The 72,089-nt window shown below is 45.7% G+C and overlaps 1 long non-coding RNA gene across 3 annotated transcripts; it reads left to right on the top strand.

The window, feature by feature from the left end:
- The first annotated feature begins 22,861 nt into the window (after positions 1-22,861).
- Positions 22,862-43,555, top strand: LOC143651691 (uncharacterized). 3 transcript variants are annotated; one of them, XR_013160140.1, is made up of 5 exons: positions 22,862-23,361; positions 24,018-24,201; positions 24,368-24,540; positions 41,376-41,452; positions 43,189-43,555. It is a non-coding gene; the product is annotated as an uncharacterized LOC143651691 (long non-coding RNA). The 3 variants fall into 3 exon arrangements; XR_013160141.1 differs by lacking the exon at positions 41,376-41,452; XR_013160139.1 differs by lacking the exons at positions 41,376-41,452; positions 43,189-43,555 and adding an exon at positions 25,295-25,557.
- The last annotated feature ends 28,534 nt before the right edge of the window (positions 43,556-72,089 follow it).

Genomic DNA, 72,089 nt, shown 5'->3' with positions numbered 1-72,089 from the left:
GTTCCTGTCCAGGCACTGGCAGTGACTCACGTCCCCAGGTTTCTGACTCAAGTGGACAAAGGGATAATGGTTTCTCCACCCTGGAACAGAATGTTGTGGGTCGTCAGGGCCCGAGAAGCTAGCCGCTGATGCCAAAAATGCTGGAAACCAAAAGGAGAAGAGAATGAACATCTATTGAGGATCTTATTTATGCCACAAGTTTTAAGTTTTTATGAGAATGGGATCATTACCCCATGTAAAAGAGGGAGAAACTGAAGCTGGGTGTGTTTAAATGAATTCTTCATGGCTAGAACCCTAATCCCTCTGATTCTAAACCCACAATGTATTCTTTCCATTAAAATTTATTGCATCTTCTCAGATAATGCATCCACTGTAGAGAAAATTAAAGCTAAGGAAAAAGAATCACTCTGCCAGGGTTACAGCATGTTTTCTTCCAGTCATTTCTCTACATAAATATTTCCAATGTTGTAACTATACCATATGCACAACTTTCTATTTTGCTTTTTCCTACTTAATGTAAGAGAATGAGTATTTAACATTTATTGTAAGCGTCTTTTTAGTGATTGTGTTATATTCCAACATTTATATCTAGAATCATTTACTAACCCACTTGATCGCTATTGAAGATGGAAGTTGCTTGCAAACTTGTATAATTTTCTATAAAGCTTCAGTGAACATCCTGAAGTATAAGGCTTGTTTCTTATGCAGGATTTTTTCTTATGCTGAAGTTCCAGAAATAGCCATGGGACAGGAGTAAGCATGCAGATCGCAACATTTTAAATACTGCACACGCACACACACAAAGGAAGTGTAGGGTTATGTGATGCAGAGAATTATACAAACGTCTAGACAAGTAAAATATTATGCATAGGATTATATATGTAACTATGCATCTATAGATACAGTGCACAAATACAAAGAAGTATAGACTACAGAGGAATAATATGTTCAATTTTGTGTTTATGATATGACATTGAATTCTGCTTGGATTATGAGTAATTAGAGTTATATGTTTATGTGTACGTAGATGTGTGATTTTGTAAGTATGTATACATATAGGAGTGCATATATATGTGTCTATACAAAGTGCCACGTGCTTTTGTGTACGGAACTAAAGGACGTTGTATGAGTGACGTATGGATACAATTCTGTGCATACCTATACACAGGCCTTTATGTGTGCAGGTGTGTATGCCGTATATTTTCAACCACAAAGATTTTCTTTGATTGTCTTGAAGCAATGTACTTGGAGAGTTTTCAATATTAAAGATAAGTAAAAATGTACCAAATTAGTTGGGCTCTTCCTTGACGGTGACCCTCCACCCCTCCTAGCAGGTCCGTAAAACCACCAGGTACTTTAAACACGTGTGTGAGCACACCCTTAATCTAGGCCTTCAAGGTGAAGGTGAACTTTTAGCCGTGACTGAGAAAGTAACTGCTTTTTGGAGGAAACTCTTAAAAGGGAAAGAGACTTTTGAAATCTGAAGTTTAGAAACATTTTCATTCTTATATAGCTTTGTTCACAAATATAATATGTGTCACCCATAAGAGTGCTCAGATTTGCAAATTGTTAATGCGTGGGAACAGAATTCTCTCAATTCAAAGGCCTAAGCAAAAACTCCATTGGGTTTTGAACACTTTTTTTTGAAGGAAAGACAGAGAGAAGGAAGGAAGGATAGAAGGAAGGAAGGAAGGAAGAAAGGGAAACATTTTTAAACATTTTCTTGTATTCTGTTTCTCCGTTTTTGTTACATGGGCTGGGGCCGGGAATCGAACCGAGGTCCTCCGGCATAGCAGGCAAGCACTTTGCCCGCTGAGCCACCGCGGCCCACCCGGGTTTTGAACACTTTTTAAAAGAATATGTAACTACATCCTCACTTTGTGACTGGTTTATAAGAGCGACTGATTTCCTCAGGAAAGATGGAAGCCAAATTCAGTGCCACCCTTGCACCGTTGGTGAATGGTGGTGAAAAAGCAGTGTCCTGATTTAATAAGTTCAGCCAAGGATCGACAGCTTTCCTTGGAATCTATTCATCTTTGTGAAGTGTCCTTTTAGCTCTGACAGGTATGAAAGCAAAGTATCAAAATACTTAGAACCATATCTTTGAGTGGCTATAGAAAAAAACATTAACCTATACTTTCAACAGTAATGATAAATAACATCACAAAACATTATTATTAGTTAGTAATTAAATCAATAATATTTTGTAAGAAAGTTGTACAATTTAAAAATAAAATAATTTTCTCTTGAGTCATGTTTTCTCATTAAAATATCTATCTTTACATATAATTGGCATATTAGTTCAATAATACAGATAATATGTATGATTTTATACATGCATATGCAGTACATACATGATTATTTATTAGGAATAAAGCATATTTAGATATAAAATTATATACAATAAAATCTAAATATGCATATATATGTAATTATATGTATATACACGTATATATGTTGCAGATTCAAGTGTTTCCACTGTTGAGGGACAAGACAAAGAAGGTTTGGAAACCACTGCTTTAAGCTGAATAAGTCGGGAAGGGGAGTGCATTCCTGAATGTTTCTGAGTCTGTGTTGGTAACGTGCTCCAGCACTGCCCATGAGCATTTCCACCTCATTTTATGGCTGGAGAACTAACACCACTCATCGCTAGGACATCGCAGTGAAGTGAGGGGCAGACAACCTCTCTCTTCCCATCACTTTTACGTGGGCTGTGATAAGCCTTGGATTTCTGCTCCAGCACAGACCCAACTTCCCGCCTCAATTTTCAGAGAGGCTGGCATTAGAGTCCACTGGCCACTATATGAAAATGAAATATAAATTTAAAATAGTGCTGTGCTGGTAAGTGTTTAACAATGGAATCTCTGAAGAGAAAAGCCCTGATGTGTAGCATCTGCAAATTTCCATGGTGCACATACTTGTGCTGCAGCTGATTTCAAGCTCCCAACGTGACACTGGTAAATGCTGACGCCCGCCTGCAGCAAACAGGACGCTCAGTCCTGCCAGCAGTAGAAGCTGGCTCCAGAAGGCCGCCAGAAAGTCATTTACTTTGGTGCAGTTTTAAGACGGAAGACACCATGTGGGTGCCAGAAGCTCCCTCTCCTTCCTGCTGCGTTACTGCACCCAAAAAGAGAGGATCTGGAGCCAGAAAACATTGGGTCACTCGCTCACATACCACTTCTGAGAGGGTGTGCAAGCCACTGCCCCCTCTCTGCCTCAGTTTCCCTGCCTGATACTGCACGACAGTGGCTGTCACGTCCACTTCCCAAACACCATCCACAGCTGGGCTCTAGCATTTTAAGAGACATAATAAATAATAACAAATACAATAAAAGTAAATAATCAAGTGTATGAACCATGAGCAAAGCCCTGGGGGAAATATAAATGATGACTCATCCAGCAAAAATTCGTCATGCCCAGAGCCTCTGCAGTCAGGGATTCGAGCACATTTCGCTTTCCCTGGTTTCTCTCATCAAATGCAATTCTTCAATAGTTTAACTGCCTACAGTCTTTGAATGAGTAGAAAAACTATTTGCTGAAGGCAGAGACTTGATAACATTCACACAGAAATGTGTGCTTCCCTGACATGTGCTGCTCTTAAAATCAGCTGCTGTTCTCGTCTACACCCCACACATCAGCCCTGGGCCCCCAAGGGGTTCCTCCTCCCCGTGGCCGATGGCCTTGTGGAATGTAAGTTATTAACGGCGGCGATTGCTTTCTGACCTCCCCACCACAGCCCATTTCCATCCATTAAGGCATTACATTATCCACTTTAGCAAAACATGAATCATAAATGAAGTATTGATTTTAAAAATCGTGAGCTGCTTCACATTTACAAAACCAACTCCTCTAAAGCTAAACTCCTTTTAAACTGAAATGAGAACTCGTACAATTTAAGAGGCAGAATGAAGTTCAAAGATTTGCACAGTGATCAAGTACACATGTTCATGTTTAGTTTCTTTTTATAACTTTATTTTTAAGGTCTTAAAGCTATGCGTTCTTTGAATTGTCATCATTTTATTGCATACAGTTGGACAGATTTAGGTCTTTTATTGAGACAACTAAACTGCATATATAAGCATGTGTGCGCATTTACATATATACATATATAAATCGGAGGCCTTTTGTAGTGCTCAGTGGAGAAATTAGGTCTCAGTTTCTGAAACTAAAGCTAAGGCCATTCAATGGAGGTGATCCTAGGGTAAGGGACTATTATCAAATACGATGTAGTGTCTTTCAATAATGTTAATTTTCTTTACAGTATAAGATAAATGTGATCTGTAGTAAGTGAGGTGCTCGGTATTTACAGACACAGAAACCTCTCTCTGGGAATGGGACCATGTGAGACAAGCTGCTAAATCTGCCAGGATCGCCATCAGCTTTTTGGGGTAAGACTTCACTCCCATCTGGGACGGATTATGGTTTGTGCAAGGAGGCTTTAGCTCTGACTTTATAAGAATGAAGTCCAGTTTGAGACTCTGCATCCCTTAGAAATGTCAGACTAGAGGACGCTGGTGAGAGCGCGGGCCCGTCTGCTCTGTTGCTCTGACCCACGGAAGCCCGGAGAGCTCCTAGAGCACCGATGCACATCTCCCTCGAGGCAAGACGCCTTCACGGGGAAGCAGATCTGTGGTGTTTCTACACCTGTATCCACGTACTGGCACCCACCGACGCCCGCCCGAGGCCGCAGGAGCTCTGGGCCCACCACGTGGGTGGATCAGGAGCAGGTGTTCCCGGCCAGGACAGCAAGCCCAGCAAACGTGACGCAAAAGGATGGGGTCATTCCTAGGCCGCAGCGGATGGTCTCTGTGCTCTGGGCCATCACTGACACTCGTTTTCTAAGCACCTACTTCCCAGATGAGAAGGAAACTTGGGGCTTGAATATCCCACAGTACATGGGTAATGCTCTGACTCACGTGTGCAAGACACACCCAACAGAGAAAACAGGGGTCATGTTAGCTGCCTCTTAAGGTTTCCTCTGGCTCAAAGATTCCGACAGTCCTCACCTCTCCTTGGCCAAGCAAATCCCACTAGAAAATATCTCCGTGGCTGAATGACAACTAGGCAGATGACACCAAGAGAAAGACAGAGTACGGGACCAAATACACGGAAAGAAAGAAGAGAAAGACAGCGAAAAAAAAAACAGAGCAAGAGGAAGACACTGAGAGGAAGGGAGAGAGGAGATATAAAACAAGGAAACACAGAAGAAAGCAAGAGGCAGAGAAAAAGATAGTCCCCCAAAGAGGAGGAAAGCAGGGATTTGAAAGGAAGCGTGAGCAGCAGCCTCGCACTCAGAAGTGACAGAAGCTTGGCGTCCTGCAGACTGAGGGCAGGCCTCAGCTGAATTGTGGTCATGCAGAAGCGGTCAGAAGAGAGAACCTCCAGGCAAGAACCTTTGCCCTAGAAGCTTTACTCTGCAAGAGGCTCAAGAGCTGAATTGAATATCGACACCTTCCTGAAGGCAGAGGATGATCCCAGCTCTACAGGATCACTGAATCTGAGCTGCAACCTCGCAGCCCAGGCTGACCCGTTCCAGGCATGCCCCAGTGTGGCTTCTCCCAGGGAGCCGCTGCAGGCATTACCAGCCCTGCTGGGCTCACGGCCCAGGCCCCGCCAAGCCGGTTATGGCTACTGTTCTCTGCAACGCCCAAATACATACCTGCAGTAAAATTCCCACTGAAACGTGTGCTGCTGGTGAACCCAAACCAAGACAGAACCTCCTCAAACTATCTTAACTGGAGCCTCATTTGTCCATTGAGGATATGGGATGGTATTGCATATCGTTGTGTAACTCAGCTCAAGGTAAATGAGATTCTGCACCATAACATCACTTGCTCTGTGAATTTAAAACTCATGGCAGGAGTACTGAAAAGGCACAGGGCTCCACGAATCCTTGTATAATAAGAGGTGAGGATGTCTGACTACAGTAAATATTACTGTGTTCACTTATATTTCTGATTATTCCATTGACACAAGAGAGTGATGCTTCCCAACTGCCTTGACTGGCCAATGAAATGTAGGTGCATGTGGGGCAGATAATGCATGCGTGCCTTGAGAAAGAGTGTAAAACAATATAAAACCCGTACCCTGGGGCTCCTCATGACTTTCCTGGGCACCTAGAGTGCTGAGTCGAGGAGCTGAAGCTCACTGGGAGGCGTGATGGCTACACTCTTCCTGCACAGGCTGGTGATTTAGGGTTGGAGCTGAGCTCCTGCCACACAGCTCTGAAGGGATTTGGCACCATGAGTAGATGCATAAGTGGGCAGATCAGCCACCGGAGCTCAAGCATCCCCAAGAGCGCCCCACGAGCCAAAGCTGCAGCTCCAAGAGCCAGCATTGCAGCGTGTGGTTTCTCTAGGTGCCATCCGTCGAGGCTTCAAATGCTGTCCATGAACCTCCACAAAAACCCACCTAATTCAAGGCCTTTCCGTCCAAGTCTTTATTAGGGCTTAGAGCAACTCCCCAACTTTCTGTCCCACAGGTCGGTCGCCCGTCCCCCCTCTGGACTGCTCTGGGCAATGAGTCTGTTTCCATATTTGCCAGCCCCTGCTCTCTGGGGGCGTATGCATGGAGTGCAGGCCACTTCCCCTGGGGGGGTCCTCGGCACCTGAGGACACTGCTTACAACAGTCCCTGCCCCACACTGCTCCAGCTCATCCCGGCTCCTCATTGCCTTTGAATGCAACCACCACGCCCTTTGGTTGCAAATTAGAGTATCCATCCAATCAATCAATTTGCATAAGGAATCCAATAACATATTTTTAAACAAAATCTTAAACAACAGAGCCATACCTAGAATAAAATGTCAAGTCCCCTTTTATCACTCCCTGCCCCCCACTCCTCATGTTTCTTTTCAGTGGTAAACATTTTTTTAAACAGTTTCCAGGCTCTATTCTATATACACATGCACAGAATATGGTGGTTTGCTCTTATTTTCATATAAATTGGATTATAGGTTTAAATGTTTCCATTCGTTTGTATATTTCCACTGAACAGCAGGCCTTAGAACCATCGCTGTAGCAGGAGGCGGAGGCGGAGCTCCCGCTCCTGAACCCAGCAGAGATGGCGATGGCAGCCCTGGCGAGCGTTGTCCACAGGCGTTAGAGAAGCAGCCTAGCCTGAGCCTCCTGCCACAGGAATGTGTCCTGGGCTTCGGGGCGGGCCCAGGACCACACCCGCCAGCTGCTGAGTGGCGAGCCCCATGCAGAGAGGCCGTGGCCGGGGGGCTGCAGCGGGGGCGCACCACGTGAGACCACCGAGGTTCAGCGGGTCCGCACACCTCCATGCCTGGAAAGCGGCCCCTTCGGACCCCAGGGGCAGGACACAGAGGCTTGAGCAGTGCTGGCGCCTCGCCCTCTGTCTCTTCTTCCTGGCCTGCTACTGCAATAAAGCTGCAAGTGTAAGTAGAGTGCATTCAGTCCATCCTGTGAGTTATTCTCCCAAATTGCTGAACCCAAAATGTGCACCCAGTTTGTCGGAGTGCAGGAAGCCTGGACCTCAGGACTGTGGCTGTGCTGGAGACAGTCCTGGAGAGGGGGCTTCGCTGTGTGGAGTCGGCGCAGCTCCACGCAGGGTGGGGCAGTGCTGGGTGGGAGCCACCACTGGCATTAGAAGTTGTGGCTGGAAGTGCAGACACCTCTGCAGCCCTCGCGACCGAGCGCACTCCTCACCTGGTGCTGTCACTTTCACTTCAAACTCCCCCATTTAGGTGTTTTCAGGTTTTCACTCTGGCCAATGATGCTGAAATAAACATCCTTGTATGTATATCTTCGTGCACATGTGCAAGTCTTTCTCTAGGCTAGTTTCTCGGAGACTTGTGGAATGAAGGACACGACGTGAACTTGGCGACAGCCTGCACAGCGCTCCCATGCTATTTTATGTGCCCTTTGGGCAGCGCTGGTTTCAGAGTCACGAAGAGCAGGCACAGGTACCCATTTCCACACGGTGGCGGGTCCGGCCAAAGGTGCTGGCACATACCTGGGGTGCTGCTGCTCCACGGAACCCCACAGAGGCAGCCCTGGGCTCAGAGTCGGCCAACGCAGGTGACGTGTTAAAGGGACAGAGCCTGGAAATTCCAGAAAGGCAGATTCAAGGGGCCGCCTGCTCCAACTCTCCGATGGGCCACACTTACCACCCTGCCGTGCACTCAGGAGGACACGGCGTCCTTTCCATGGTACCCCATAACACAGCCACAGACCACCGTCTTCATTGTCACCACAGACAAAGGAGGGCTGGGATTAAAGGGGACATGACCGTTAAATGCAATCGGTAATACTGGATTAGAAAAATAAAGAGTTCATAAGCATATGAACAATATATTATAGAGGAGTGTCATATCCATGCTCAGTCATCTGAATTTGATTACTAGACCATGGTTATCTAAAACATTGTCCTGTTTCTTAGTAATTAAACCCTGAAATATTAAGGAGGAAAAATCATGATGATTGCAATTTACTCTCAGATGATTCAGTGATACCACTAGGATGTGTGTCCACCAAGTGAGAGAGGGAGAGAGCCTGAGAGAGAGAAAGAGGGGAAGAGCATGTGTGGCTAAACATTAACAGTCAGAGAAGAGAAGCAAAGGATATATGGTAATTCCTTGTACTACTCTTACTACCTCATTTTTCTTGAAATGTTTCAAAAGAAAAGTTAAAATACAAATTAGACATTGAGACGAGATCACACTACTTCAGACACGGTACCTTGTGTTAGAATCTCTGAATAAGGAGCCCCTGATAAATTATTTAGACTGGACAGAGTGAGTCATGAAAAGAGAACAAGGTGACATTTCTCCCACAAAAGTCAATAGGCTTGAGATATAAATGTCTCAGAGGTGATTTGGTGTGTGACTATTGGCATGTGGGGCCAACTAGTGTCACAAAGATAAAAGCCAACCCAGCTTTCAGAGTTTCATCCTGGGCCTGTGATTTAGGTTCACGCGTCAGCTGGCCCAGGTGGTGGTGGTGGTCATTTGCACCGGCCAGTGCTGGCCTGATTACTACTGTGAGGGCATTTTGCAGGTGGATTTACATCGTTAGTCAGTTGATTGCATCTATGGCTGATTGTATCTATAATCAACAAAGGGATTGCCCTCAGCTATGCAGCTGTCCTCATCCAATCACTCCCAGATCTGAAAGCCAGAATTGAGAACTTCAGATGTCACAAAGAAGACTCTCTGCCTCTCCTTCAGCCAGCCAGCTTCTCCTTCACTGAGGGGAACCCACCTTCACCTGCCTAATGGAATCCCCATGGTCACAGGGGCTGGTGTGATGATAAATCTCTTACGATAAATATCCTGTGGAGCTCGCCGACTGATACAGGAGCCAACAGCCTGGACTAAGAGAGACTGACTGACCACAGCTTGAGATGACCCTCCATGGGCAGGAGGCTGACACAGGAAGACGTCAGTCTCCAGGATGTTTATTTCCAGGGGCTCTCGAGGTATGGTCAAGAAGAACCATGGGAAAGCAAGAGGCTCCCAAAGGACAGAGCCAAGAGCCTCAGGGGACACCGGACGTGGAGCGCAACCTCGACCCAAACAAGGGATGGTCCCCCTCCACAGAGAAGGGGCCCCTGATTTCAGCACGTAGGACGTCAGAATTGCGAGGGAAGACCCGCTGCTGTGAGCCTCACTCTTCTCCTTCCTGGACCAAAGTCCCCTTGCTGAATGTCGGATGGACGTGTGTCCTTTTACTTCACAGAACGCTGGGTCACGAGCTGGAGACCCAATCCCATGAGATCCTGAACTTTGAGCCTCACGCAATGACTGTGGAATTTTGGGTTGTTTCTCGTGGGGAACGTGTGAGTGGATTTTGTGTGAGACAGAGAAGGCAGATGACTAATTGGCTTGTGCTGTTCTCAGAGTTTGCAAAGTCATCCATAAGAGAATTTTATACTCAGCCTTATTGATGTCAGTCTTAGCCACTTGATTTGCTTCCACAAGTCAAGTGTGAGCATAAGAAATATATGTTATTTATGGATAGAAATTTTAATGGCCACCACATTTTGACAATCTCCTTTCCCTCTTCTTGAGACCAGTGTCCAGGTGGAAGCTGCCCCATCAGTCTGAGGTCTAGAGTGAAGAAATCTTGACATGTGCAATGTGAGAGAGAAAGGAAATTTACACCTATGAAGGGTTTAAAGTGTTTCTACAACAGAAGAACCTTATTAAATATTACTGATCAGTTTAAAATAAAAGCAAGATAAGGGTACCATTATCACCACCTCTATTCAAAGATTTTTTATATGCCCCACTTAAGACAAGAAGACGTACTGACATACGTGCACATTCACTTACACAGTCAAGCAAACAGACTGGTAAATAAATATGTAGATTTTAAAATAAAGGCATAAGTGAAAATTTAGTAAAACAGAAACTAAGCCATTATTATTTAGAAACTATGACTGTCTACGTAGAAAACCACAAATAATCAATGTCCAAATAAGATCAATATACAAAAATTCATTGCAAATTCTATAGACTACATGATTTAAAGCTGTGATTTTAAAATACCATTTACAATAGCAGTACACACACATATATATAACATTTGCATGTATGTAGGTATATATACATATGGTAAAGAAATTGAATTCACTCATACGCCCCCATAAACTAGGAATAAATTAGAGGGTTGTGCAAGACCTGTGTAGAAACATATTAAGTTCTACTGAATAATGTAGTTAGCCTTCTTTCTACCCCATGTTCGTGAATAAAAAGTCCCAATATCATAACAATGTCAGCTCTCAACACATTAATCTATAGATTTAAAGCCATTCCCATCTAGATATCAATAGCATTTTTCAAGGAACTTGCAAAGCTGATTTAAAAATTGTTAAGATCCAGAAACCGGTCTGAGTAAGGGGAATAAAGTGGGGGTGTGGTCATTGGAATTAAAGCTACAAAGAGTGATTCCAGCACAAACAGACAAACTGACACTCATGCAATAGTGAAACCAGAAACAAAGCCACGCGTCCATGGGAAGCTGGTAAGAATCTGAGGTGCATTGTATACCATGGAGGACATGACAGAAAATTCACTCGACTCTGAAATAATCAATCATCTATGTGGAAAAAATTACAGTGGATTCCAATCCAATCCCATGCACAAAAATCCTTTCCATTGAATTTAAGTATCTAAAATATAAAGGGAAAAAATTTAACACAGAAGAGAAAATAGAAGCAAATTGTATATGATCTATAAGCAATTTTATAGGATGGAAAGAGCTTTGCCAACAAGAGATTAAAGCATTAACCTTAAAAATAGTTCACTCTACCACGTGCTCTTAACTTCTGTCTGTCAGTAGAGGCTGTAATTAGGGCCACAAGCGACAGGCTGAATTTTCCATTCACGAGAGGTGCGTACCTCCCCAGGACACGTGAGGAGCCCAGTGCGAGCACACAAAGGGTGAGCCACAGGCAGTGCCCCTCCAGCCCCAGCGTCCATGCACATCCCCACCCATGAGCATCTAATGGTCCCCGCTGCCTGTGGTCACTCCTCAGGTGAGAGGAGAAGGGAAGTGGACAGACCTGGGCAGGAGAGTCCCAGAGAGGCAAGCATAGGAGGCCAAGGAACAGAAGACTGGAATGGTCACTCAGCGCTCAGAGGACTGGTGCTGCCAAGGATGACACTTCTGTCGGTTGTGCGTGTCAGAAGGACGCCTATCAGCAGGAACACACACACTGGGGTGGGGGTGGGGACATTTTGTGTAGTTTTTGATTAGGAAGTGTCATGGTCAGGTTCATGTGTTAACTTGGCAAAGTGGTGGTGCCCATTTGTCTGGTTGGGCAAGTGCTGGCCTGTCTGTTGAGATGAGGACATTTCATAGAATTAAATCATGATCACATCAGCTGCATCCATCTGTAATCAGCCAAGGAGTGTCTTCTGCCATGAGTGATGCTCAGTCTAATCTCTGGAAGCCTTTGAAGGAGGATTCAGAAGAGACAGGCTCTCTTTCTGCTTTGGCCGGCGAGCCTCTCCTGTGGAGTTCATCCAGACCCTCCATTGGAATTGTCAGCTTCACAGCCTGCCCTACAGTCACGTGAGATACTTTTATAAATTTTATATTTGCAAATGTTCCCTGTTGATTCTGTTTCTCTAAAGAACCCTAATACAGGACGGCACTTGGTAAGATTGATAAATTGTAATGTAGTCATATAATGGAATACTACACAGCAGGGAAGATGAATTAGTCCCAACTGCACATGACAATATGGGTCACTTTTAGAAATATAAAGCTGAGCAAAAAATAAAAACAAGTCACAACCACATATTTACATAACTTAAAAATAAGAAAAGCCAAAAAATATACTGTTTGAATGTGTGTATATATGAGATAAAACTCTTTTTTAGAGAGGAAAGAAAATGTTTTTAAACATTTAGAGATGTGGTAAACGCAGGGGAGGGAGCATGTAGTTCTAGCAATGTTCTAATTGTGTGTTTGGGTTATATTTTCAAATACATTCCTGTAATTGCTACTTTTCATAGCGTATGTATGTTACATATATGTCACATGTTTACAACTTCAGAATATTCAAATAATGCTTATAAATACAGAGTTCTGTTTATGTTTCCACACAGATGTGAATATGTCTACACTGCTGTGTGGCCGCAGGCACCCATTTAGAGTCTGCATCTAAAATGAATTTAAAGTAAAGATATTTCAAGGAAAAAAATGTATCTAAGTCCATAATTTAGATTAAAATAGTTTTACAAACTCCTATGAAGTTATGTTTACACAATACTAAAGATAAAAATAGACATGGATTTTCATAAACATTTAATGCAGAGATTTATCTCATCTTCAAAGAGTTAGAACCAGAGAGAGAAACTGACCTGTCTGCATGCGTGTAGCTCACACAGATATCGATACGCTTGCAAGTTCTTGGGGGCAGCAGCTACATACATACATAGATGCACCTACATTATCCCACACAGGTACAAGCATGTGTGTGCAATCCTGCATATCTAGACACACGTGTCCATTTGCCTAATTTTAAACATGTGGCAGAGCCAGGCACATGCACACTGTCCCACACGGGGCCATGGATGTGCACTGTCATAGTCCCACACAGCTGTGGCTGTGTTTACACTATTCTATGCCAACAGAGAAATCGTTTTCATGATCCCCTAAAGTAGTGCTACCATGATGAGACAGCATTTTCATATCCTCAGACATATAGCATTATAGATCCTAACTGATTTCCAAAACCTATAAACATACACTTACGTGTCCCTAAAGAGATGTAGCTACTTGCATAGTAGCATTTTATACTATTAAACAGACATTTACAGGTTCTTATATAGAAACTATTCATTTACTAGTGTTCTATAAGTATAGGTCAAGATACATGATTTGGTACAGACAAATAATCCATTCATAATATGATACAGGACCAGAGAAATGAAAATGTGCTTCACCCTATGAAGACATGATTATATATACATAATCTTAGCAAAAAGCAGAAAACTTTCATTTGCATAATCCCTTATGAAGAAAAAGATGCTTTTACATAATTCACTGCAGGAACAGAGTCATGTGGATATGTCTATAGATAGATGGAAATTCATATAAGGCCATGCAAGAAATTCTACATGGATCTATTTACAAACTGCTATTGATTAAAAAATATATAAAGGGAAAAATCTGCATAATTCCATAATGCGAAGTGCAGACCCATTTCTGTATGCCTGTACACAATCAGGCTGACGTAATTACACATTGGCTTCAGCAGGAATCAAACCCCAGGCAGGCTCTGGTGGAGCCGACAGCACAGCCCTACGAGGTACTCTGCTGAACTGCGTATTGAAAGTGATTAAAAGGGGACGATTTGGGTTGTATATATGCTACCAGACTACAAATTAAAACCAAAACCAGAGAACCATGCCACACGACAGTGAAGCCCAATGTAAACCACACACTCACAACAATGCCATCACGGCAAGGTTCCTTCATCAGCTGTAACACAAAGGGCCGCACAAACAGGGCAGCATATGCAGGCATGGTTTTCCTGGGAACCTACAAATTCTCTAATTAAAAACAAGGATAAATTGAAAAGATTAAAATCTTTTGCAAGTACAGGTAAAAACTCCAATTCATGATCCTAGTCACAGAAACTTTATTATAATCCTATGGAGCTGCAGCTATAAATTGTTATTCATAATTGCATGGAAAATAGGTCTTGATCTCACCCAAGTCCATATTTAAATCCAAATTTGGATCCAGAGTTTGTCCCCGTGCCTACCCATGTCCAGGTCCCCAGCCTCACACAGACATCATCAACTCCGCTCTGTCCACAAGCACGACCACGACCCTAAACCCTCCGCAGCTCAGCTTCGTCTGCAGCCCCACTCTCGGCTCGGGCCACACCGCACATGTTCACACATCAAACACACCAGTAATCTCACACGTCACTAGCCCTGCATGAATCTGCGCCTCCCTACACCTGCTGGTACAGGTAAAGATGTGCGTGGCACTCACTTGTTATGTTAACTGTGTCAACCCCAAACACACGCACACTTAGTCATATACATGTCCTCAGTCACACACACACCTTGTGTTGGATGCACACACTTAAACATACATTTAATCTAATATACACTTAATTTACTGCAATGACACTTAATTCTATATATTTGCCTTAATCCTATGCATATAAATGACAGTTTGCATACACATAAATTAGTGCACACACAAACTCACAAACAGTTGTGTTTTATTGTGAAGGAGTCATTGTTCATTTTATAATAATTGAATTTTCCCTCTCTTTTTTCCCCCTCTTCTTTTTGTTTTTTTCCCTCTTCATTTTGTTACTGAAAATTACCTCGTGGATAGTTTTCCAAATTAACTATTAATCACATATGCACCCAATGCAATCTTTTCAAGGGCATTGCATTTCTTTCTCAATTTTGCTACTATCAACAATGCTATAATAAATATCAATTTGCACAGCTTCTTATATATTGCAGTTGTTTTAAGAGAAAACTTTCCCAGGAGTGAAATTTCTGAGTCAAAAGCTATATATTATTTTAAGAGAAGTTATCAGATTGCTTTCCAAAAATAGATGGACAGTTTACCTTGTCACTATAAAAATATAAGAGTATTTTTTCCCCAGGTTTCCAGCAGCAAAAGCTATAGATCATTTTATTGATTTTTACTGCTCTGTGGATATGGAGTGCTATTTCACTGTTATTAATTGAATTTTCATTTCCATGATTTACTAGTGAACTTGAGCTGAAATTTTTCTTCTGGGGGTGCCAAATGGAGTCATTTGCACTGGGAATTATCAGCGTATGCCCTTTGATCACTTTTGGATTCTTTCACCTTTCTCCTCAATTTGTAAGAGTACTTTGTACGTGATAAGTAACTTTACATCTGTTATATGGAGGTCTGGTACCCTCCCCAGACCCATCATTTACTTATTGACTGGCAGCTCCCCACGGTGGTGGGCTTAAGTGGTGGGAATTTAGGGCTCACGGTCTGAGAACCAGAAGGCTTGTTTCCCCAGGGTCAGGACCTGTCTGGCTGGCGCTGTTTGCGGTTGTCTGGCTTCTCTACCGCATGGCCGTGCACCTGGCGCCACTTCCGTCTCCAAGTCCGCTGACTCCAGCCTCGGCTGCTGCCCAAGGCGTCTCCTGTGTCCAGTTTCCCCTGCTTACAGGGATCCAGCCCTCCTGGGCTAAGGCGCGTGCTCATTCCATCTGGGGAGACCTTAACCAGCCCCTCCAGAGCTCGCTCACAAAGGCTCACACGCCAGGGTTGTGCTGAGCAAGACTCAATCCCGACGAGTGGCCTGTGTCACCTCTCGCCTCATCGGCATGTGGCTGACTTAGCTGTCCACGTCCATTTGAATGCGCTGGGTACCCGGTTAAGGCTCTCCCACTCCTAGATTGCACGTGGAGTCTCCAAGAGTTTCTTGGAATATTTTTATCATTCCAGTTGTTAACTGTATCATCCATTTTCACCATCTATCAGATATTTAATCAATTACCATCCTTTTGTCTCTTAATTTGCTAGATCAGGCTTTATGAAATGCTCATCCATATAATCTATTTCTGCATTCATCTTCACCGATTATTTTCTCATACCAATAACACATTGATCCAAGCATAATGGCTTCTGCGTATGTTCTGAAATAAGACAAATTTCCCTTCACTGTTCTTTTTTATCCTGTCATTTTTAGCTATCTTTGTACATTTATTCTTCCACATTTTATTCTTAAAGCAAACTTTAAGAACACTTATTCAACTTAAGAAAATATATAGTTACTATTTGTTCTAGTTTGCTAACTGCCAGAATGCAATATACCAGAAACACAATGACTTTTAAAAAGGGGAATTTAATGAGTTGCTAGTTTATAGTTCTAAGGCTGAAAAAGTGTCCTGATTAAAGTGAGTCTATAGAAATGTCCGATCTAAGGCATCCAGGGAAAGATACCTTGGTTCAAGAAGGCTGATGAAGTTCAGGGTTTCTCTCTCAAAGGAGAAGGCCCATGGCGAACACAGTCAGGGCTTCTCTCTCATCTGGAAGGGCGCATGGTGAACATGGCATCATCTGCTAACTTCCTCTCCTGGCTTCTTTTCATGAAGCTCCCTGGGAGGTGTTATACTTTTTCATTTCCAAAGGTCTCTGGCTGATAGACTCTTTGCTTCTCATGGCTAATGTCATTCTACTCTCTCAGAATCTCCTTCATTCTCCAAAATGTTTCCTCTTTTATAGGACTCCAGAAACTAATCAAGCCCCACCCAAATGGGTGGAGACATGTCGTCACCTAATCTAGTTTAACAACCACTCTTGATTGGGTTATATCTTCAGGGAAATGATCTAATTACAGATTCAAACATACAGTATTGAATAGGATTATTCTGCCTTTACAAAATGGGATTTTGATTAAAACATGGCTTTTCTAGGGGACATGCATCCTTTCAAACTAGCACAGTATTCTAATATAATTGTATTTAACTTGCATATTGAATTTTAAGACACTTGAAATTTTATTGTTAAATCTTCCTATCTATGAACATTTATTTAGATATCTTTTTTGTATTTTTCAATAAAGTTTATAGTTTTCTCCATAAAGATCCTTTACCTTTCTTGTTAAACTTATTCTCCCAAATTTTGTACTTTATTATTCTTCTAACTAGATTGTTTTAATTTCCAGTTTTGTGTGCTTATTACAAAATGAGAAAAAAGATACTTCATACCAAATTCATTCAACTTATACAATTCTGTCAGTTATTCTAGTAGTTTTTGCACATCTTTAAAATTTTCTAGGTACCTAATTATATAATTTTATCTCTTCTTTGCTGATGTTAATGTCATTTATTTCACTTTCTGTTAAACTACTCCATTTGCTAACACATCTCACAGCCATGTTAAATGACAATGCCAACTGGAGCACTGCTGCCTAAGGCTCTGCTCTAACCAAAATCGTTTTACTTTTTTACTATTTAGACAACGTTTATATTGGCTTTTAATAAACAGTCGTTCTATTTAAATAGTTTTCCTTCAATTTACATTCTACTTAGAGTTTTATTTGAGGGATTGGAGGAAACCAATGAATTTTGGTCTGTGTCTACCACTGTGGTTATACGAGTTCCTTTTTTAAGCTACTGATGTAGTGAATCATGTGTTAAATTTCCTGATGTTGAGTTATCCTTGCACCCTGAAGTAAACCCTGCTTAGCTACATTGCGTTACTTTTGATATGCTGCAATATTCTATTTTAGATATTTAATCAGAATATATGCAATTATTGCATTGAGAAAGATCTATAGTTTCTTCTTTGGCACTATTTTTTAACTGTGAAATATAAGATGTATACAAAAAAGCAATACATTTCAAAGTATATTTTAATAAGTAGCTATAGAACAAATTTCAAAGTTTGGTGTGGGTTAAAGTTTCACCATTTCAGATTTTCCTTCTGGCTGCTGCAAGACACGGAGGAAAAGAAATTCAATGTCGTGATTCAGCAGTCAGACTCATTTATTAAGTTGTTCTTGCAACTTCTTCTCCTTTGCTCCTTCTCCCACTCTTTAGGGACATTTGGGCAATGACCATTCTAACTTCTTCGTGATGAAAAGGGGTGTTGACATGATAGGGTTGGGGGACGGAGCCAGTTGAAGCTCGTGGAGAGACTGGGGGCTCCAGCTTTCAGGGCTCATCTGGTCTGGGAACCATCTGGAGGTTTAAGGTTTCAGAAAAATAAACTTAGTGCGTGAAAACTTTTATAGAGTCTCCGATCGAGCCCTGGGTGTTCCTTAGGGTTTACAGGAGTGATGTTGGTTGGGGTTTAGTAAACCATGGAAATGAGCAATATCTACTTGAAGCTTGCATAAGAGAGGCCTCCAGAGTAGCCTCTCGACTCTATTTGAAGTTTCTCTGCCACCGACACCTTATTTGTTACACTTTCCACCTTTTGGTGAGGAAGGCGTTGTCGATCTCATGGTGCCAGGGCCAGACTCTTCCTTCTGGGTCATGTCCTCTCTGGTACTATTTTTAAAAGTCAGATTTTAGTGTTGAAAGAATGCAGGCTTGAAAAAATGACTTTCTATTTTTTTCCAAGTTTGTCTATAACAAACTTGCTTTTTAACCTTAGCTGCACATTAGAAGAATGTAGGGAATTTAGCAAACCAGATGCCAGGCCACATGTCCTGAGCACGCATCCTACAGAAAACCCCAGTGGGTACGCCCAACACACCACAAAGGCTGAAGGCATGGCCGATGACCTGGAAGGTGCAAATAACATTGGAATCATTGTTCAGTGAAGGCGTGATAGAGGTCAACTGGAAATCCATGCAGTTCTGTGGTCTTTTATAATGGTGGGTGTTTAACTACCTTTCAATTATTTTATATGATATTTGGTGCTTCACACTTTTCTTAGAGGTAGTTTTGCTGAATTTATTTTGCTGAAAAATCTCCTCCTTCCTCTAAGTTAGAAATTTGATGCCATTGAATTGAATAGTCTCCTAGATTTTTGTGTGTGTGTTCCTATCTTTTTTTCTCAAAGAATCAACAATTTTTTTAATTTTTTTTATTTTTTTAAACATAGCAACATACAAACATGAACATTCTTATCATATGATCATTCCATTCTTGGTATATAGTAAAAAATCACAATATCATCACCATGATCATTTCTTAGAACATTTGCATCAATTCATAAAAAGAAATAAAAAGAAAAAAAATCATACATACCATACCCCTTACCCCTCCCCTCATGACTGCTAGTATTTCCATCTACCCAATATATTTTAGCCTTTGTTTCTTATCTCTTTTTTTATATGCCTTATCTTGGTTATATTTCTTCTCTTCCCTTTTCCCTTGATGCAGCTCACAAGGGTCTCCTTATTTGTAGTTTCAAAGAAATTTCCTAAAATCTATTTATACTTTCTACTATTTTCTACATCAGTAGTTTCAAATTATATCTTTATTAATTTCCACTTATAATTTTCTTTTGGCTAATTCTGCTTTGCATTAATTTTTTAATGGTGTATTCTTGTTTCTTTGTATTAATCTTTGCAATTTAATAATAGGATTTAAGCAAACCCTTTCCCTTGGAATACAGCTATGACTGTAGCCCAAAGGTTAAATGTCAAGATATTGCATAATTTTTCTTTTAATTTTCTTTATTGAAAGGTTATTTCAAAATGTGTATCGTATTAGTTATCTGAAACAATGGCAGTCAATGGACACAGCTGCAGTTGGGCATACCAGCCTGAGTCAGTCACACGGTCCTGTCCACACTGGGTGCAGCAGAAGGAAGCGTGATGGACACACCTGCAAGCAGCACTAGAGACGGGAAACGTCATCACGTTTTGTTCTACCAGTTGTGCAAAGCTAAGAGAAGTACCTAAACATGCCCCACTTGAATGATACACTGATGAAGCTTCTTCATATTTGAAATAGTGTTTGCATTACCTGCTACATTGTTTGGTCCTATATTGCTTATCTGTGGTTCTTTTTTTTGTGTGTGGGGGGAGGTGCAGTGTCTAACATGGATAGAGTCTTCATAGATTGTGCCCCTAAACATTATTTCACATTCCTGTTAGCATGTTTTATGCTTTAGCTTTAAACTCGACCTTGTCTGATGTTACTATTTCAACCACTGTGGGTTTTGTTTGTTTTTTTTTTTTTTTGGTTTTTTTGATTTGCTATCTCTATGTCTAGCCCTTATTTCCAATGTTTCTTTATCCTTTTGTTTTTCTTTTTTATTTGAAAATTAAAAAGTCATAGTTACACTCTTAAAAAGCCATAATCTGCATCCATTTTTAATGAAAGAATAATAATCTTCTGGTATTTAATGTGATAGCTGAGCTATTCAGTTTTATTCCTTCTTTATTACTTTATGTATGTCACTCATTTTGCACATACATAAGTCTATTCTCTTTTTTTCATCTACTTATTTTTGTGGGATGTTCAAATACCATGGATTTAACTTTTGTACCTTTTTATTTTGGAAAGTATGATGTATTTTCCATTCCATTGATGATCACCCTTTCTGAGTGTTCATGGTCAGAGGTATATTGATCCACCATTAAAATTGAAATTATAGACTTTTCACGAACAAGGACATATACTCATGGATTACGGACAAAACGGTGCTGACAGGTCATGGCAAACTCACGACTTCTTATGCCAGAGACCGCCGGGGCCTGGAGAGACGTCCTGGGACACAGGAGGCAGCGGTGGGACCCGCGCTGCGGTTCCCCACGGAAGGGACGGCGGAAGGCGGAGCCAAGTGCACCGCGTGGGCGGAGGGGAAGGATGGTCCCCGGGTCCCTTCAGCTGGCCCAGCGGGGACAAGCGCAGCGGCCCCAGGCCGAGCCGCTGTCCGTGGGCACGTCGAGTTAGGACTCAGGCCCCTGGGCCACGTGGCCCGGCCGCGTCTGAGCTCCCCGAGCAGGCAGGTGATGGCCGGGCCCCGAGTCGCGGTGGAGACCGGACAGAAGGCGGATGACAAAAGAAGACAGGAGAGTAGGAGAAGTTCATGCTGCAGGCGGGAGCTAGGATAGGGGCAGACATTTACATAAGGTCAGACAAAAATCCCAGCAGGCTTGCCCAGTAATAGCCGAGCTTTTTAAAGGACAAAACGAGAAAACTCTGATAAATATGATTTTTAATGGTAAACATAAGCAGGTGTTTAAGGATAAAGGGGATTATATATCTAGAGATACAGAACATATGTGATATATTATGTTCAGGTATGATTCATAAATTTGAAATATAAACAAATTGAATTATTTCCCAGGAATAAAATAATTACCAATATCAGCCTCTCAGGGAGCATTTGAGTAGATTCAGATCCAAACAAGAAATAAAAAATGAGCTTAAAAAATTACTTTCACCCAGCTCAGATTGTTTAACAAAATAATTTTGCAGAATCTTTAAAGAATGGAAAATTCCATTTTGAAGAAATTGCTTCAAAGCATTAAAACCTTCCCAACTCATCATATGAAATAAGCCCAACCAGATACAAAAGATAAAACAAAAAATAAAAAATTAAAAACTCAAATTATACAACTAGAAACCAAGATGACAAATAAATCCCCTCAAGTGCTAAAATGAATATTTCATGACTAAGCTTCACTTATTCCATGAAGGCAAAGATGGTTCAACTTTAGGACAGATATCGGAAGTATCAAAAGAAGAAAAGAAGAAAAATCAAAAGAAGAAAAACCTTCCCTCCATCTCAAAAGATGGTGAAGAAAAATATTTGAACCTGTTCACGATTTTAAAAGAAACAAGCTAACAAAAAAAAATCACCTTAGAAAAAACGTCCATAATCTCATAAATGATACTGACACAGGAGTGTTAGCTAAAAGAGTTAGAAATCTCCAGCTCAACCTTCAACGACAGTGGGGAAGTCCTGGCGGAGATGTCGCCAGGGAGGGTTAAGATGGGAGCCACCAATGACATACCTCCCTTCGGGATGTGCCGTGACACGTGAGAGTGTTGCGTTCCCCAGGCAGGCACCTCACGTGGTGACACCGCCCCAGGGGGCAGCAGCAGGGCCCCACGGAAGGGACCTGTTCTCCTGCCCAAAGTCACCCTGAAGCCCTCCAGGAGACTTTGTCTCAGCCGTAACTTCACCCCAAGCTCATTCTTAGACCCATCTCTGGCAGTGGAGTGAGGTTTCTGCTCTTCACGGAGAGGAGACTGCCGTGCAGAACAGGGTGGGGGGTTATTAGAAGGGACTGAGGGTGTTGGTGAGGGAACCCGTGGTGATTGAGATCTCTACCAGCAGTCTGATACAAATGGCCTATTAATTATTAATGCATAATTAAGTGGTGGACAATTAGAGAGACACCTCTTAAATCAGGAGCAAGGTGCAGCTGCCGGCATCACTGGTATTCCACGTTGTACAAGAGATCCTAACAATTCATTCACTGTTATTTGAGTGCTTACTGTATACCTGTATTGTAGTAGGTAACAGGAATGCAATAGCAAGCAAGTCACAGAATCTCCTCCCCAGTAGAAAAGAAAGACAAAAAACCAAGTAAACACAAAGTAACAATAAAGCTATTGTGAAAGTTGTGATAAAAACAAATGGAGGGCTGAGATAAACAGTATAGAGATACCAGGATGTCTTCACTGAAAGATTTTGAAGCTGAGACAGAAGGCTTAGAAGGAGCTGGCTATGGGGAGAGTGGAGTAGTGAATATTTCAGGCACAGAAAAATGAACATGCAAAGGCCCTGAGGCAAGAAAGGTTTATGTTGTTAGAACCGAAGGATCAACATGGCTGAAGCAGCGAATGAGGAGATATTACTGAAATTGGTAAACGTCAGAATGGGCCAGATCACAAATGGCCTCTAGGTCATACAGGAGTTTTGGGTTCTAAGCGTATGCGGAAGCCACTGACAGGTTCAGTAGAGGACTGACACGATACAACCCCCAATTCAGGAAAGTCACTTTTGATGCTCCTTGGAGACTGGATTAAGGAACCTGAAGTAGACGCAGAGACACCAGTTTAGAGGCAGCTGCAAGTCACCCAGATGAGAGCAGCAGGAGAGATGCAGAAAAGACAAATCCACATGCATTTTGGATACAGAATCACAGATGGATGGTTTGGGTCACCAGTCCAATAATACAATGAAATTAGATGCATGAATATTGGAAAGAAAGAGTCAAGTTCTCACTACTTGCTGTGGACACAAATATTGCCCTAGTGTCTACCCAAGAACCATACGGCAGCTGGACGTAAGATCACAGTTCTCGTGATTACTGATGAAGTTGAGCTGCCTCTAACCATCTCCCTACTTGTTTCCTACTTTCCAACTGGAAGACCCAGTGAGCAGCCTGGAGAGATCTCAGGAGCTGTCATGAGCTTAGGGATGAGACGTGATTTGTGAGGCTTCAGAAGGTGAATAGAGGAAATGATAGAAATTGCATAGAGGCTCAAAATGGACAAAGAAAGAAACACCACAAGGGGGGAAACAAAACATCTCTTTGTAGCCATGAGGACTCTTTGTATCCAACAAAAAGGGCTTCCTTGTAAGACTTTCCCTTTAAAGCGCTTTAAAGGGCTTTCCCTTTAAGGGAAAGGAATGCTTTCCTAGAAGAAACTGGAGACTAGATGACCTGTAAGGTCCCTTCCAGTCCTGATTTAGTGATTCCAGGAAAAGCTATGATTTATTATAGTAACTTGGTAGCTTATGAAATAGCTTGTGGATTTTTAAACGCTGACACAGGAAGGCTCATGCTGGGCCCGGCCATCTCCTGCACGTTGGTGAACAGGTGTGAGAGCTCCTGATTTGAGGCAGCCCCTATGGCTGAACCTCCTGAGTCCAGGTCAGAACCTCCCGAGTCCAGGTCCTGATCTGCTCCTCCTGGGTTTGGCTGTGAGCCGAGCACGTGGCCCGCCCCGCCTTACTTCACTCCCACCAATGGAGATGCGGGACGGCCTTGGAATCATTATGAACATTTGTCAAATGTTCCGTTTCTTTCCAGCAACATTTCCCACATGTGTTTCCATTTTCTGCTTAGACTCAAATTACTCTATGGCTATTTTGTTCCCAGGTTTCATTGAAGAACAAAGCAGTCCCCAAAGAATGTGAAATCGCTCTATACCTAGCATCCTCCAACAGCTTGCATGGCCGTGGCTTATGAGCTAGCCGACGTTTGTAAAACTTTCCAGACTTGCAGTATCCATTGCCAGGAAATTGCTTGGTCGCTGGATACCTGGTGTTTGTGATTAACAAGAGTAAGCATTGCTAAAGTTTTTAATTATGTATGTATAAATTTATTCATTTTTGGTGTATGTTTTCAGATGGGAGGATTTTTTTTCAATTTTAAGACATTTACAGAGCATTATTTACATTGTCCATAAAAATGCAAACTAAGGTTTTCTCTCCTGACTTTCTGTGCAGGCTCGTGAAAGAAATGCCGCAGCCCTATGAAGCCGCCAGCAACCCCGTCCTGAGGTTACAGTTTGCAATAACTCCGGAAGCCACAGGCCAAGACAGGCTTAGGAGCTTATCTTCCTGCACTGCCACGCCAGCAGTGGGAGAGCAGTACCCCAGTGCCAACTTGCTCAAACCAGGTAGAGATCATTTTAGGGAAACAGATTCCAGCGGCCATATGTGCTGCTGTTATCCTGTCCACAGAGACTGAATAGAGGCAGGTTGGCCTGTCTGGCCCCCAGAAGCCAGGGTGGGCTGAGTCCACTGCCCCTCTCCCCAGGCCTGGCCCAGCTGCCCAAGTGCAGGCATAGAGCCACCGAGCAGGGGGCAGGACGAGGTAAACCTGGAGCCAGGATCACACCTTCTCCTAAACCTGGACTCCAGTTCTTCTACAAGGGAATTACACACTGCCTTTGTCTCCAAGGCCTTTTGTTAAGACAGGAGCCAGATATTTATAATAACAAAACAAACCAATGGGTCAAATTAAAGAGCTCTGGTTACTGCTGCTCACCAAATACCACTGAAATTCAGGCGCCACCCCCCTGCTTTTCGCCAATCTTGGGTTGGGCGGTGAACGGGTCACGCACCCCTCCCTTATCACGCTCGTCCACCCTGGAGAGGCTACCATGTCCCCCCCCACCCAGGCCTCCCCAAGCATCCCCGAAGCGTGTCACACAACCACCAGAGCCGCCTGGATTGGGTCCACCCCTGGCGATTCAGCCTGGACTCTTAGCGAAGTGGTCATGAGCACAAGCTGGATCCAGTAATAGCACAGTGGTGTGGTTACATGGAATTAGGCACTGACCCAAAATCGCAAAACCCAGAATCCCTGATTTAAAGACAGAAATCAAGGTCCACTGGTGGGGAAATTCACACACCAATGGTTTTGTACAGCAGGCAGCTCCTAACAACTCAAGAGACGTGGACACACCCAGCCCTGCTGCTGGGAACGTCTTCTCTTCTGCAGCAGCATCGACTTCCCGCGGACTGACGCGGCTTCACCGCTCCTTCCTTCTTCATTCGTTCATTCTCTCTGAGCAAACGTCTACTGGGCCTGCCCTGGGTCTCGGCAGTGTCCTACGGGGAGGAGAGGGGACGGCTGCTGTCGCTTCCTTCGGGCTTGCGTGGCGCCAAGCGCGGGCCTCGGCGACAGGACCCCACCCAGGCAGCCAGCGCAGCGGCCGCGGCGCTTCTTCTGCAGGGCCACGCGCCGCGCAGGGTTGTGCCAGCGGCTGCTTGAAGAGGCGACGAGGCGGGTGGCTCGGGGCGGCCTCCAAGACCGCGACGACCCCACGCGGCGTCATTCTCGGTGGCGCTGACGCCCTCGCAGAGGCGCAGGTCGGAGGAGGGATCCTGGACGGCCGCCAGTTCCTCCGGACGCGCGGAGCTCCGCGGTGGCACCCGAGTGGGCAGCGGGCTCTGACCCCGCCCCGGGTCCGGCCCCACACCCTGGGCCTGAGCGGTGAGGGGTTTCCTACACCAGCTGGCGCTGCTACTGCTTTTAGTGCAGAGTCTTATTTTATGCCCATAAAAATTAGATGCATCCGTTAAAAGACGAACAGCTGGGACCATTCCCGCTGCCCGGATCCGAGGAAGCTGCTCAGGGGAGATGCCCCTCGGGTGTTATCAGGCTCCTAAGGCGAGCCCCCCTCCCCACGCGTGTTTTCATTTAGCCCCAGGTGGGCCCAGTGTGGCCCCTGTCCGGTATCCCACACACTAGGAAGGCCTCTTACAATTTTTTCTCTTACATTTTTTGATGATTGAAAAAAAGAAAAATTAAAAAAGTAAGAGAAGACTAATATTTATGGCACATGAAAATTGAATAAAATCCAAATGTCAGTGTCCATAAATCAAGTCCTTTTAGGACAGAGTCACAGTCATTTGCTTGATAGAGTGTCCCCTGCCGGGCAGGTCCTGGGGCCCTCGGTCCCTCCGGGTCAGGCACAGGCCATGCCGTCACGCCTGCTTGGACCCGGCCTCGCGCTCCTCCTCCTTGCCTGTGGCCGCCTGTCTGCGTCCCCGCTGGGCCTGGGGTGTCCACGCAGCGCGTGTCCCTGGGGCACCAAGGCCACCGCCTTGTCCCTCCGTCTCGGTGGCCGCTTCCCCCCAGGGCAGCTGCACCTGCCCCGCCGCCCTCCCTGCACATGGCCTGAAAGGGCCCCCAGCTCCCGCGTCCCTTCCCGACTTCGGAAGTTCACCCGAATGGGGACCTGCCACGTCCTTCCCCACGGAACCGTAGCTCATCTCCTCACTGTCCGTCCACCCAAACCCTTTTCTCTCCTCTAAGTGTCTTAACGCACGTAATTAAACAAGGCTGTCCTGGCGGGGGCCGGACCTGTGGTGGCCGGAGGGTCTCGGGGGGGTCCTCACAGTCGCTGGCCCTGCCCGGCACAGCCAGAACCGAGGCCGACAGCCGCTGGCTCCTCACAGAGGATTTTGTGAGCAGAGATTAATCATCCCTGGGGACCCCGATCAGAGGAGAGCCTGAGGCTGCGCCTGCACCTCCAGACTCACCACCTGCGTGGAGCAGTGTGGCCCCTGGACCACGCCTTTCCCCGCAGCACGCACGGGGAGCAGGCCTCGGGAGGGCTCAGTGCGATGCAGGAGAGCGAAGGACTGTTCTCGATGATCCTCCAGGGAACAGATGAGATTCCGGCGTTTTAGGTGGTGGGCTGAGAAGAAGGGTCTGTTATGTCGCCAGGAAGATGTGCTAATTTTCTGCACGCTATTATTTTTGCAATTAAAACATCATGTAAATGAGAAACAACTCATTCTTTTAACTCCTGGTCCCGGATATGAACAGAAATGTGGCTCTGAATAAGACCTAATCTGGTTATTGAATGCCATTAATTCTAGTCCCAATTTCATCAATAAAAGGCACACTTGTCTGGTTATAGAATGTTAGGACTACTGGTTCTCCATGAACTGGCCAGTCACTCTCCTCTCACAAAGGAGCAGGAAGAATCCAAAATACAGAGAAGTAAAGAGCACAGCATGACAACAAAACCACATCAGAGTCTCGGCTGCCTCCAGCCAGATGTGTCTGCAAGCCAGCTCCACTGCCCACAGCAACGCCTCCACACAGGGGCATGGCAGAAGACACCTCCATGGAGGACGGGGGCAGCAGATGAGGCCTCCATGGAGGACAGGAGGATGGCAGAGGACACCTCCAGGAGGACAGCAGGGGGACAGCAGAGAACACCTCCAGGAGTTACGAGGACATCTCCATGGAGGATGGGGAGACAGCAGAGGACACCCCTATGGAGGACGGGGGGACAGCAGAGGACGCCTCCAGGAGTTATGAGGACATCTCCATGGAGGACAGAGGGACAGCAGAGAACATCTCCATGGAGGATGGGGGGACAGTAGAGGACACGTCCATGGAGGACGGGGGGACAGCAGAGGATGCCTCCATGGAGGATGGGGGTACAGTAGAGGACATCCCAATGGAGGACAGTGTGGGGACAGTAGAGGACATCCCAATAGAGGACAGTGTGGGGACAGCAGAGGACGCCTCCATGGAGGACGGGGGGACAGCAGAGGAGCTCGCAGAGGCATCCATGATCACTGCCTGCGAGAACCAACAGCGTGACACAGGCTGAGCTGGGATTAAGCAGGAAGGATCTGTGTCTCGATGTGGAGAGGCTGTAGACCCCACGATTAAACACGTCCAGTCACTGGAAGATCAGGAGGATTTGGGTTTGTGCTGGTCAAAGATGCTGCTGGTGGTGACAAGGTTTGGGAACTGACAGAGTACAACCCAGATGGCAAATTGATAGCGTCCCAAAGGGCAAAGGCTTTAAAAGGGAAAGAACCCCCCCCACCCCAAATTTTGTGTAGGTGGATTGAGCCCAGATACTTCTGAAGAGCAAATAGAAGATTTGGGAGCATGTGGAGAGATTGAAAATGTTGAACTTTCATGGATACAAAAACAACTGAAAGGAGAGGATTTTGTTTAATCCCATATATAAAAGAAGAGCTGGTGAAGAAATTTTGGGGAAGCTGATACGATCAAATTGGTTCTGGGAAGTGTGAAATCAAAGCTGCACGACCCGAAGGGGTGTATGGGCAGCTACAGCAGGAAAAGAGAAGAGGGAGAGGAGCTGCAGTTGCTGGAGGAGGCGGTACTAGGGGTCGTGGATGAGGTCAGGGGTCATGGATGAGGTCAGGGCCAAAACTGGAACCAAGGACTTGATAGATGTTATGATCAAAGATGCGGATATTACCACAAGCCTGTGGTGGTGACCAAACTTCAGTGGCCAGGTGGATGTGAGTATATGGGGATGGCCATGGGATCTACAGACATGGACGGGGTCTGCAACCTACAGTGGCCAGCAGAGCACAGAGGGTACCTCGAGGCTGTCAACCACCAGACAATAGAAGCCGCAGTAAAGGAGGAGCACAGCACTCAGCAAATATCAGTGTTGGAGCTTTCTATTTACATTCTTCAAATGAACCCAAGTCTTTCTCCCAAAAAGAGGTGGAAGGGGGAGATAATTAGTAAAAAGTGAAACAAAGTTAAATATTCATATAATGTCAGGATGGTGTTCAACTGCAAATAAGAGTAACTCATCTAGAGGCTTAAGCGAATGGGAGGTTATTTTCCTCACGTAAGTAGCCTTGATGTAGACAACCAATGTCATCTCTTCTCTACTCCCCATCATTTCATGTGACTTTAAGTCCCATGCATGTTGCCTCATGGCCAAAACGGGACAACTTCAGCCTCAATACTTTATTCCCAGCAGGAAAATAAAAGGAAATAGAAGGACAGAAAACAAAAACAATAACAAAATGGAAAGAAGAAGAAGGAAACCAAAGTATTTCCCAGAAATCTTTAGTAGATTTTTGCTTATATCTCATTGTCCCAAACTCTCTCACAGCCATCCTTAGCTCCCGCACTGACTGGACACATGGAAATCTTACCTGGATACACATCGTCCTGAACAGAAGTGGCATTACTTCAGGAAGGAAGAGCAGGGATTCATAGGCAGCTCTCACAGGACATCTATTTCCATGCGATATCGAACCTCAAACTCCACTGAGCCCTGCTCACGGCGAACACGTTTGGCATCTTGGAATCCCCGCGTGCTTGTGCTGATTTAAACCTAGCCATCCCTAAAACAATGGTTCCTGGGTTAGTGAAGCAAAATGAGGTGCAAGTCCTGCCCTGGAGGAGAACCAGCGAATTGAGCCAACACATGGAAAGGATGCAAGGAATGATCTGTGAAAGCAAAACAAATTATTTTGCTCTATGTGTGATAGAATAAGGACTGCTCTGAACTAGGTGCCAAACAGAAATTTCTGCAAGTGGAAGATGGATTTGTTCGGTGTTACTGAAATCCCAGCCTTTGACAGGCTTGTCCACCTCTGCACTTCTTGGGATTCTAAATTGCCCAATTAAAGGAAAGAGGCTCCAGACCCGCAGGGAACTGACTGAAAAGACAATCTCTGGCAAAGATGAGGTTTAGCTGACTGGACTTTCTGCGCCTTTACAATTTTTTTTCATTTTTTAGGCCTTGGTTCAGTTGAGCTCTGGAATTCTGATTGCATCTGAAGTTCACACAGCTGGCATTCATTTTGAGCTACTAAGTTAAATAACACTGCTACCTACCTTTCCTTCCATGAAAAAGAGAAGTAAGTACATTTAGATGAAATAGAAATTTCTATGGGTCGTGGAGAAGGAAACCTACTTTTATTGTGCACCTACCACGAACCAGACCTGCAGCAAACTCTGCTCACTGGTGCAACACGGTGAAACCTTCAGCACAGTGAAACCTGCCCCTGAGGCTCTGGGAAGAGAACTTTCATGACAAGGACAACCCTGATTAAAAACCCTAAATCAAGCCTGAGAAGTCGAGCTACCCAGCAACTCGCTGAAAAGAACTTCTATTGTATCTTTTCTTATTATTTTTATTAGAGAAGTTGTGGCTTATCGAACAATCACGCATAAAATCCAGGATTCCCACACACCGCCCCAGCACCAACACTTGCGTTGGTATGGAAAACTTCTTACAATTAATAACATTTTTAAATAATTCTACTACTTTTTAACAGTCGTTACATTTTTTACAACAGATGAAAGATTATTAAAGTATTGCTGTAACTATTGTCCGTGGTTATGTAAGGGTATTTTTCCCTTATTCCAGACTTGCTGTTTTTTTCACGTCTGTCTTTATTTTTTACTCCTCTCCCCATACACTGGATACAGGGGGCGTCAGTCATAAGGATTTACAATCACAGGATAAAAGCAGTACAGTTATACCATCATTTTCAAAGATCAAGGCTACTGGATTACAGTTCAACAATATCGGGTCCTTCCTCCTGTCTATTCTCACACTAGAAACTAAAAAGAAATATCTGCAGAATGACTCCGTAGTCATGATTATTGGTTAAATCTGATTTCTTTGTTTCACTTCCTCCCTCTCATTTGACCTTCCTTTCAGTCTTCAGTGGTATCTGGGCAATGACCAGTCCAACGTCTTCATGCTGGGCAGGGGTGTTGCCCAGTGAAACTGCGTGAAGTTCTGGGGGAGACAGTGCCTCTGGGGTTACGTGGCACAGGAACAATCAGGGGACCTCAAGCTTCTGAAAAAGTAAACTTCCTGAGTCCAGCTTTTATAGAGCCTTAGAGCCCTGGGTATTCTTTGGGTTTTCAGGAATTCTGTTGGTTGGGGCTGCAGGCTGCAGCAATTTCCGATATCTGGCTGAAGCTTGCATAGGACTGACCTCCCGAATGACCTCTCAACTCTGTTCCAAATCTCTTAGTCACTGGAATTTTATTTTCTTTCACTTCTTTTCCCCCAGTTGGTCAAGAAGGCTTTCTCAATCCCGTGATGCTGGGTCCCGGCTCATCTCCGGGAGTCTGGTCCTGCTAGGGGAGTAGAGATCTTTGTGACTAAAAAAGGTTAATGTCTCCCTAAAAGCTTTATAGTCGGTCCTATTCAGCCACTTCTCTCTTGGTCTTTCTGGTGAATTTTATGATGTTTTCTCCTCCAGCCCCTCCGGGCCTGCCCTGGAGCACTGGAGAGGTGCTGTGTCCTGGCAGGTTGCAGCTGCATGCTCGAGGCCTGGGGGAGGGAAGGCAGGCGGGGGTGTCAGCGTGCCGATCTGCAAGATCTCTAACTGTTCTCACATGTAATTGCCCAGTGAAAACTTTGTCCACGTTTTAAATTCTCAGCCGTAAGTCACTTAGGCCAGGGAGTTTGACCTGCAAGTTCTATAAAGTGTTCTAGGAACAATTCCTATGTAATTCAAAGTGTTTCAGAGACTAGAAAAGAATCTGAAACTTGCCAATTTATTTTAGTGACCAAGCAAAACCCTAATAACAAAACCAGACAAAGATAACTAAGAAAGAAATATTATAAACCACATCATTTTCGATTATAAATATTTTAATTAAAATATTATCAAGTCGGGGGGCGCAAGACTGGACCCTGTGGTAGAATTCTCGCCTGCCACGTGGATTCTGGCCCACACACTTCCCCAGAAAACAAACGAGAAAAAAAAAAACTAAATAAAAATAAAACAAAAATTCAACAGATGCTGTAAGAATGGCATGTTTACATGGAAAAATAATGAAATGAGACCCTGCCATTTAGTTTAATTGTAGTAGAAATTTTTTCTATTGTTTTTTTTTAACTTTTTTTATTAATTAAAAAAATTAACAAACAAAACATTTAGATATCATTCCATTCTACATATACAATCAGTAATTCTTAATATCATCACATAGTTGCATAGTCATCATTTCTTAGCACATTTGCATCGATTTAGAAAAAGAAATAAAATGATAATAGAGAAAAAAAAACTGTACATACCATACCCCTTACCCCTCGCTTTCATTTACCACTATTTCAAACTGAATTTATTTTAACATTTGTTCCCCCTATTATTTCTCTTTATTCCATATGTTCTACTCTTCTGTTGATATAGTAGCTAAAAGGAGCATCAGACATAAGGTTTTCACATTCACAGAGTCTCATTGTGAAAGCTATATCATTGTTCAATCATCATCAAGAAACATGGCTACTGGAACACAGCACTACATTTTCAGGCAATTTCCTCCAGCCTCTCCACTACGTCTTGAACAACAAGGTGATATCTACTTAATGCGTAAGAATAACCTCCAGGATAACCTCCCGACTCTGTTTGGAATCTCTCAGCCATTGACACTTAGTCTCATTTCACTCTTCCCCCTTTGGTGGAGAAGGTTCTCTCAATCCCTTGATGTTAATTCTCAACTCATTCTAGGGTTTTTCTCAGTCCTTTGATGCTGAGTCTCAGCTCATTCCAGGATCTCTGTCCCACGTTGCCAGGAAGGTCCACACCCCTGGGAGTCATGTCCCACGCAGAGAAGGGGAGGGTGGTGAGACTGCTCATCATGTTGGCTGGAGAGAGGCCACATCTGAGCAACAAAAGAGGCTCTCTTGGGGGTGACTCTTAGGCCTAAATTTTAAGTAGACTTGACCTATACTTTGTGGGGTTAAGTTTCATGTAAACAAACCCCAAGACTGGGGGCTCAGCCTATAGCTTTGGTTGTCCGCACTGCTTGTGAGAATATCAAGAATTAAACTGGGGGAAGGTTGAATTTCTCCCCACTCTCACCATTCCCCGAAGGGAGCTTGCAAATACTTTTCTAGTCACTGATCAAATCACTCTGGGATTCATCGGGGCATCACTCTGGACAAACCAATAAAATCTCATGTGCTACCTGAGATTCCAAGTACTTATGACATTCAATCAAACTATCTACATGAGTTACATTAGGAAATGCTCTAGTCAAAATATAAATTTTGTAATAAATAAACATTTTTTGCTTTAGTCTCACACATAAGGTGACATTTTAAAGTATTAATTATCATCTATTTTCAGCACCCTGCAATAATGACATTCCTTTGTTCTTCCTCATGCAAAAACATTTTTAAAATTTGTACATTGTACATTTCATTATTATTATACACTCCAGGCATTCCTAGATTATACCATCTCGATCTTTACCATCTATCTTTCTTTCTGATTTCATTTATGTCCCCAGTCCTCCTCCCTCTATCATTCCCACATGCAGCTTCATTCAGTGTTTTAACATAATTACATTACAGTTAGGTAGTATTGTGCTGTCCATTTCTGAGTTTTTGTATCCAGTCCTGTTGCATAGTCTGTATCCCTTCAGCTCCAATTACCCAATATCTTACCCTATTTCTATCTCCTGATGGTCTCTGTTACCAACGACGTATTCCAAGTTTATTCACTAATGTCGGTTCATATCAGTGAGACCATACAGTATTTGTCCTTTAGTTTTTGGCTAGTCTCACTCAGCATAATGTTCTCTAGGTCCATCCATGTTATTACATACTTCAAAAGTTTATTCTGCTTAAAGCTGCATAATATTCCATCGTATGTATATACCACAGTTTGTTTAGCCACTCTTCTGTTGATGGACATTTTCGCTGTTTCCATCTCCTTGCAATTGTAAATAATGCTGCTATAAACATTGGTGTGCAAATGTCCGTTTGTGTCTTTGCCCTTAAGTCCTCTGAGTAGATACCTAGCAATGGCATTGCTGGGTCATATGGCAATTCTATATTCAGCTTTTTGAGGAACCGCCAAACTGCCTTCCACAGTGGTTGCAACATTTGACATTCCCACCAACAGTGAATAAGTGTGCCTCTTTCTCCGCATCCTCTCCAGCACTTGTCATTTTCTGTTTTGTTGATAATGGCCATTCTGGTGGGTGTGAGATGATATCTCATTGTGGTTTTGATTTGCATTTCTCTAATGGCCAGGGACGTTGAGCATCTCTTCATGTGCCTTTTGGCCATTTGTATTTCCTTTTCTGAGAAGTGTCTGTTCAAGTCTTTTTCCCACTTTGTAATTGGATTGGCTGTCTTTTTGTTGTTGAGCTGAACAATCTCTTTATAAATTCGGGATACTAGAACTTTATCTGATATATCGTTTCCAAATATTGTCTCCCATTGTGTAGGTTGTCTTTTTACTTTCTTGATGAAGTTCTTTGATGCACAAAAGTGTTAGGAGCTCCCATTTATTTCTTTCTTTCTTCAGTGCTCTTGCTTTAGGTTTAAGGTCCATAAAACCGCCTCCAATTGTAAGATTCATAAGATATCTCCCTACATTTTCCTCTAACTGTTTTATGGTTTAGACCTAATGTTTAGATCTTTGATCCACTTTGAGTTAACATTTGTATAGGGTGTGAGATACGGGTCCTCTTTCATTCTTTTGCATATGGATATCCAGTTCTCTAGGACACCATTTATTGAAGAGACTGTTCTGTCCCAAATGAGTTGGCTTGACTGCCTTATCAAAGATCAAATGTCCATAGATGAGAGGGTCTATATCTGAGCACTCTATTTGATTTCATTGGTTAATATATCTATATTTATGCCAGTACCATGCTGTTTTGACCACTGTGCCTTCATAATATGCCTTAAAGTCAGGCAGCGTGAGACCTCCAGCTTTGTTTTTTTCCTCAAGATACTCTTAGCAATTTGGGGCATCCAGCCCTTCCAGATAAATTTGCTTATTGGTTTTTCTATTTCTGAAAAGTAAGTTGTTGGGATTTTGATTGGTATTGTGTTGAATCTGTAAATCAATTTAGGTAGAATTGACATCTTAACTATATTTAGTCTCCCAATCCATGAACATGGTATGCCCTTCCATCTATTTAGGTCTTCTGTGATTTCTTTTAACAGTTTCATGTAGTTTTCTTTGTATAGGTCTTTTGTCTCTTTAGTTAAACTTATTCCTAAGTATTTTATTCTTTTAGTTACAATTGTAAATGGAATTCATTTCTTGATTTCCCCCTCAGCTTGTTCATTGCTAGTGTATAGAAATACTACAGATTTTTGAATGTCAATCTTGTAACCTGCCACTTTGCTGTACTCGTTTATTAGCTCCAGTAGTTTTGCTGTGGATTTTGCAGGGTTTTCGATGTATAGTATCATATCATCTGCAAACAGTGATAGTTTTACTTCTTCCTTTCCAATTTTGATGTCTTGTATTTCTTTTTCTTGCCTAATTGCTCTGGCTAGAACTTCCAACACGATGTTGAATAACAGTGGTGATAGTGGATATCCTTGTCTTGTTCCTGATCTTAGGGGGAAAGTTTTCAATTTTTCCCTGTTGAGGATGATATTAGCTGTGGGTTTTTCATATATTCCCTTTATCATTTTAAGGAAGTTCCCTTGTATTCCTATCCTTTTGAAATGTTTTCAACGGAAAGGATGTTGAATCTTGTCAAATGCCTTCTCCACATCAATTGAGATGATCATGTGATTTTTTCTGCTTTGATTTGTTGATATGGTGCATTACATTAATTGATTTTCTTATGTTGAACCATCCTTGCATAATTAGGATGAATCCTACTTGGTCATGATGTATAATTCTTTTAATGTGTTGCTGGATTCGATTTGCTAGAATTTTGTTGAGGATTTTTGCATCTATATTCATTAGAGAGATTGGTCTGTAGTTTTCTTTTTTTGTAATATCTTTGCCTGGTTTTGGTATGAGGGTGATGTTGGCTTCATAGAATGAATTAGGTAGCTTTCCCTTCAGTTCGAGTTTTTTGAAGAGTTTGAGCAGGGTTGGTACTAATTCTTTCTGGAATGTTTGGTAGAATTCACATGTGAAGCCGTCTGGTCCTGGACTTTTCTTTTTGGGAAGCTTTTGAATGACTGATTCAATTTCTTTACTTGAGATTGGTTTGTTGAGGTCATCTATTTCTTCTTGAGTCAAAGTTGGTTGTCCATGCCTTTCTAGGAACTTGTCCATTTCATCTACAATGTTGTATTTATTAGCATAAAGTTGTTCATAGTATCTTGTTATTACCTCCTTTATTTCTGTGAGATCAGTGGTTTTGTCTCCTCTTTCATTTCTGATCTTATTTATTTGCATCCTCTCTCTTCTTCTTTTTGTCATTCTTGCTAAGGGCCCATCAATCTTATTGATTTTCTCATAGAACCAAATTCTGGTTTTCTTGATTTTCTCTATTGTTTTCATGTTCTCAATTTCATTTATTTCTGCTCTAATCTTTGTTATTTCTTTCCTTTTGCTTGCTTTGGGGTTAGTTTGCTGTTCTTTCTCCAGTTTTTCCAAGTGGACAATTAATTCCCGAATTTTTGCCCTTTTTTCTTTTTTGATATAGGCATTTAGGGCAATAAATTTCCCTCTTAGCACTGCCTTTGCTGTGTCCCATAAGTTTTGATATGTTGTGTTTTCATTTTCATTTGCCTCGAGATATTTACTGATTTCTCTTGTAATTTCTTCTGTGACCCACTGGTTTTTTAAGAGTGTGCTGTTGAGCCTCCACATATTTGTGAATTTTCTGGTGCTCTGACTATTATTGATTTCCAACTTCATACCTTTATGATCTGAGAAAGTGTTGTGTATGATTTCAATCTTTTTAAATTTGTTGAGACTTGCTTTGTGACCCAGCATATGGTCTATCTTTGAGAATGATCCATGAGCACTTGAGAAAAAGGTGTATCCTGCTGTTGTGGGGTGTAATGTCCTATAAATGTCTGTTAAGTCTAGCTCATTTATTGTAATATTCAAATTCTCTATTTCTTTATTGATCCTCTGTCTAGATGTTCTGTCCATGATGACAGTGGGGAATTGAAGTCTCCAACTATTATGGTAGATGTGTCTATTTCCCTTTTCAGTATTTGCAGTGTTGCCTCACATATTTTGGGGCATTCTGGTTCAGTGCATAAATATTTATGATTGTTATGTCATCTTGTTGAATTGTTCCTTTTATTAGTAGATAGTATCCTTCTTTGTCTCTTCTGTTTTACATTTGAAATCTAATTGTTGGATATTAGTATAGCTACTCCTGCTCTTTTCTGGTTGTTATTTACATGAAATATCTTTTCCCAACCTTTCACTTTCAACCTATGTTTATCTTTGGGTCTAAGATGTGTTTCCTGTAGACAGCATATAGTAGGATCCTGTTTTTTAATCCATTCTGCCAGTCTATGTCTTTCGATTGGGGAATTCAGTCCATTAACATTTAGTGTTATTACTGTTTGGGTAGTACTTTCCTTTACGATTTTGCCTTTTGTATTTTACGTGTCATATCTAATTTTACTTCTTTCTACACTCTTCTCCACACCTCTTTCTTCTGTGTTTTCGTATCTGTCTCTAGTGCTCCCTTTAGTATTTCTTGCAGAGCTGGTCTCTTGGTCACAAATTCTCTCAGTGACTTTTTGTCTGAGAATGTTTTAATTTCTCCCTCATTTTTGAAGGACAGTTTTTCTGGATATAGAATTATTGGTTGGCAATTTTTCTCTTTTAGTAATTTAAATATATCATCCCACTGTCTTCTCGCCTCCATGGTTTCTGCTGAGAAATCTACACATAGTCTTATTGGGTTTCCCTTGTATGTGATGGATTGCTTTTCTCTTGCTGCTTTCAAGATCCTCTCTTTCTCTTTGACCTCTGACATTCTGACTAGTAAGTGTCTTGGAGAACGCCTATTTGGGTCTATTCTCTTTGGGGTGTGCTGCACTTCTTGAATCTGTAATTTTAGGTCTTTCATAAGAGTTGGGAAATTTTCAGTGATAATTTCTTCCATTAGTTTTTCTCCTCCTTTTCCTTTCTCTTCTCCTTCCAGACACCCAAAACACATATATTTGTGCACTTCATATTATCATTCAATTCCCTGAGTCCCTGCTCATATTTTCCCATTCTTTTCCCTATAGTTTCTGTTTCTTTTTGGATTTCAGATGTTCCATCCTCCAGTTCACTAATCCTAACCTCTGTCCCTTGAAATCTACCTTTGTAGGTTTCCACTGTTTTTTTCATCTCTTCTACTGTATCTTTCATTCCCATAAGTTCTGTGATTTGTTTTTTCAGACTTTCCATTTCTTCTTTTTATTCGTTCCTTGCCTTCTTCATGTCCTCCCTCAATTCATTGATTTGGTTTTTGATGAGGTTTTCCATTTCTGTTCATATATTCTGAATTAGTTGTTTCAGCTCCTGTATCTCATTTGAACTATTGGTTTGTTCCTTTGACTGGGCCATATCTTCAATTTTCCTGGTGTGATTTGTTATTGTTTGCTGGCGTCTAGACATTTAATTACCTTAATTAGTTTATTCTGGAGATTGCTTTTACTTATCTTACCCTGGGTTTTCTTGCTGGATGAGTTCGTTGTCTGTCTTTTCTTTGACATTCAGTTCAGCTTTCTCTGGGCCTCTAGCTTAAGTTTTGTTTAACAGGGGGTAATTTTTCAGTTCTTGTTTTCTTGTTTCTTGTCCTTCTTGTAAGGTGCCTTTTCCCTCCCCTCCCTTAGGAGGGTCTACATTGGAATTACAGACTCCAGCCGGGTTTTCCCGGACTAAACTGGCCTCCTATTGGGGGGAAGGAGTCACCTGCGTCAGTTTTCCCTGAGGGTGAGACCCAGCAGGTTGAAAGACTTCCCTGTGAAGTCTCTGGGCTCTGTTTTTCTTATCCTTTCCTGTGTGTGGCTCTTGTCTGCCTGCAGGTCCCACCAGCATAAGATGATGCAGCACCTTTAACTTTGGCAGACTCTCCCTGCTGGGGGTGTGGTGGAGACAGAGGAGAGGTTGTAGGCTGGTTTTAATGGCTTCAAATTGTCAAGTCCTGGGGTCTGAATTCCTTTAGAGAGGGATTCCACCTGAGTTGTGTTTCACCCCTCCCCTGGGGAAGGTTCAGGTGGGAGACAGCCCTGAAAGCAGGCTGTTTCTGCGTTTGGGGCAATTGCAGCCCGAGTAGTCCCACTGCTGAATCCAGAGGCAGCCAAGCTTCCGTAGAAACAGCCACAAAAGCCTCTGTTCCCTCCCCTTTCCTCTTTTTCGTGTAGCCCAATAGGCAACCTCTGCCTTGACCAGTTTCGCCTGAGCTGGGGGCCTATTTTTAGTAGTCAGAATTTGTTTATTAATGCCACAATTGGTGTTTGGTTGGACCCAGTCCCTGCGACTGTTAGAGTCTCTTTCCTTTCCCTCTGGGAAGCCGCCTGTGGGGGAGGGGCGCTGGGCGCCGGGCCTCTGCTTGGGGAACTAACTGTTCCGGAGACTCGCAGCCGGTCCAGCTGGTCCAGACTGCGGTACGCTGTGTGTCCCGTCACTATCGTGGCTCCGGGAGCTGTTCTGTACTGTTTCTGGTTATTTAGTTGCTGTTCTGGAGGACGAACTAAAACGCACACGTTGCTAAGCTGCCATCTTGGCCCCTGAAAACCTCTATTATGTTTTCTAAGGAATTATTTCTGGTATATAGAAAGCCAATGCTGACCACTGCTGCTTGGGCTGTTGGACTCTTTGAATGTGGTCATTGCAACTGGAAACTGAATTTTACATTGTATTTAGCTTTAATCTCACGGTCTCATGTAGTTAGGGTCACTGAATCCGTGGTTCCTGATCCAGCCCAGCTTTTTGTCTTTACTCTGGGACAGTGAGAGCCGGTGGGGCACTGTTTAGGGGGTGGCGATGGGCTCTGAAAAGGGGGGTGAGATGTGGAGTGTGCCCTTCACAGGGTCACTCTGATTGTGTGGGGATTTCAGATTATTTCAGAAGAAAAAGGACATATCTGCTTACAGTGACATATTAGCTGCCTCCTTTCCAACATCCATGCCCCTTTCCCTGCTTCCTCTTTCCTTCCTCCCCTCCCTCCTCTTCCTCCTCCACCTCCTTTCAGTGTCCCTGGAGGTGAGGGGCAGGAGGCGAGGGTGTAGGTGAGGGGGAGGAGGTGAGGGGGGGAGGTGAGGGGGACAGGTTAGGGGGGCAGGTGAGGGGGCAGGTGTGGGGGGGGCAGGTGAGGGGAGGAGGGGAGGAGGGGAGGGGGAGGAGGTGAGGGGGAGGAGGTGAGGGGGAGGAGGTGAGGGGAAGGAGGTGGGGGGGAGGAGGTGGGGGGAGGAGGTGGGGAGGAGGTGAGGGGAGGAGGTGAGGGGAAGGAGGTGAGGGGAGGAGGTGAGGGGAGGAGGTGAGGGGAAGGAGGTGAGGGGAGGAGGTGAGGGAGGGAGGTGAGAGGAGGAGGTGAGGGGGAGGAGGTGAGGGGGAGGAGGTGAGGGGGAGGAGGTGAGGGGGAGGAGGTGAGGGGGAGGAGGTGAGGGGGAAGAGGTAAGGGAAGGAGGTGAGGGGGTTTCCAGTTGCAATAACCATATTCAAGGAGTTCAACAGCCCAAGCTGCAGTGGTAAGCATTGGCTTTCTATATATGGAAATAATTTCTTAGAAAACATAATGGAATAAATATCTACAACAATTAAACTAAAACTATATAATAACCAGGACTATGCTTAGTAAGGAAATTCAGGGCAGATAAAAATAGGTGCACAACACTCTCATATACAAACACCATTTTAAAATATCAATCTTCCTCTTGGCGTCTATAAAATCATTGTGCTCCAAATAAAAAACCCCAATGAGTATTTTAAAACGTAAGGTAACAAGCATATCTGTCTTCCTGGAAGACTAAATCTGTAAGCATTGCCAAGAAAAATTTTGAAATGAAGAGTAATGTTACAGCTATCACATTCTAGCTGCCAGAATGTGATATACCAGAAATGGAATGGCTTTTAAAAAGGGGAATTTAATAAGTTGCAAATTTATAATTCTAAGGCCAAGAAAATGTCCAATTAAAGCAAGTCTATAGAAATGTCCATTCTAAGGCATTCAGGGAAAGATACCTCGGTTCTAGAAGGCCGATGAAGTTCAGGGTTTCTCTCCCGGCTGTAAGGACACGTGGTGGAGTCTGGTAGCTTTCTCTTCCTGCTTCTTGCTTCATGAAGCTTCCCGGGAGGCATTTTCTTTCTTCATCTCCATAAGTCGCTGGCTGGTGGACTCTGCTTCCTACTTCTGCGAGGTTCTGCCATCCTTCTCTGCTCTCTCAGAACCTCCAAAGGCCGCTGGCAGGTGGGCTCTGCAATTCTGTCGGCCTCGTGGCTCTGCTGCAGCTTTCTCATTGTTCTCAAAAGGCCCTTTCTCCAAAAGATGTCTCCTTTTTTATAGGATTCCAGTAAACTAAGCAAGACCCTCATAGAATGGGTGGAGGTGCGTCTCCGTCTAATCAAGTTTAATACAAGTGGGTGAGTCACATGTCCCTGGAGATAACTTAATCAAGTTTCCAACCTGTAGTGCTGAATAGGGATTAGAGGAAACCATTGCTCCCACAAGATCGGTTAGGATTAAAACATGGCTTTTCTAGGATACACAAGTCCTTACAAACCGGCACAAGTAATAAACAGTATTGCAGTATCAAACACCAAACCCTTCTCTAAACTGGTGTTCTAGTTTGCTAGCGCCCAGAATGCAACACACCAGAGATGGATTGGCTTTTAATAAAAGGGGATTTATTTTGTTAGTTCTTCAGAGGAAAGGCAACTGACTTTCCACTGAGGTTCTTTCTTACATGGGAAGGCACAGGGTGGTCTCTGCTGGTCTTCTCTCCAGGTCTCTGGGTTCCAACTTCTTTCCCCGGGGTGATTCCTTTCTGCATCTCCAAAGGCCTGGGCTGAGCTGCGAGTGCTGAGATGAGCTGTGCTGAGCTGCTTGGGCTGTGCTACACTGAGTCTCTCATTTAAGCACAGGCCAATTAAGTCAAACGTCATTCATTGCAGCAGGCACACCTCCTAGCTGACTGCAGATGTAATCAGGAACAGGTAAGGTTCATGTACCATTGGCTCATGTCCAAAGCTATAGAACTAGGCACCTTCACCTGGCCAAGTTGACAATTGAATCTAACTATCACAACTGATAATTCAGAGAAAATTATGTTTCGATGTCACTGTCTATCCATTAGGGGAAAAAAGTTATATCATTTCTCTCCCATGCAACAACAAAAAAATAGATTTTAAATGTTACATTACTAGAATAAAATACTGGAATATTTTTTAATTTCCTTGGATTAGGGTCTCCATCCCAAATCAAAACACAAAACTGGCATGCCTTTAAGATAAAAAAAAGGAAAGGGGCAGGTCACAGTGGATCAGTGGCAGAATTCTCACCTGCCATGCTGGAGACCCGGGTTCGATTCCCAGTACCTGCCCCATGTGGGGGAAAAAAAAAAAGTGAAGGTACTAGTTCATAAAAATATAAGACTTCCTTATGATAAAAACATTATAAAGTTAAAAGGAGAGTTAAAAGAAAAATATAGTTTAATGTCTAACAAAGTGTTAATATCTATAATCTATAAAGAACTCTTTAAAATCAACATAGGTTAAATAAGCCAATATACAAAAAATACAAAGAGGGACTTCAAAAAAGAAAGCAGCTAACAAAAGTATAAAAAGATCATCAAATCTAGGGAAGGTGTGTTAGTTAGATTCAGTTGTCAACTTGGCCAGGTGAGCATACCTAGTCTTGTTGCTCTGGACATAAGCCAACGGTACGTGAACCTCATCTGTTACTAATTACACCTGCAGTCAACTAGGAGGCGTGTCTGCTGCAATGAGTGACGTCTGACTTAATTGGCTGGTGCTTAAATGAGAGATCGCAATGTAGCACTGCTAGCAGCTTGGCATTCCTCATCTCAGCACTTGCAGCTCAGCCCAGGCCCTTGGAGATGGAGAAAGAAATCACCCCGGGGAAAGTTGTTGGAACCCAGGGGCCTGGAGAGAAGACCAGCAGAGACCATCCTGTGCCTTCCACGTAAGAAAAGAGCCTCAGTGGAAAGTTAGCTGCCTTTCCTCTGAAGAACCAACAAAATAAATCCCCTTTTATTAAAAGCCAATCCATCTCTGGTGTGTTGCATTCCGGCAGCTAGCAAACTAGAACAGAAGGCTAAAGTTAAAATGATAAATTATTGCTTTTCACCCATATTCAGCACTCTAGAAGACTGAGCGCACCCAGTGCAGGCACCGTGGCCAGCTGAAGCTGGTGCTGAACGTCCTCCTGGATGACAATTCAGCGGTTCCCTGTCAACACTCCAAATACGTGCGTCCTTCCCCAGCAATCCATCAGAGGATTCTATCCAGAAGAAATGTTTGCGTATGAATATAGAGATATGTAAAGACTCTACATTTCTGTATTAGGAAGAATTTGTAGAAAATGCCCAACAACAGGGAAATGGACAAATACTACCTTCTTAAATGGAATACTCCAAAGCTAACAAAGAGAATGAGGTGGATTTATAGGACCTGGCAATGGGACACCTGTAAGCGATTAAGAAGTTGCAGGCAATAAATATAAATCACGGCTCCAGTTCTGTATATAAAACCTCTCCTTGTGTGTATATACAGAAATACACACACACACACACTAAACTCTGGGTACGGTGATGGGATGCCTAGAGAATGCAGAGAATAAATGAAGGGCCTTCACTTTTTATGCCTGCACTGATTAAACTGTATTGCCAGATGCATGCATTCCTACTGCAATTTAAAATAAAAATGAAAGTGATAAGAATGTCAGGGCATGAGAAGGAACCGTTCTGGCAACCGCCTGCCGGAAGATGAGAGGGTTGGTCTCAGCCTCATGCTGGGCAGGCTGAGGGGCAAGGGGCCGTCGAAAGTACAGATTTCAGGTGAGTCGGGACACCCACAGGCTCGCTGCCTTACAGTCACCCCCCTTCCACGTGTTCTGTGGGTGGCACAGCAGAGCTCCGTTCCTCCTCCAGAATAACAAGTGAGGGATGTGCCCTGCTTGAGGGCACAAGCTCCATGAACCTGAGCTGAGGAGAGGTCAGGGGCCTCCTTTGGCGGTGCCTGTGAGCCCCCCCACCCTACCCTTATTCTCACAGTTTTCTGTCGTTGGAAGTCTGGCCACACTGGGCACTTCTCCAGTCTCACCAGGTAGAAGCCAGCCAGGGCTAGCGGAGGCCAAGGTCCCACAGAGTCGAAGCTTCCCCCCAGAAGCTTCCTACCCCGGCCCCCTCCCACCCTCCAGACGCCTGCCCTCCCCGCCACGCGGCCGAACCCACGGGGTTCCACACAACAAGGCAGGCCTGGCATGCACACTGGTGGTGGCAGGCCTGGTCCGTGCACTCACGCCCACGTGCACATCACACCAAATCCACGGAGGTGAGGGTGACCCTCACACACCCACCCACGTGCCCATCACAGCAGATCCACGGAGGTGAGGGTGACCCTCACACACCCACCCACGTGCCCATCACAGCAGATCCACGGAGGTGAGGGTGACCCTCACACACCCACCCACGTGCACATCACAGCAGATCCACAGAGGTGAGGGTGACCCTCACACACCCACCCACGTGCCCATCACAGCAGATCCACGGAGGTGGGTGTGTCCTCTCCTCACTTTTGCTGCCATCTGTTGGTCAGAGGCAAGCTTGTGGGGGCCCCCCCTGCAGGCCGGCCATGGAGTTCTGCCCCTCTGAGCCTGGGGCTCCCCTACCTGTGGGCTGCTCCTTAACGGACATCGCAAGGGGTGGGAAGAGGCAGGAGCAAATTATTCTCTTCCTGAATTCATGACAACGTCTCTTCATTCCATGCAAGATTAACGTGTTCACTAAAAAATGAGACTAGACTTTCAAGTTTTACACAATTTAAGTGTCTTAGTAAAGACTGGCTGAATACTTTTTCTGAATCTTTGCTCCGAGCAGTTGCTGTTGACATTCATAGAACAGGAGCTCCAGCTCAGCTCTGCCCAGTCTCCACCAGAAGGGGACATTTGCCCATCTCAGGGCCTGGACACCACTGTCAGTGAGATCTCCAGAAACACAGCGTGATGTGACGAGTCATCGATAGGCCCAGGTTTACTTAAAATCACAGGCTGCAATACTATCATGTTTCAATTTAAAGAAATGACGCGACAAAGAACGACCCTGACGGCCTCCCCAGGGCAGCTGCGGGTGCTGCCTCCATCTCGGCACCTCTCAGGAGCAGGCCTTTAAAATGAGGAGCAGGTGAGTTTCCACAGGTAACAAGATCCTTTCTTCCCACAGAAATAAAGACCACTTGGCCCTCAGCAGAGATCAGGAGACTGAAATCAAAGAAGAAAAAAAATGAATAAATATGGAAAGGAGGTCAAGGGTTAAAAGAGAATAACTCTGCTCTCCAAGCTGCATAGACAAGCAGCCTCAAAAATAAGACTGGTGAGGCCTTGAGGAGCAAATGCTATTCTCCGGGGAGGGGGGGAACCTCACTGCTGAGTCCCAAGGTCTCTGAAGCGGAGGCTGGAAGGAGCCTGGCCCCTGTCGCTGCGGCCCTCCTCCACGGCGGGCAGGACTGGGAGCGGGTCAGCCCGTCTCCAAGGCCACCTGCTGCCGGCCTGGCCTCCTGACAGCCGCTGGACCCACCCCGCGCCCTGCCCCTCGGTGGAGATAAGAGGGTCTTCCGTGCTTCTCCTGGGGCTGTGGCGCCATGCCGGATTGCACTTCCTCCAGTTCTCCCACCCTTAAAGAAATCCCTCAAAATTTCTGGACAGTCACTGTGCAACTCTCCTCTTTCCCAGTAATCCAGACTCTTTCCTCCTTTATACTTCCTTGGCCCTTTCAATGGAAGATGAGAGGATTAAATCACCACCTTCAACTGGACCTTGAGCCTTCTTCCCGCGCCGCTCCGCATTTCCACGGTCTCTTTATTCTTGGATGCGATGAGAACGATGTGCCCTGGATAGCGGTTTGCCGAGAGAGTAGCTGAGCGGCCCCACCCTTTGCTGGCCAGGCCCTGCGAGTTCAGCAGCCATGTGTGGAGGCGCGGTCGGTGCGCACCTGTGCGCAGAGGGGGGTGGAGGTGCAATCCATGCGCACCTGAGCGCAGAGGCGCGAGGTGCGGTCCGTGTGCACCTGAGCGGGGAGAGGGGTGAGGCACGGTCCGTGCGCACCTGCTCGCGGAGGGTGGCTGTCCACACCGGTCCTCAGCTGCCCGCCGGTACTTGCCGCGGTCGTATCGAGTCCCCTGCCGGTGCCCCCGCCCCGGAACCAGGCGCTTGCCATACGTGCAAGGATCTGTTGAGAGAAACGCAGCTGCGTGGCTGCGATGCTCTTACCGGTCCAGGCAGGGACCCAGCAGGTCCCCGGCCCCTGCCTGTCTCTTCCCCGCGCTTCCGGTTGGGGAAGATGTGAGGAAACAGCTGTGCTGAGCTTCCCTACAATCATCATGTTGGTTTTATAAATGAAATACTGCCAGCCAAAAAGGAAAGGGGAGGGGGGAGGAAAGTAGAAATGTAATTATAGCAGATGACTTAAATGAACCAATTTCAGTTTGGGAGAGGACAAGTAGGCAAAAACAAAGAACACCAAACAGCAGCTGTGAGAATTTAGAGAATAAAATTATTAAAGTAGGGAGGGCCATGGTGGCTCAGCAGGCAAACTTCTCCCCTGCCATGCAGGAGACCCAGGTTCGATTCCCAGTACCTGCCCATGCAAAAAAATAATAATAATAATTAAAATTAAAAAAATAAAGTAAAATTTATAGGTATAGAAGAGACTTTCTGTGTTGCTTTTCCTTTAGAATGTCCCTGATGGAGCCCAAGATCCTGATTGGTTTATTTTAATTGTAAGAACATATTCATGACATAGAACATATTCACAGAACCATTTTTAAGTGCACAGTTCAGTGGGATCAGTTGCGCTCACGCTGTTGTGCCAGGACCCGGGGCCAAGTCGTTGCCATGAATCTCTGCAGGGCAGAAGCCGCACCGCCCAGAAATCATTTAACTCTCTATTTGTAAAGCACACAGCACACATTCTATTCCAGGATCCACAGAGTGTTTAAAGATACTACGTTTGATCACAAATATAATTTAATACATAAAAGAAATAGAAATATTGGATGTCACATTCTTTGGTGAAAAAGAATAAACAGATGCTGATTAACAAAAGTTCAGACAAAAAATAAATCTTACCATTTGAAAATGGAGAAATTCTATCAGTTATTTCAACGTTTGTCTCTGAGCAGTACGAAACCATCAATGTAAGGCAAAACATTATATTAATAGCAGATTTTTGTAGGACCTTTAGAACAAGCTAGTTAATTACACTGATTTTTGCATCTTTATGTAACCTTGGGTCAGAAATTGATGTTGATTACATTTTGAAAATGTGTTACTTTTTTCTCTTTTTTTCTATTATCTGCTGTTATATAATTATTCATAGATTGTGTAATATTTCCATTTCCATTTGTGGATTAATCCCTGCTTGGTCACTATTATTTTAATGCTTTTCAATGCAATAAAGCTATTTCACATCTATACATAAATATAGGAATTCTATAAATTTGCTGAGCCAGAGGCCTTCCAGCTCTTTCCTCTCCTCAGGTAATTGCACCAAGGTTGGGCTTGCTACATATTGGGGCTCACATCCGTAGTTTTACTCTGGAGGAGTTAATTCCATTTTGTATCATCTCCTCCTGAGACATGTTCTCCTTTTCCTGATTTATTTCCAATTTTATCTCCGTTGACACCTTTATTGTCTTTTCTCAGGACTATCTCTGGTATTGTCACTGTAGTTCCTTCGCTCTTGTGAAGTTTGTTTTCTTTGTGCCATGGTCAATAAAGTACACATGGAGGTTACTGTTTCAGATTATAGATTTTGCATCCTTCCATTGGTTTTTGTTTTCTTTTTTGGCATGGGCAGGGTCTGGGAATCAAACCCGGGTCTCTGGCATGGCAGGCCTTCCATTGGTTTTCATACACAGCATTCGAATTTCATAATCAATTTTTGAAAGGCCCAATTTCTCATATTTTAATATTTTCAAAACTAGTTTGTGACTCAAGTAAAAAGGACCTGTTTGACTATGAACAAGTAAATTGACATCTGTTCCGTCTAACTGGGTGCACGGGTCTGTTAAATCCTTCCTTGCATGTGTGCGTATGTTCCAAATGTCTTATAATTAAAATAATTTAAGAATATCCTTGAAAAAAGAACAGGCTGAACTGGGGTATGGAGGAAGGAGGGAAGAAAAGAAAGAAGAAAAAACAGAAGGCCTGTAGTCCATCTGTTCTTGACTGATGAGGAGCCTGGGGTCATCGTACAGGAAATCACTGCTCACAGGGCCTCGTTATCTTCGGGAGGCCAGGGCTGCTGTGTGCACCACTGCCCCTGAGAGGCCCCGCGCAGAGGGGGAGGGGCAGGCCCATGCACAGTGCTCTTCATGAGCAGGTGGGCCACTGCAGGCGTCACGTGGGGGCTGAGACCTACAAGAGCAGGTTCCCCGAGGCGTCTGGAGACCACCATGCTCGCTTCTCCAGGGGAAACCACTAGAAAATTCTGAGAGTGAACTCCTGTGGAAGGAACTCCTCAACCTGGCATCACCTTTCATACCTGGCCTCAATTTATTCACCAGATTTGGCTGCAGATCCCCTTGCAGGGTGTTGGCTCGATAGGACATGAGTGGTTAGCATTGGAGGGAAATGTACCCTGCATGGGAGTCTGTCCATGTGTCCGTGTCGTCAGTCCTGCTGACAGCATGGCTGCTGTGGGAAGGCTCCAGCCAGGTGGAGGACATGGCCCCAGGTCAGATCCCAGCTGGGCAGGTAACCAGCCCTGCATTGGCTACCAGCCCTGTGCTGCTCCCCAAATCTACAGAAAACCCTTTGACCAAATGATGATTCACCCACTTTTGAAATGTCAGAGCTGGAAGCATTTAAAAGTAATCTAAGGCAGTTGGTGCTTAGTGTGGGTGTTTAGGAGCAGAACTCTTATAATCAAATGAAGTCATATGGGGAAGCTGGTATGTAAGGCAGTCAAGAGTAGGGCTAGATTTGGGGGCCTAGGGTCAGCCCCTTTGGACCTGCATGAGTCAGCTTTTGCTACAGCTGTATAACAAACAACCCAGGGACTAGTAGCTTACAAGCATATGTTTCTATTTCTTGCTCACCAATCTGTGGGATGGTTGTGGGGTACCTGTTCCTTGAGTCTGCTCCACAGTTATTCTCCATGCAGAGTCCGAGCTGAAGTAGCTTCTCTTATCTAGAGCTTCAAGTTCCCATCACAGAGAATAGGAATGTGAGAGGGAAACACCTGACACCTCAAGTCCCTGCTTAGAAATGGCACATTGTCACTTCCACACGCATGCCATTGGTCAAAGCAAACTGCTTGGCATAACCAACATCGGGAAGTGAGCAAGTAATTCCTCCTGTGGCAGGAGGAGCAGAATATTTGCTGAGCTGAAGTATCATCAAATATTGACTTTCCCCCTTCTCTTCTCCCGTGGATCTCTGCCGTGAATAGAATCACGCCCCATGAAAGTCATGCTGAGCCCCCAGCCCTCGTCCTTGGGTCTGAGCCCACCTGCAAACGGGACCTTGAAGAGGGTGTCAGCTACGGTGTGCCCAGCCTGGAGGGGGGGACCTTGCTCCAACCTGGCTGAAGTCCTTCGAGAGAAGGAAAGTGGATATGGGAGAGAAGCCACCAAGAGTGACTAGAAGTAGAAGTCAGCAGACCCTAGAAGAGAGAGAAGATGCCGCCATGTGCATTTCCCCCTGACCAGGCACTGAAGGGCTGGCAGCAGCCCCCGTAGCCACCGTTCTTGGGGAGAAAGCTTCGCCTTGCTGACACCTCGATTTTGGATGTCTCCTTGTCTCGAAGCTATGAGCTCATAAATTCCAATTGTATGGCCCAAACCATGTATGGTATTGTCACAGCAGCTAGGGAACTGCGACAGCCTGCAAGCACTTCAAAGAATCCGAAGTTACTAAGGAGCAGATGTTGAACACTGATGATCAAACCCAACTCTTTTCTTTTACAGATGTGGAAAAATGGGGCTGTTGATGGCTCCATGTGAAGCCTGCAGTGTTCCCGCAAGTTAGCGGGTAACTCAACTTGTTGGAAGTTCTGGCAACTTGCTACCGATTGCTCAGCGCATCTGAAGGCAGTGCCGCTCCTAAGCGATGACACTCCAGCTGATTAAATATCTCTTCCTTACATTTAACTTTTTGAGATTTTAGGCAAAGCACATGGTTATAGGGAATGCAGCAGACCTATTAATTAACGTGTGCTGGGAATAGATTCACTCCAGTCCTTCATTTACCCTGACTTCACCAGGTCAAAAACACTTGGCAAAGAGGGGCCGACATCGCGTGTTCTTTCTGAACTCGTGGCTGAGCGCCCCTTCCTGCGCTTGCCTTGGGCCTCTGTGAGCTGAAAATCTTCAGAACAGGCAGGAGAGATGCCGTTTGAGCATGTGTGCCTCCCTCTGAGTGACCGGAGAGAAGGAAGGGCGGGGCATAGCACTGCCGGCAAGAAGCAGGGCCAGAGCCCGTGCCCTGTGTGACCTCTGCAGCCTTCACCCCTTCTCCCTAGAGCCCCATGTCTAGGATGGAGTCAGCATTCTCCTGTGCAGCCTCCACTGCCATTGAACCAACACTGTGGGCAAGCAGTCAGCTGTATTGTCCATCCTTAATCTCTCTAGGGGAGCACCATGCACGAATGGTAGTGATCAGTTCGCCCAGGATGCCCCAAATGCCTGCGGATTCGGGCACCTCTTACGTTGCCTCACTTTCAGGCCTATAAGAACTGAACAAAACATAAACTTTAATGCAACAATAGGTTTATTCCAGAATTAACTTGAGAACCCCAGTTCATCTCTGTGTTTCTTCCAGTGGAAAATGTAATAGTTATTTTAATCCCAGTTGCCCTTTGAGATCAAACTGTAGCATTTTAGATCTAAAAAGTTGATATAAGAAACCATACAGCATAACTTTAATTTAATGCATACAAATATTGAAAATCAAGTGAAAAGGAGTGTTTCTTAGTGTGGTGGACAGAGTTCCGACATGCCCCCAAGCTTCCTGCCCCCAGCACACGCATCCTGCATTACCTCCTCTCCTGGAGTGTGGGCAGTTCTGGGTATATGATATGGGTATATGATATGTTATATCACCCAACCTAATCATGAGAGCCTGAATAGGTTAGGTGATATAACAAGGGTGGAGGAATTTTGCAAATGCAGTTAAGCTCCCTAATCAGTTGACATTAAGTTAACCGAAAGGAGATTATCCCTGGTGGGCCTGACCCAATCAGATGGCCCTTTGGGGACATGGGATGTTCAGAGCAAGAAAGAGCCTCCTGTGGCCTTGAGGAAGCGCACGCCAGCTGGCCTCCAGGAGCTGGGGGCCTCCACTGTTCAGCCATAAGGACCCGACTCTGCCAATAACCTGCTGGAGCGTGGGAGAGAATCTCAAAACTCATGCCAGATTGCTGCCCCAGTGACACCTTGGTTGCAGCTCAAAGAAGCTCTGAGCGGAGGACCCAGCTACCCTGAGTGGGCCACAGCTCAGCCAGCTTCTGTCCACCCCGCCAATAGCATGCCAGTGCCATTGAATTCCGTCCTAAATGGAGCACCTGTACCCACAAATCACCCACCTAACTGGAGCACCTGTGCAGGCGCATAGCCCTCCTAACTGGAGTATCTGTGCCCATGCATGGCCCCCCTAGCTGGGAGCATTGTATATGTGGGAGACAGACTGTGGGCGTCTGCCAAGCAAAGCTGCCCATCCCTGCTCTGCCGGAAACAGGGCGGAGGGTAGGCTGTGTGGAGCAATTCGCATTGCGGATGGAGGGGCCCCAGGCAGGGCTCAGAGCCCTAATCACGTGTCCACAGGGCAGGGTTGTCCGGTGGCCATTTGTCCCAGAGCCCGTCCCCCCTGACCCCAGCTCGCAGACCACCCCCCCCAGACGTCCGCTGACCTCCGGCGCAGCCGGCGCTCCCTGGGCTCTCAGAGGGCGGCTGCCGGGCACTAGCCATGGCCTAGCCTGACACGGGGGCGGGAAGCGCGGTCTCCACTGGCCGTCAACCAAGGCGCCTGCACCAGGGAGGGTCAAACCCCGAGTGCAGGTGCCCATGGGGTGCCCAGAGGCCCTGCATCAGGGCTGGGCGACGTGCGCGGGGAGTCGGGGCAGATGTGTACTTTGCGCTCCCGGTCGCGGGCTCCTATGGGCTCCCGGTTAGAAGGCAGGGCTCGGGGCAGCCTCGGGGAACGTGGGCAGGAGGCAGCGGCTCAGGTTCCTCCGGAGCCTTGGGCGGGCTCGGGCCCGGGCTCAGGCTCTGGCCTGGGCTTGGGCCTCTTCCCTGGCCAGTCCTCCGAGCCCTTCGCCCCGCACACAGGGGGCAAACGGAAAACTCCTTAAACGCGCCCCCGGCGCCTCCCACCCTGCCGCTCAACCCGGGTCCCCATCTGGGAGCAGCGGGCGGGAATCATGGCTCCTTCTTCTCTGCCGGTCCCACGCCCTTTTGCGTGGCTGAGTGGACACAGCCCGCCCGGGCCAGTGGTCGAAAGCCCGAAGGGGAAACGCCCTCTGACGCGCGCGCTCTGCGAGGGTGGTCCACCCTGGCGGCTGCTCAGGCGGGGACCGGGAAGCCTCCGTATTGAGGTTGCGAGTCATTTCTTCAACAATGTGCCTTTTCTCCTGTTTTTCTCTTTAAAAGTATAAGGTGCTGCCAGGAAAACTCCCTCCACGAAAGACATGCAGAGACGCTGTTCCCGCATCACGCCTGCGCTCTCTATTCATTCAATAAACAGCCCAGTGCTGCGCATGGACACCAGATACAACCCACCCTGAGCGAGATACATTTGTTTAAAAATCCTCCTGACTCAGCTGCTTTTTATAACAATGTAGTTAAAAGGCGTCCTCCACGGCCGGGACGGGGAGGGGGGGTCCCTAAGGGGAAAGTGCAGCAAGCTCTCAGGTGCAGGTAATCTGCCTGACTTGGGATGTGGCACCTCGAATAGTTATGTGCTTTGCAATGATTTTTTTTCAGTGTTCAGTATCAGCTGGTTATTTCACATTTTTAAATGTCAGTTTCTGATGCTTTTTTGTTGTCATTATTTCACCTTCAAACAGAGAACCTGGAAAGGAACACGAATTCTTTCCTGGACAACGCATGCCCTTCCTGCCCTCCCTGCAGCCCCTGGTAAATAGCACGAGCCTGCGGCGATTTGCCAACAGCAGCTCCAGGCACCAGGCGCAGCATCTGCTACCCAGACACTGGGGGGACAGTGGAAGGCATTGGCTGCCTGCCAACTCCCAGGCTCCAGATTTTTGCTGACAAAGCTGTCAATAAATGGGCAGATGGCATCAGCTCTGCTGGCAGGAGAGTTCATCTAACCCTGTGTGGGACATTCTCTTAAATTCCTGGTGCGCCAGGCTGGACCCTTGCCTGGGCCATTAAAGCCATTCCTTGATGCAGGGGGAGGGCAGGGCTAGGGAATCAGGAGAGGCTGGCTTTGGTGATTAGAGCAGCGGAGCCTCCCACGGTTAGAAGGCTGAATACCATCAGCCCCTGTGACCTGGAGGACTTCTGGGGGGGGGCAGGGGGAGAGGGGAGTGTATCTCATTCACACACTGCATTTCATCCCATGTAAACACGGGAATCAGATCTCCAACACCGTGCAGGCCCCGCAGAGAGAACCTGACCTGAGATAAACACCCACCGGGGAAGATATGTGCATGTCTCTTTTACACTTGCCGTATTGTCTTATAAGTACTCATGCGACTACTGATGCCGACATTTACAGTAAGCCCCTTAGGACTCTTCTGGCTTCCTTACCTCTGTATCCCTAACTCTTAGCAGTGTCTAGCATGTAATCAGCATTTAATAAATATTTGTTGATTGATTGAAGAAACAAATAGAACTGCATGCACATATGTGAAATAAGTGCTAACATCATTTGCTTAAAAAGCTGGTGTGGAGGCCAGGAGCAGCTCAGCTAAGTCTGGAGCTGTCCTCTGGTGGTGACTCGGGGACAGCCCCTTTCCTCTCTGGGCAGATGGAAGCACACGGCCCCCTCAGCGCGATCTGAAGGGAACCCGACCAGGAGTGGCCTGCAGTGTGACTCCGAGCGGTCCTTTAAACAGCTCAGCCAGTTTCCCCATCTGTAAATTGGGAGCAACATAAACCTGTGCCTGCTGGAAGTAATAAATGAGATAATCCCGCACATCTGCATAGCAGGCCAGAGTGTAAGTGCTTTTGCATATTTTAAGGTTGTGGTATTCAAACGGGGTGGTTCTGCCTATGAAGGGGCATCTGGCACTGTCTGGAGACCCTCCTGGCATCCAACGGCCGACCCCCATGTTCAGGCACCCCCGCTGCACCCCACCCTCCAGAGAAGGCACAAAGCGTTATTCGGACGAATGCGTCTGCAGTACTGAGGTTCAGGAACCCAGCTTCAAGAAGACGTAAGTGACACCTTCATGTACCCTGAAATGAGAAAAGAAAAGGGGGCTGGCAGGGTGGAGAGAGACCTCGACGTTCACTCTTCCTGTCTCTAGTTGGCTCATTTCAGCATCGCCATTCTAAGCATTTGCTATATTTAACCCTTGGCAAAACTGTCCAGTCCCTCCCAGTTTTTCCAGCTATTCTTGTAAATCATGTTGGAATAAAGAAATGACACATCCACAAAAGGCTTTTTACTTGCACTTCTCATTATCAAATGAAAATATGCATCTGCCTAATAAATAGGCATACGGAAAAAACATGATTAGAGGTATGGTGTAAAATTGGCGAATGGAATCTGAAATGTAAACCGGATTTGGGCGATTTAAAAGGAAATTCAGGTGGTTTCAGAGCCGATGGAGTTAGGGTTTGGGGCTTAGCTACAGATGCCATCTCTCCAATTCCGCAGTTGGACTGCTTTGCACACACAGAGGAAGGAATAACTGCCACTTCTTAGGACCAGCCAGGTAACCCTCGGGCCTGCCTTTCTCCCTGTCGGGGGGGGGGGGGTTGGAATTCACGCCAAAGCAAATGAGCACAGATCATCCTTGCTAGAGATTTGGCCCCACCCCATTGTTCTTAATGACGGTACAATAATTTGCTCAATTTTGGCAGCCACAGCCTCTACCCCAGCAGGCAAAAGGAAAGCCAGAGCGCACAAGAGTTGTGCCCCAGGCACGCTTTCCAGGAACGTCTGCTACGTAGCCGGGCGCAGGCCTTCCAGAGGATGTCGTGGTGCTGCCTCCCGTGGCTCCTCCTTCTCCGCGCCTTGGGGACCTGGGTGCCTGCACCCCCACAGGTGCGGTGTGCCCAGGTGGTGCCCAGCCTGGTGCGCATGGCGCCTCGTAGGAACCATAGGGAAACCAAACTCACTAAAGCCCCATAGCCGGGGCTCATCCTAGAGCAGAAGCCCTGGTTGTGCTGCTCTGACACCATCTGCAGCACATCCTTCCCCACAGCCAGGGCAGGGCCTGGGGGCCAGACTGAAAGCTGACATGGGGCCCTGCTGTGCAAGGATGAGGGCCGGCTGTGGGTTCCAGAAGGACTTTGGGGTCATGCTAAGGAGGAGGCAGTGGGGAGGCCCTGGAGGGCCTCAACCCTGGAAGTGACACAGGAGCTTGACAGAACCCAGGAAGAGACTCAGGTAGGGCCTTCCAGACACATTGATTGCGAGTTTGGGAGAGGCCAGAGCTCTCCAGATCTAGAACCGACAGGTTCTTCAGGCTCGTGTGCTCTGGAGAGCATCACGGTTTTGTGACTATGTGAAAAGGGGGGGGGGGGGCATAGACAAAATCCCAGCGACCATCTAGGTTTAAAGGGAAGGTTAGGAAAGGGAAAACAGGAGCAAAAGGCATCACACAGAACAATGGAAGAGAAATTTCCAAAGAAGATGTGGGGTTTACAGTGTCAAAGCAGCAAAGAGCTCATGCGAGGTAAGTGCTCAGAACTGGCCAGGGGACTTAGAAACTTGGCAAAATAGTTTCAGTGGATCAGTGGGGCAGAGACGCAGGTGAGGAGGGGTGGGGGAGCAGCTGGGAAGTCAGGAAGGGAGATGGTGAAGAACTTTTACAATAATAATGTACCTCATACCTGCATCGAGTTGTTTAATTATTGTGGAAAAATGCACATAACAGAAAAATCATTGTAACCATCCTAAAGAGTATGCTGGGGAGAGAATCACGTCCCCACAAAAGGCACACTCAGCCCACCCTGGCCCGTGGGTGGAGCCCGGGTGTGAGCAGGACCTCTGGAGGTCACTAGCAGAGGTGCCCAGACTGTGAGGGTGGCCGTTGCCTGCGGCTGAAGCCCCTACAGGCAAAGGGAACTGAGCTCGAAAGGAGGAGCCACAGGGAGCGGCCAGGGCTGAAAATCAGTGGACCCGAAAGAGAGAGAAGACAGCACCATGGGCACTGCCATGTGATGGGAAAGCCAAGGAGCCCCAAAGAGGCTGGGCAGGCGGGACACCGACCCAGGAGGAGGCCAGCTTGGAAGCCTCTCAAACTGTGAGCCAATAAATCCCTGCAGTCAAACAACCCATTGTATGATCTTTGTTTCAGCAGCTGGGAAGCTAAAATAGAATACAATTCAGTGCTCCTGGTATGGTCAGTGTCCTGCAGCCATCACCACGTTGACACTCAGAGCTTTGTCATCCAGCAAAAAGGAAGCCCCTGCCCGCCAAGAGTCGCTCCCAGTTCCCTCCCCGTAGTCCCTAGAAAGCACTCATTGGTTACTATTTCTAGGGACCTGTCCTGGATACTTCATAGAAACGGAACTGTCTAGACTGAGGCCTTTGGTGCCTGGATCCTCTCCTGAGTCTAATGATCTCAGGGTACAGCCACGTTGCATCAATGTCGGCGCTTTGTCCCAGTATGTGGTCGGATGATACACCCCGGTAGGATGGGCCATATGGTGTTTATTGATCTATCAGTTTTATGGTTTAAACATCACTTTCAATCTGAGTTAGTTCAGGTCCCCTGGGAGGCAGACACAAACATGGGATTAAATATGACATATTTCATAATCTAACTCAATTTATCTGTGTTGCTCATTTGAACAATCAAAACACAGGGAGCCCAGAATGAGAATGAAGACCTTTAATCCTGTATAGCTTAATGTATATTAAGCAGATAATCAAAAAGTATTGGCAAAGTCCCTTGAGGGATGGAAGAGAAAGTATGGAACTGTTAAACTTTACCACCAGGGAATCCCCTGATACTGGGTCAAACATTAGGGACACCCAAATCAATAGGCCATGCCTTTGATCTTGAGGCTTGCTCTTGTGAAACTTATGTAGGTAGCAGAGAAGCTTAGACTCCCTATAGGCATGCCTAAGAGTTACTTCTGGAGGACCTCTGCTGTTGCTCAGATGTGGCCTCAGTCTCTCTAAGCCCAACTCTGCAAGTGAAATCACTGCCCTTCCCCTACCTGGGACATGACATCCAGGGGTGAAAGTCTCATGAGCCTGGCCCTGGCACCATGAGATCAACAATGCCATCCCGAACAAAAGGGGGGAAAGAAGTGGAACAAAGAAGGTATCAGTGGCAGAGAGAGTTCACATAGAGTCGAGAGGCTACTCTGGAGGTCACTCTTATGAAATCTTCAGTTAGACCTTGCTACCTATCATAACCTGCCAACCCCCAACCAGGACCATTCCAGCTAATCCTAAAGAACACCTAGAGCAGTATATAAGATTCCACAAGGGTTCCATGCACTAGTGTAACTTTTCAGAAACCTACAACCTCCAGATGGGTCCCTGGACCAGATAAGTCCTGAAATGCAGCGGGCCCAGCCTCTCCAGAACATCAGATAGTTCCATCTTCCTACCCCATGTTATTGAAAGCCCCTTCCAGCATGAAAAAGTTAGAATGGCTATAGCCCAAATACTCTGAAGAGAGGGATGGAAAGATCACGGTGATAGTGGAGTTATACAGAGAAGGTAGAATTTAACAAATGAATATGATTGCTGAATCATTATTTTGAGGTTTCTTTTAGTAACCAGTATCTTAGAGCAGCTAGGAGTAAAAACCTAAAATTGTAGAATTATGATCCATATTGAACTCTGAAACCTGTTCTATAACTAATCGTTACTTTGAAATTTATTGCTTTTTTGTATATATATCATTTTTCACAAAAATTTAAAAAAAGTGTTTCTTCTATCCTGCAGCATTTTGGAGCAGCTAGAAGGAAAAATCTGAAATAGTTGAATGGAAACTCATAACACACGCTGAAATCTGTTCTGTAACTACTTGTTGAAATGTACTTGAAAATCATTGCTTTTTCTTTCTCTTCTTTGTATATATGTTATATTTAATAAGAAGAAATTTTTTTTTAAATGTGAACATGTTTTCTTAAGGAAACTACCTGTGAGAGAGAATGGGGAGAGTAGATGGACAGGAGACCATGAAGAGAGACCACGAAGCTCTGCCCTGAGCGAAGAGAGAGGCAGGAAGTCTGGGGGGAGCAGCCAGACTACCAGGGCAGGCGCACAAGCTTGCTGCAGAACCCTCAGGCCAAGGCCAGGTTTCAAATCCTGAGTCTCCTGTCACCCGCCTGTGTGACACCCCTGCAGAGTGTCCTGTCACCTGCCGCCTGTGCCCACCTGACACCCCTGCGGAGTGTCCTGTCACCTGCCGGTGGACACCCCTACTGAGTGTCCTGTCACCCACCTATGGACACCCCTGCTGAGTGTCCTGTCACCCGCCTGTGTGACACCCCTGCTGAGTGTCCTGTCACCCGCCTGTGGACACCCCACCAAGTGACCTGTCACCCGCCTGTGTGACACCCCTGCCGAGTGTCCTGTCACCTACCTGTGGACACCCCTGCCGAGTGACCTGTCACCTGCCTGTGTGACACCCCTACCGAGTGTCCTGTCACTCACCTGTGTGACACCCCTGCCGAGTGTCCTGTCACCCGCCTGTGTGACACCCTGCGGAGTGTCCTGTCACCCGCCGGTGGACACCACTGCCGAGTGTCCTGTCACCGCCTATGGACACCCCTGCTGAGTGTCCTGTCACCCACCTGTGTGACACCCCTGCCGAGTGTCCTGTCACCCGCCTGTGTGACACCCCTGCCGAGTGTCCTGTCACCGCCTGTGTGTCACCCCTGCTGAGTGTCCTTTACCCGCCTGTGGGCACCCCTGCCGAGTGTCCTGTCACCCGCCTGTGTGACATCCCTGCCGAGTGTCCTGTCACCCGCCTGTGTGACACCCCTGCCGAGTGTCCTGTCACCTGCCTGTGGGCACCCCTGCTGAATGCCCTGTCACCCACCTGTGTGACACCCCTGCCGAGTGTCCTGTCACCTGCCTGTATGACACACCTGCCGAGTGTCCTGTCACCCGCCTGTGGACACCCCTGCCGAGTGTCGTCACTCACTGCGAGTGAGACCCGCGTGCAAGTGCAGCACGGGAGCTGGGCCTTCGATGCACAAGTCCCTGTGGTTGGTGGTGTGTTGTCACATCAACCACACAATCCTTAATCTCTGACCTGGACTAATTCTTTATCCACATTTTAGAGCCCTAGGAAATGGAATCTTAGAAGATGCCTTGCCCAAGGCCACTTGGCCAGTTAACCTAGTTTTTAGAGTCAGATTTTAAAATAAAATCTCTGCTTTTCCTCAAATATCTTACATTTCTAGAATCTGATCACTCATCTGTGTTCTTGATTCTGTTGCCATCTTCAAGTCTCCTGAACTCGCTGCTGTCTGAGCTAACCCTCAGGCCAGGGCCACTGCTGGTTTTCAACTCACGAGTGACTTAGCACTTCTCCGCCTAGGGGTCCCGGATGCCTCTGTTCTTAGAGTAGAAAGCCAAGCTCCTCGACCCGCTGGGTCCATGGTCCCTTCCTTTCCATCCTCTTTGTGTGCCTTGCCGGTGCAGGGCAGGTGCCCTCCCCACGTGGCCGCCCCTGAAGCCCCGGACGCCCTCACACCGCCTGCCTGACGCTCTCTACCTCCTGGAGTCCCTTCTCCATTTCGTTGCATCTTTCAAGTGCGGCTCCTCTGACCCCAGGTCTAAATCATGCCCCCCGGAAGTTTCATAGGTGTCAGAAAGCGCGCACGAAGCTGTAGGAACCTGGCAGGCCGGCTTTCTGCTCCCAGGACTGAGCCCCTGCAGGTGGCGGCTGAGTCAGCCTGGGGTCTCCACGTCCGTTCCTGATGCAGCCGGGTTGGAGCGGTCCGTCCAGGAGGCAGTCCTCGTGAGTAAACCGTCGGAAGCTGCCAGCAAACCGAAGCCCTGCTTTTAGGGCGTGGAGCAGAAATCTTTCCACTCCGAACGTGCTGGAGAAAGCCAGGGCTCGGAGGGTGCAGTGAGAGGAGGTGGCACAGCTCCACGTAATCCTGGTTCAGACAATCTACAAACCGCTTTGCAGTCCCCTCCCTAGGGATTTTGAGGCTGTAACTGGCTGATCAGATATAGAATAAGAAGTACTTTTCTTCAATCACTCGTGATACATTCAAAAGTAGAAAAAGAGGGAGCTCCCTAATATCCCTTTAATTCCTACCTAAAGCAGCCTGAGGAAATGGATATCTGATTCTAAGCCTTTTTGTGTTAAAAAAGAACAATGCCTGAAAATGCAAATGCCAAAGAGGCTAAGGTCCTGGTGCTATTTGGTCTATGGAAAGGAAATATAAACAAGAATAAGTTCTATAAACTTCACATCAAAGTGAATTTCAGTTCCTTCTTTTCAATAGCAATTAAAATGACCATCTCATGATTTATTGTTTCAGTGGAATGAGTCCAACCCTCTCTATTTAAATAAGAAGAAGAAGCAGAAATTTGATCTTACAGTGAATTCTGGCAGGAATATTAAACTCCTCTCCCCACTTCCTTTCCACAACTAAAATTCAAAAGTACCTTTCATCCCTCCAGCATGCAGCATTTGGAGCCTCCAGAGGGGGTGAGGTCTCACAGGCGTAAATGTGAGTGCTGGCACAGCATTGAGTGTGTGGGGGCAAGGATGGATGGCGAGTTTGGGAAGCAGCCCAAAAATCAGCATCGTCCTTGCCTTGCTTAGCCAGAGTAGCCGCAGTTTGATAACTTCCTAAATACCTTTTTCCAACTACAAATGACCAACAAGAGAGGTGGCCCCAGTTGTGCTGTGGGCGAGAAGCACAGAGAGGGCAGAGAAGGGCTGACCTGCCGTCCAGCAGGACCAGCTGGGAGAGGAAAGCAGAGACCTGATGAGATCGTGCCCACTCCTCCCAACAACACCTCTCTTCCTACCAGCCACACCCAGACGAGAAGTCTGCACAGAGGCTGCCCCGCTCCACTTCAGATGCCGCTTTCAGAAGAAGTGCCCACTGCCAGTTATCGGGAATGTCACTGGAAGCTTCCTTGAGGATTCCTTGTGGGCTCCAGGCTGTTTCAAATCTCTCTCCTCCTTGGAAGCTGGGCTGCCCTACACCCAGACTCTCATTTTCAAACAAATATATTTAATCTGACCCTGGGACCTGTTTCTGTCTCGGGCAGGCATTCGACCAGTATTACAAGTACAAACTCTTTGGGGCCATGAGAAAATCTTCATGACCTTCCGATAGTTCTCAGCTTCCTCATTAAAACAAAACACAAGGCCTCCAGGCGAGAACATCCAAAGCGGCTCTTCCATGGGGAGCAGTGGCCCAGCGCACACACCCAGGGACCGTCCCGCATCTCCTCTCCTCCTCTGTGGACTCTACTCCCCGTCCTTGCTAGCACCGTCACACGGGACTCAGGAGAACAGGGCTTCCCGTTTAGCCTGCTCGTCTCCCTTTAGCACACATGCCTGGACCTTCCAAAAGATTATCCAAGCACAAGAGGAATAAAATGAGAACAAGTGCTGAGCACAAGAGCAGCCGAGGCCACTTGTGGTGCATGCCCGGCCTCCAGACTCCCTGCAGTCTGCACATTTTCTCAGTCATCTGTACCCCAACTCCATGCTGCAGGTGTCGTCCCCCCCACTTTACAGCGATGAGACGGGGATCTCACGCAGCAGACAGCTCGTTTTGTCTGCCCACAGCCACTCTGCTGGGAACACCACCACCTTCACAGGGGCCTTTCCCTTCTCTCCTCCCATGTGTGCTACGAGGAGGAGTAGAGCGGGACTGACTGGAGCCTGATGGTGAGCCAAGCAGCTGGCCTGGGTCTCCATTCCTGGAGCTCCCCAACATCCAGCTGCACCCCAGAGCTGCACCCTTTCCAGACCCCACCTCCACTCTCCTATGAAAGTCTGGTCCTCGCTGGTGGTAATAAGACATTTTAATGTGTTCAGGTGACAGAGGGCTATTAAAATATCCACTCTTCACAGCATAAGCGAAAGCTGATGCGAGAGCCCCAGTACAGCACTCCGAGGGGCCCACACACCCGGTACCACGACCGATCCCTACAGGGGATCAGCCCTCCAGATGTCCCCCATTTCCCACTGCAGGATGCGCCTCTCGAGGTGGCATCTCTACAAAGCTGGATGGATGCACTGGGCCCTGCCTGCAGCTGTTTGGATGCTGTCCCCAGTCACGCCGTGGCTGCCAGCTGTGCAAAGCCAGCTCTATCTCACAGCCAGGTGCTCCAGCCAGGGGGTCTCCGCCGCTGCCAGGGCCTCTTAAAGGAAGGAAGGACAATGTCCTGGAGCACAGAGGGCCATGGTATGGGGCCTGGTGTTTTAAGAAGAAATACGTTTGGAGATGTGAGGCTTTCTGTCCATGGGGAACTTCAATTCCACGCTACATGCATGGGATATGATGGATCATTTTGGCAAACAACGGAAATACCAGACGAAGCAGCACTTCATACTTGACTCTGGCATATAGGGATGTGGGGGGAGGGTCAAAGCAAAACTTTCAGGTGTCAATAGTGAGTGTGGAGCACCTACTTCCAGGAAAAAGTACAGTTAATGGGTGTTTCTCTGTGCACATGGATTTCTAACTGAGCTAAGCTCCTAAGAAGTAGATAAGCAGTTAAAATCTCAACCAACCTCACACCCTGCCAGTCTCTGTAACTTTTATGTCTCTTTTGAGTGTGTGTTTGTGTTAGTCTGGGAATGAGGAACCCTGGCTGCAGTCAGGCTTCAGGCGTATCATTTAGCTTTCCCCTCTTTTTGTGTTCTCAGAGTTGAGACAGTGCCCTGGGAAGGCACACAACACACCCAGCCTCTGCTCCACTTTGTCTTAGCTCTGTGACCTTGGCTAAATCACTCCTCTCTCCCAACCTAGGTTTGTCTCACCTCTAAAATAGGAATAATTCCTGTCCAGGTCATTGGATTGGGAGGACCCGACAAATGATGCCATCGGATTGGGAGGACCTGACCAATGAGGTCATCGGATTGGGAGGACCTGACGAATGAGGTCATGGGATTGGGAGGACCTGACGAATGAGGTCATGGGATTGGGAGGACCTGACGAATGAGGTCATGGGATTGGGAGGACCTGACGAATGAGGTCATGGGATTGGGAGGACCTGACGAATGAGGTCATGGGATTGGGAGGACCTGACGAATGAGGTCATGGGATTGGGAGGACCTGACGAATGAGGTCATTGGATCAGGAGGACCCAATGAATGACATCATCCGATTGGGAGGACCCGACGAATGAGGTCATTTGATTGGGAGGACCTGACAAATGACGTCATCGGATTGGGAGGACCTGACCAATGAGTGCATGCACGTACACCTGCAGCAGTGGCGCACTCCACATTTGAGGCCCCACCCTCAGCATCTGCATTTCTTCTCAGCTATGGGGGAGGCAGCCCCACAAGCAAGATGGGTCTAGACAGGTATCTCAGCCTCAGCCAGACATTTGGGACTGAATACTTCTTTGTTGCAGGTGACTGTCCTGTACATTGTAGGACGTTTAGCAGCAAACTTGCTGTCCACCTAGGTGCTAGGAATTCTCCTCCCAGTTGTGACACACAAAACTGTTCTCAGACATTGCCAGATGTCCCCCTGGGGCCTTGGAGAGCAAAGTGGTCAGGCTCCACGCGCAGGGTGGCTGCTGCTCTTCTCTGAGCAATTCTGAACAGGAGACGGAGAAGCTATCAGCCCCACATCCTCTTGCATCGGGAATATCGTTTTGCTCATTCTCCAAACACTTCTTCTCTGTCTAGAGCTGAGGAGCCTGGTGAGCTTTGACTGCAGTGTGGTCACCTTCTCAGTGCATCCATCTCGCTTTACATCAGCCCCTCCCTCCACTCCCTGCCTGACCTATGGAAGATGTGTCATCCACTTTAGCCCCTGGCGATCTGCCCCGGCAGCTCAGACCCAGGGAGCAGAGGGCACTGGGAGGGCTCCTGCTCCTGCCACCACGTGGGCAGCACTGACGCCTGCTCACCCAGGAGGGACACAGCCCAGGGGATGCTCGCCAGGAGCCTGCCTTCACCCTCACTTCTGGGAATCTTACCAAGTGCATCCCATTTTGTCTGATTCCTAAATTTATTGCTTCAAAGTTTTCCTGCCATAGCATCCACCAGGGCCCAAGCCGCACACCTCAGGTGTTTTTTGTTCTACTCCCTGGAATTTTTCCCTAACCTGTCATCTTGCTCTGGATTCTGGGAGCCCTGTTGTGGAGTGGACTGGGCCCCTATTTTGCCCTACCCCCATACAAAAGATGGGGCATAGGGTAACTACAACATTTTAACAAGAATAAAGGATTTGAAAAATTAAAGTACACAGAGCCTCAGTTTCACCCCTTAACACATCAGCTAGCTTCATTTGTCTGTATTCTCATCCAATCCTTGTCTATGTGCAAACACGGCTTGCAGATTCATTAAGTTATAAATACAACTGTGGGCCCTGCTTTTGATAGTTAATATCATATCATCAGCATTTTCCACTTCCATAAAAAATTACCATTTTAATGAGCACCTAAAGTTCTATAAAGTGGTTACAAAATTCTTAACCATTTTTCTAAGGAAAAAACTTCTACAAAAATTAATTCAGCAATCAACATTTAATGTCTTCTAGAATTTAGAATTATTATTTTCTTCTAAATTATTTCCTCAGGATAAAATACCAGATCAAGGGTTAAAGTCCAAGGATATGCATGTTTGTGTGTCTTTCTTTAAAAACAATCACATAAGGAAGCACTTATTGGAAGTTTAACATGAAATCATTTGTATGAATACAAATCCACACTGAGACATAACCCAGATAGCAAAGGACTAAGAAAACTACCTGGCAGCTTACCCAGCTGGACAGTTGTGCCTTGTACCCTGCAAAGACCATTACGATCATCTCAAGTCAACAGAAGACCAGCCTTTAATAGGGTCCTGAGAGACGGATCACTTCAGCCTTTCCTCCTTTCTTCAGTGCCCTCCTTTACTGCGGCTTCTATTGTCTGGTGGTTGACAGCCTCGAGGTACCCTCTGGGCTCTGCTGGCCACTGTAGGTTGCAGACCCCGTCCATGTCTGTAGATCCCATGGCCATCCCCATATGCTCACATCCACCTGGCCACTGAAGTTTGGTCACCACCACAGGCTTGTGGTAATTTCCACATCCTTGATCATAACATCTATCAAGTCCTTGGTTCCAGTTTTGGCCCTGACCTCATCCACGATCCCTGACCTCATCCATGACCCCTGACCTCATCCATGACCCCTGACCTCATCCACGACCCCTGACCTCATCCACCACCCCTGACCTCATCCACAACCCCTGACCTCATCCATGACCCCTGACCTCATCCATGACCCTTGGTACTGCCTCCTCCAACAACTGCAGCTCCTCTCTCTCCTCTTTTTTCCTGCAGTAGCTGCCCATACACCCCTTTGGGTTGTGAAGCTTTGATTTCACACTTCCCAGAACCAATGTGATAGTATCAGATTCCCCGATATTTCTTCACCGGCTCTTCTTTTGTATATGGGATTAAACAAAATCCTCTCCTTTCAGTTGTTTTTGTATCCATGAAAGTTCAACATTTTCAATCTCTCCAAATGCTCCCAAATCTTCTATTTGCTCTTCAGAAGTATCTGGGCTCAATCCACCTACACAAAATTTGGGGTGGGGGGAAGTTCTTTCCTTTTTAAAGCCTTTGCCCTTTGGGACTCGATCACTTTGCCATCTAGGTTGTGCTCTGTCAGTTCCCAAACCTTGTCACCACCAGCAGCATCTTTGACCAGCACAAACCCAAATCCTCCTGATCTTCCAGTGACTGGACGTGTTTAATCGTGGGGTCTACAGCCTCTCCACATCGAGGCACAGATCCTTCCTGCTTCATCCCAGCTCAGCCTGTGTCACGCTGTTGGTTCTCACAGGCAGTGATCATGGATGCCTCTGCGAGCTCCTCTGCTGTCCCCCCGTCCTCCATGGAGGCGTCCTCTGCTGTCCCCACACTGTCCTCTATTGGGGTGTTCTCTGTTGTCCCCCCGTCCTCCATGGACATGTCCTCTGCTGTTCCCCCATCTTCCACTGGGGTGTTCTCTGCTGTCTCCCCATCCTCCATGGACGTGTCCTCTGCTGTCCCCCCGTCCTCCATGGACATGTCCTCTGCTGTCCCCATCCTCCATGGAGGCATCCTCTGTTGTCCCCCATCCTCCATGGGAGTGTCCTCTGCTGTCCCCCCATCCTCCATGGGAGTGTCCTCTGCTGTCCCCCATCCTCCATTGGGGTGTCCTCTGCTGTCCCCCATCATCCATGGACATGTCCTCTGCTGTCCCCCCACCTGTGTTGTCTCCCCCTGTCCCCCACAGAGGCAGCACTGTAGACAGTGGAGCTGGCCTACAGACCCATCCAGCTTATGTGGACCTGGGCTGAGAATGGCAGCTGAAGGCAGCATGACTTTGCTATAGGTTGCTAATGATTACCCAAAGGCTTGCCTCAAGTGACCCTGACAATTATTTTAGCACAACTACATCACTGTTTTTACTCAGTTACTACTATAATATTTTTATCCTTGCTTTCACATGTATTGCTTTCATTAATATAAAGACAAACAGTTTCTTTATGTGAATTTTGCCATTCTAATAAATAGTTTATGGAAGGAGCAGAGGACATGATTTGTGTCCCAGGTCTTACTGCAGGGTACTCAAAATGCCACACTAAATATAAATGTTCTATTAAGTTCCCTCCTTGGCCTCCCCAGTTGCTGTATGCTTTGTGATGATTGGTAGTTTTTTGTTTTCAATTTTCTCTCTCTCACTCTATCGTCCCGCACATGGCCCACCTACCTGACAGCTCTCTCGTGTCCATAGAACCTCAAATTTCTCACACCTTTATTATCCAGAGTACCTCAGCTTTGCCCCAGACCCTCCAGCTGGCAAGACCTAGCAAATGGAGAAAGCACTTAGCAACATTGCTTGTGTCTTAGGTGCATTGATCACTGGATTGCACTCCTCACAACAAGAAGCTATCCATGGCATTTCTGTCCAAATAGAGTTGCCCAAAGAACTGTAATAAAATTTCCACTACCTCAGCATTAACTTCGTTCTCTGAAGATAATCTGTGTAAATCTCCTTTTCATGGTCCTAAGGAGCCAGACGGAGGTTGACCTCTAGGCTGCAGAGAGACCTAAGGAGCCAGACGGAGGTTGACCTCTAGGCTGCAGAGAGACCTAAGGAGCCAACGGAGGTTGACCTCTAGGCTGCAGAGAGACCTAAGGAGCCAGACGGAGGTTGACCTCTAGGCTGCAGAGAGACCTAAGGAGCCAGACGGAGGTTGACCTCTAGGCTGCAGAGGACCTAAGGAGCCAGACGGAGGTTGACCTCTAGGCTGCAGAGAGACCTAAGGAGCCAGACGGAGGTTGACCTCTAGGCTGCAGAGAGACCTAAGGAGCCAGACGGAGGTTGACCTCTAGGCTGCAGAGAGACCTAAGGAGCCAGACGGAGGTTGACCTCTAGGCTGCAGAGAGACCTAAGGAGCCAGACGGAGGTTGACCTCTAGGCTGCAGAGAGACCTAAGGAGCCAGACGGAGGACTAGCACTAGGCCACAGAGAGACCTGATGGCACTTTCCTCTTCTAAGTGTGATGATGATGACAATGGCGATGATGATGAAGATGCCGACATCAGCAATGGCAACCAGCACTTCCATAGCATGTGTTGTGCTTTGCTGCCATTCCAAGTGGTCCCTGTGTATGAACTTGCGTCACCTCACAACAACTGCACGCGTGAGGAATAATGTCCGATCGCAGTGTGGAGTGGAGGCGGCAGGAGCACTGGAGCTGAGGCCACACTGTAGTCTCCACCACCGCTGGGCGAGTCATGGAAGCCTTGCTGGCTGGCAGGATGCTGAGTGCATGGCATAGGGGGAGGGCAGAGGGGATCAAGCAGCTCCACAAACCCTCGTGCTCTCTGCTCAGAGACTAGCTCTGGGCTGGCTCTTCATGCACAGCCTCTCAGAAGGGACATGCGGTCGTAGCCACAGTAGGCTCAGGTCTCCTCTCGTTCTTGAATACAGACTGGGAGAAACAGACCATTGTCCTACTTCTCATTGCCAGCTAAACTTAAGGTCAGAATAAATGTGGCAGGATAATGGGTTTTAATCAATACTGCAGTGGAGCCATATTTTGCTGCTCCTGATGCATCTTTAAAAGTCAATCACATTGACATTAATAGAATGTTCTCGTTAAAAATATATGAGACATGCTGAGTGGCATATGAATGGAAAATAAACATTATGAAATGAAGGCAGTGTCTATACTGGCTTCCATTTCTTTATCGGCTTGCATTTTTCTCCACACTATCAGCAATTCAAATGACTGCTAATTAATTGCTCGTTATTAGTGCAGAACTGATGGCATTGCCATCTGAGTGACAGCACTGTAAACCAGCATGGGCTCTACTCTTGGAAGCAGCTGTAACTCTTGGGGCAGTTTCCTTAACATCGCTGATCCTCAGGCTTCCACCAAGGGAAGCGGAAGTGATTAAAAAATCTCCTGATTGTCGTTCCAGGCCTCCCAGAGACCCAGACAAGCACACACATATCCAAACTCTGCCTCCACCCTCAAAACTCTGGAATTTCTGCAAATGCCATAACCTGCTGGAACGTCAGTCGCCTTGTCAGTCAGGCGTTGGTGGTGAGCCCGGGACTGCCCAGGGGAATAGATGCGCAGGTTTAACAGCAGAGAATCTTTTATGGTCATCATCAACTTCTACACTCAGTTCCATGGTTTTTAAAGAAAAAGAACAAACAATGAGTTCAGGGCTCCCTTGGGGACAGCAGTGATGGAGGTGGTGAGGACTTCCCTGTAAGTGGTAATGGTCTTTTTCAGGATCTCATCCTCAGGTGTGTTCCCATTGTGACAACTCAACAATCTGAACCCTTACGTTCTGTGTCCTTTTTTGAATGCATGTTATATTACAATTCAGAAATGTACTTAAAAAGAATTGAATATGTAGCCAAGAGCTCCCTGTCTGAGAGAGGTAGGGAGACAAGGCCTTTCCCTAACCTGCAATGGATTGTAGACCTCACAAGCAGGCAATGCTTCATGGTGAGTCTGTGGACTCCATCTGCTCATCCCCACATACCTGCCCTTAAAGGAAGTTCTGCCATGGTGGTAAAGTAAGTCCTTTCTCACAAGGGGAGACACTTGTCCCTGGCCAGCATGTGGGCAGTGAGCCCAGGCCATGGGGAGCTCATTCACAGGGACTCACTGGGTGCTACACAAACATCCCCAAAGACAGCCGCTGTGAAGGCACCTCTGCCTGTGGCTCACAGCTTGGAAAGAAGAGCAGCTGGACTGACTGGCTGAGGGGATTCAGTTATCCCAAGATGGTCATCAGCTGCATCAGTGATGGACCAGGCTTTCCAGGAGCTTGCCTTGTTTGGGGTTTTCCAGAGTTGTAATCCATTCAAATTAAATTGCATGAGATGTTCAATAAAACAACTGACTAAACTATTCACTCTTTCTCTGGAACTTCCAAAGCTTATTCCCAGGACAACTAAAGCAAATTTTCCAACAAGCTTGTGATATTTCTGTCACTGTCGATTCTGCTTGCAAGTTCAGAGCTCAGAATGCTGACTCATTTATTTATTCATTTATGCATTCATCCATTCATTCACTCCAACAATCATCTATTAAGGATCTACCATTTGCCAGGTCTTGTGCCAGAAATGAGGGACAACAAAAGAAATCAACACAAACCATGTCCCAAAGATGCTGCAGCCTGGTGGTATGGAGAGTCACCAATCAAAACAGAAAGAAACAACAGAGGCAGAAATGGAAAGTACACAAGTATGTGGAAATTAAGCCACATACTCTTAAACAACTCAGGGGTTAAAGAGGAAATCACAAGCAAAATTAGGAAATATCTTCAGGAGAGTGAAAATACAATATATTGAAATTTATGGGACACAGAAAATGCAGTGCTAGGAGGGAAATTGATAGCTCTGGATGATTACATTAAAAAAAGAAGAAAGACTTCAAATTTGAGACATCTGAAGACTTCAAGATCTCAAAAATAGAAGTACTCGAAAAAGAAGTGCAAACTGAACCCAAAGTGAGCAGCAAACAGTATAGAAACAACAGAATCAAAAGTTGGTTCTTTGAAAAGATCAATAAAATTGACAAGTTTTAGCTAAATTGACAAAGAAAAAAAGAGAGGGAATACGAATAATTAAAATCAGAAATGAAAAGAGGGACATTAATACTGACCCCACTGAAATAAAAAGGACTCTAAGAAGATACTATGAACAACTGTATGTCAAAAATTTTGATAATCTAGATGAAATGGACATGATCTTAGAAGAACAAAAACTACCTACATTAACTCAAGAAGAAATAGATCTCAACAAATAAGTTCCTAGAAAAGAGATTGAATCAATAATCAAAAATGTCCCAACAAAGAAAAGCCCAGGATCAGATGTCTCTACAGGGAAATTCTACCAAACATTTCAAGAAGATGTGACTCCAGTTTTGCCTAAATTCTTTCAAAATATTTAAAGAAGGGGGAGCATTCCATATTCATTCTATGAATTCTATAAGTCCAACTGATTCTATGAGTCTAACATCACCCTCATACCAAAGCCAGATAAAGGTACTATAAGAAAAGAAAACAACAGACAAGTTATGAATATAGATGCAAAACCCTCAGAAAAAATACTAACAAATCAAATATGAAGGCATTTTAAAAGAGTTATATATCATAGTCAACTGAGAGTTATCCCTGGTATGCAAGGTTGTTTCAACATAAGGAGATCAATTAATGTAATACACCACATAAAACACAGTGAAGAGAAAAGTCATATGATCATGTCAAATGGTACAAAAAAGGCGTTTGACAAAATCCAGCACCCCTTCATGATAAAAACACATAAGAGGGTGTGAAGGTGGTTCAGTGGTATAATTCTCACCTGCCATGCGGGAGACCCAGATTTGATTCCTGGTCTGTGCACTTCCCAAACAAACAAGCAAACAAATGAAAAACCAACCAAACCAAAATTCATCAGAGGGTGCTGCAATAAGGGGATACTCACATGGAAAAAGAATGAAATGTGATCCCCGCCATACAACATACAAAAAAAAAAACACAGCAATAGAAGGAAACTTCCTCAACAGAAAAAGGGCACACGCGAAGACCCACAGCTAACATCCTACTTAATGGTGAAAGATTGAAAGTTTTTCCTCTGAGATCAGGAACAAGACAAAGTTGCCCACTGTCACCACTGATATTCAGCTTTGTACTGGATGTTCTTGCCAGAGCACTTAGGCAAGAAAAGAAATAAAAAGCATAAAACTTGGAAAGGAAGAGGTAAAGTTTTTCCCCACTTGTAGATCATGTGATCCTATATACAGAAAATGCTGGAAAAGTCCACAATCAAATTTCTAGAGCAAATAATTGAATTCAGCAAAATGCTGGAGTACAAGATTAACACCCCCAAAATTGGTAGTGTTCTGTACAAAAGCAATGAACCATTGGAAGAAGAAATCAAAGGAAAAAAATTCCTTTCACAATAGCAACTAGAAGATTTAACTATCTAGGATAAATCCAACCAAGGATTTGTACACAGGACACTACAAAACCTTGCTAAAAGAAATCAAAGAAAACCTAAACAAATGGAAGGACACTCCGTGTTCATGGTTTGGATGGTGGAATATAATGAAGATGTCAGTACTAACCATAGCAAGTTTTACATTCAAAACAATTCCAGTTAAATTTCCAACAGTCCTTTTTGCATATATGAAAAAAACAACAGCAAAAGCCAT

The sequence above is a fragment of the Tamandua tetradactyla genome, chromosome 12 (genome assembly GCF_023851605.1).
Source record: "Tamandua tetradactyla isolate mTamTet1 chromosome 12, mTamTet1.pri, whole genome shotgun sequence".
Classification (NCBI taxonomy): domain Eukaryota; kingdom Metazoa; phylum Chordata; class Mammalia; order Pilosa; family Myrmecophagidae; genus Tamandua; species Tamandua tetradactyla.
This window is presented reverse-complemented; position numbering and strand designations above follow the sequence as displayed.